At 32.7% G+C, this 72,089-nt stretch overlaps 3 protein-coding genes across 3 annotated transcripts; 2 read left to right on the top strand and 1 right to left on the bottom strand.

Moving 5' to 3' along the window:
* Window positions 1–12,021: 12,021 nt before the first annotated feature.
* On the top strand, window positions 12,022–46,836 carry LOC148199529 (receptor-like protein EIX2). The gene is made up of 5 exons (XM_088112691.1): window positions 12,022–12,730; window positions 12,803–13,644; window positions 13,708–13,837; window positions 14,057–15,248; window positions 46,632–46,836. The coding sequence occupies exons 1-5, from the start codon at window positions 12,022–12,024 to the stop codon at window positions 46,834–46,836; spliced, it is 3,078 nt and encodes a 1,025-aa protein (XP_087968817.1).
* Window positions 46,837–61,368: 14,532 nt separating this feature from the next.
* LOC148199528 (uncharacterized) lies at window positions 61,369–64,883 on the bottom strand. The gene is made up of 8 exons (XM_088113758.1): window positions 64,419–64,883; window positions 64,269–64,341; window positions 63,999–64,136; window positions 63,190–63,755; window positions 62,659–62,794; window positions 62,517–62,585; window positions 62,297–62,422; window positions 61,369–61,978 (listed from the first exon to the last, which is right to left on the bottom strand). Exons 1-8 carry the CDS (start codon window positions 64,775–64,777, stop codon window positions 61,865–61,867), a joined length of 1,581 nt encoding a protein of 526 aa, XP_087969884.1. The 5' UTR covers window positions 64,778–64,883; the 3' UTR covers window positions 61,369–61,864.
* Window positions 64,884–68,456: 3,573 nt separating this feature from the next.
* On the top strand, window positions 68,457–70,136 carry LOC148199527 (receptor-like protein EIX2). The gene is made up of 3 exons (XM_088112688.1): window positions 68,457–68,742; window positions 68,845–69,231; window positions 69,289–70,136. The coding sequence occupies exons 1-3, from the start codon at window positions 68,457–68,459 to the stop codon at window positions 70,134–70,136; spliced, it is 1,521 nt and encodes a 506-aa protein (XP_087968814.1).
* Window positions 70,137–72,089: the final 1,953 nt, after the last annotated feature.

The raw sequence follows: 72,089 nt of genomic DNA, 5'->3' as shown, positions 1-72,089 counted from the left end.
TGGCAGAGGAAATATGGATTATAGGTGTGAAACAGTATACGTGCAAAAATGGAATTGTGTGGGTACCATGCTCAAAGGACGTGAAAAAAAAAACAGAGGAAAGAGGTATTCTGAGATGAAAAGCCAGTTGGATATGAAGATAGAAAGGTTTCTACACATTTATTTTCTGGGACTTTCTTCGTGTACTTCGAAGTTTTTTTTCATATACTTTCAAACTTTTTTAAATATTTAAACTGTCCTTTTTTACAGAGGCAATTTATTTTTCTCTTCTATATTTACCTTCACCCATTCACTTTTATTTACTCATCTTTTCTCCTAAATTCTAGTGTCGCATCACCTACTTCCTTTTCCTCTTCATCACTTCTTTCACTTACATCACTGCATAGCACATCTTCATACACTCCCACAATCAACCTTCAAGCATTTCGTGCCACCAAACTATATAAGGTACCTTCATTTCCTAAAGGTTTAATTGCTTGCATTGTCCCTAGTTTGGCTGCAACGTGTCAAAGTAGTCCATTCTTTTAAAAAAATTTCAATTACGTACAAACTTGGTTTAAAAGTGTCAATTTCGTCCAAACGTATGTAAAATTTGCTTCAATCAAGTCCCTTCCGTTAAATTCACCAAAACGGACGTTAATTTTTTAGTTCTCTCTCCTCTGCTCCTATGCTTCTCTGCTCTGCTCCTCTGGACATTATAAAATAATATAATGATAATATAAAATATAAAATAATACATTAAGCAATTATTAGAAAATTTGAAGATGAATATTATTTTGTTGAAGATGTACTGACACGTTGGTTTATAGAAAATATGTGTGATTGAAAGTAGTATTTTATACTGTTTGAATAAAGATATATAAGTAAAATTATTAAGTGTATAAATTAATTTTAACGATATTTGAAAAAAATGCATTTAATTAAAAATATTTTATTTACTATTTAAACACATGATTACATATAAAATTATTAAAGTGAATAACTTTATATTAATTGAAATAAATTTAATAAGTATATGAATAATTTTTTAATATTCAAAATAGGAAAAGTAGAATGATTTTATTCATCTGATTGTATGATTAGAGGAAGTCAAGATGAATTATATGGATAGTTTTTTAGATTTTTAAAATACAAACTTCTAATTATGTTAAATTTATTAAATCATATATGCATTAGAGTATGTTTAGTTTTAGAGTTTTTAAATGTTTTGGTTGGAGAGTAATTATTATTTTTGTATCTTGTGTGATTTTTTCATAAATGAGAAAGATGATATCAATACCTATGTTTTTGTAAATATGTACAATTTAAAGTTTTTATATTTTGCGTGAAAGATATAACTGTAGCCATGAGTTAACTAATTTAGTTTTTTATTCATAGATAATAATATAAGTGGCAATATTTTACTGTCATGTATTTATTTTTTTTTTATGATAAATATAGTTTGTAAATATTGTGCGAAATATAATTTTTATCACGAATTTAATATTTTATTTTAAAATAAAAGTAATATTCATTTTAAATTGAATTGTATTTGATGAAGTTTAAAAAAATATTAAAGTAATTATGTATAAAGAATCAAAACAATTTAATCAAATCTATTTTACTGCCGCAATTTGTTAACAAAATAACATATCAACGTGTCAGTACATCTTCAACAAAATAATATTCATCTTCAAATTTTCTAATAATTGCTTAATGTATTATTTTATATTTTATATTATCATTATATTATTTTATAATGTCCAAAGGAGCAGAGCAGAGAAGCAGAGGAGCAGAGCAGAGAAGCAGAGGAGCAGAGGAGAGAGAACTAAAAAATTAACGTCCGTTTTGGTGAATTTAACGGAAGGGACTTGATTGAAGCAAATTTTACATACGTTTGGACGAAATTGACACTTTTAAACCAAGTTTGTACGTAATTGAAATTTTTTTAAAAGAATGGACTACTTTGACACGTTGCAGCCAAACTAGGGACAATGCAAGCAATTAAACCTTTCCTAAACTATTAAAATATATATCGTTGCTTTCTAGAAATCATTCATATATATCTAGAAAATGTGAATGGAAGTGGATTTAGATATCTATAATCATGTTTACAGGGTAATCAAGGAAAGCAATACGCACAGAAGAATCCAATCACTAAACATTAAAGAATTTTAATTAGCCACAATTTTCAAATTAAAAGGAAAAGAATAACATCTAGGCAGTAGATGCAATAAACATATTTTCTCAGGAAAAAGTATAATTAATCAACCATATCATTAAAGCAGCAATAACATAAAAAATACCTCTTTGAGTTGTAAGAGTTGTTCCCTGGCAGCACACGCTCACGACCACCTTCTAACCGTAAATTGAAGCTGCAAAAAGAAACTAAAATACAAAATGTTTGCCTCAGACCCTCAGGAGAACTTGTTTAATCGATGCAAAACCGTGAAGGAACCAAGGAACCCTAGAATTGACCGATTGATCGATGGAAAAGGGGTTTTAAACGGTGGAAAGGGATTATAATTGGTAGAATGAGATTATAATCGGTGGAAGATGAGGAAGTGCGGGAGAAAACCCTAACTTGAAAGTGAGGAAGATGCTCTGTGATGGTGAAGGATGAGCTCTCGAGCCACTGAAAGTGAGGAAGACGACGCTGAGAAATGCTCTCTGATGTGCGAAAGAGAAAAAGACGACGCTGAGAAATGTTGCTTTACCCAAACGTGAACAACTTTAAACGCGAAAAAGAAGACGAGAAACGCACAGTGAATGAGAGACACGAGCAACTTCAAATGGGAACAAGAGCTTTACCCAACCACCTCAACACGACTGAACAGACAACAATGGTAATCGAAATGAAGTTTTGCACAGAAAAGAAAGTATTGCGGGAAAAACAAACTGAAAATGTAAAATAATCTATACCTGATATAATATTTAACTGGTGTAAATCAATAATTTATACCTCTTCTAAAATTAACGACTATAAAGAATTTTTATATTTACAAAATTGCCATTATACCACTTTCTCTAGTGGCTGAATTTTGATAAGTATAAAAGATAGTTATAAAATGTATATTTTCAACTAGTATGTTGTTTTAGTTTGCAGATAGATTGAATGTTGCGAACAATGGCTTCATTCAAGGCCTTATAGAGTGTGTTTCTGCTTGCCTTGTCTTTCAATGCTTTGCTACTAGAAGACATACAAACCTGAGAACAACTCTGGTAATAGATGCTTCCTATGCAAATTGGAAGGCCAATTGGGCATATTCTTCGAGGTCAGTAAAACTAGTATTTAGCCGTTGTTATGAGTGTGTTCTTTTTAAATGAACTAGGTAAAACATGTGCTATTCATAAACTGTAAGAGATACACATGAAGGTAAATTATTTAATATCACAAAAACTATATATAACATTAATCTTTTTTGGATTGAATATATATATGTTTCGGTAGATATTTTTGGGACCGAGAGACTAACCTGCTGACGTGTCTGGGCCGCTCACTCGCTTCCAAACTCCTGCTATTGGCTTATCAGTGTTGGCAAAAACCGATCGGTCTCCTTCTTGACGAGGGAGGATGTACCTGCAAAAGATACTCCAACGGTCAAGTTAGGCGTGTGATTTGAAGAGCCTCGGCTCTTAGTTGAATATTTAGTGAATGATTATCACTATTGAGTATTTGAAAGTAGCGTAGAGTGAATAATGATAAGTGGAACCTACCTGACTTTCGGCCCTGACTTTGTATTTATAATTTACGTCATGGATCCTAAGCTGATATAAGCCCAATAATATATAAATAGAATAAGATATAAACAGATTACCTGAAAATTCGGTTGGTTGTTTATAACCTGCTTTATCAATATCTTTAATTAGATATTCTTTGATTATTTTATTATCTGCTGGACTGTTGACCCAACAATAGCTTAAGTGCTAACCCAATTGCGGCCCAATCTTTGACCTGAGTGGATGGACCGACCGGTCTTAGTCACCAATCGCTCGATTAATATTTTATACGATACAATATATATATATATAGATATTTTATTTGTAATAAAAAAAATATAAGTTAAACTAAAATTACAAATAAAAAATAATAACAAATTAATTTAAAATTAAATATTTATATAAAATATCTAATAATCTAATAAATATAATATATATATATATATATATATATATATATATATATATATATATATATATATATATACATACCACGAATCTCTTTAAAGTTAGTAATTATTTGTATTTAATTTATAATATGAATGTCAATTGAAAAACTATAAACGAGAGGGATTTACCGCTCGACCTTCGACATTAACCGAGAGGGATTTACCGCTCGTCCTTCAACATGAACCGAGAGGGATTTACCACTCGGCCTTCAATATGAACCGAGAGGGATATACCTCTCGTCCTTCAACATGAACCGAGAGGGATTTACCTCTCGTCCTTCAACATGATCCGAGAGGGATTTACCTCTCGGCCTTCAACATTAACCGAGATCGTTTTACCGCTCGACCTTCGACATTAACTGAGAGAGATTTACCGCTCGTCCTTCAACATGAACCGAGAGGGATTTCCCGCTCGGCCTTCAACATGAACCGAGAGGGATTTACCTCTCGGTCTTTGATTTTGACCTAGAAGTTCTTCCTAGGGAAGAAGCTTTATCGTTCGGCTTTGAGAGGGCTTTACCTCTCTGCTTTGAGCTAGGAGTGCTTCCTAGTGTGCGGGCTTTACCGTTCGGCTTTGAGAGGGCTTTATCTCTCTCCCGAGAGGGATTTACCGCTCTGACTTTGACTTAGAAGTGTTTCATAGGGAACAGGCTTTACCATTCAGCTTTGAGAGGGCTTTACCTCTCTACTTTGAGCTAGGAGTGCTTCCTAGTGAACGGGCTTTACCGTTCGACTTTGAGAGGGCTTTACCTCTCTCCCGAGAGGGATTTACCGCTCGGTATTTGACCTAGGAATGCTTCCTAGGGAACGGGCTTTATCGTTCAGCTTTGAGAGGGCTTTACCTCTCTGCTTTGAGCTAGGAGTGCTTCCTAGTGAACGGGATTTACCGTTCGGCTTTTAGAGGGCTTTAACTCTCTCCCGAGAGGGATTTACCGCTCGATCTTTGACCTAGGAGTGCTTCTTAGGGAACGGACTTTACCGTTCGGCTTGGAGAGGGTTTTACCTCTCTCCCGAAAGGGATTTACCGCTCGGTCTTGGACTTGATCGTTAATTATGAACTTTGCTGACGAAATTGGCAATCAGTGTTTGCAATAGGAGACTTTCCCTTTGTTAATTGAATTCCATGATACTTTAAGCATGAAGTCTGTTTATGACAAGATCTTAGTCTGCACTTGCATAGTTGATGGCATGGATTTTTATATATATTTCTTCAAGATGTTGTCTTGTTGAAATTCTCATGATGATATATATTATGGTATATAACCGTATAATAAATGATTCGGTTACCAGATATTATGAATTGCACCGAATAAATAACATATATAATAAACAAGGTATCAAAATCGTCTTGAGATTTTATAATATTGTTGTTGATAGTTATCTCTAACACAACAATTTCTTTGACTATTTTAATCATGCCAAAAAATGTTTCGGTTATAATAATTAGATAACTATATTTATAGTTATATACTATATTATATATAATATATCATATATCATATAATATATTATGGATTATACTATATATATTTAAAATATCTATATAAAATAGTTGTTATAATATCTATTATTAATTAGATATTTTATGAAATATTAATATTTCAAAACATACTTATCTTGTTGATGACGTCTCACGTAGATAGGGATGGCAACGGGTCAGGTCGGGCACAGCTAGTGCCTACCCGCAATCCGACCCGACAAAAAAAAATCCACCCACTACCCGACCCGCTACCCACACGGATATCCGCTTAAAAAATATCCGCAGATATTTTAAAACCCGCGGATATCCGTGGATACCGGCGAATACCCCACAAATATTTAAAAAAATATATTTTTATAAAATATTATAATAAAATTAAAATAAAATGACAAAAAATATATAAAATATAATATATATATATTAAATTATAATGAAAGATGAAGGAATATGATGTAGAAGAAATGAGTATGGTTATGAACGAGTATTCTAGGGAGGAATATCTCATGAATGTATATTGGAATTGGTAAAGTATGAATGTGGGCATGCTAAGCTGGCGGTTCATCCTGATATTCCGTGATTACTCGTTCTCACGTAAAGAAGGGTAAGTCATGTGTGGGAATGGCAGGAGGTCCTAGTCCTTATGGTTAATTTGGACAAATAGGACTAACCTCGGGTGGCAGCTGTTGAGGGTTCCCAGTTACTACATCACCCGGGTGCACGAACATCGTAGCTACACAGAGTTCATACAGTCCGGACAGTAAGAGTCTAGTATTAGGCTTTACATGTATAAGTGAATGAACTAGCTCATTTAATTAAATTGTGTGAAATCTATGTTAATACTTGAATTTAATTACATAAGCTTACCCTATTTTCCTTTCTTGTCCGTTTTGTATGTTCTGTCGTTTGTCCTGTTGCAATGATCATCCGTGTGGATGTGAGCAGAAGGAGATGAGTTGCTGGAAGAAGCGCTAGCAGAAGAAAATCTGGTCGAGGTGGAAGTTATGACCGAACAGTAGAAGTGTTCGGTCAACTGTTGGTTTTCTTTGTATTACCATTTGTACCTCTCTTGGCTACTTCTTTTGTAGAACTGTTCGGTTATTAGTTAGTTTAATTGTACGATGACCGTTCGATCATTTTTTACCCCTTTTTCTTTTGTAAACCGTTCGGCCTAGTTGTAGCTAGTGTGCAGTTTTAACTTCCCGTTATATTGTAAGGCCGTTCGGCCATATCTCTATTGAATCTCTTTTGAAAGACTGAGTTGTAATATTATTATATGTGATTATTCTATTGTATCGTTTTATACTGTATTTTGGGATGTTACAAATTCTATTACCTTTAAAAACTTTTTTTCATAATAACACAACGATAATAATATAATAGTTTCTATTGAAATTATTATGAAAAAAATAATAATTTAATTTCACATATAATTATATTATTTTAAGAAAACAATTATAAACTCAGATTAAAATATTAAAAAATTAAAATGAAGTAAATTAAATTTAGATTTATTAAACACGGATATATGCACTAGTATTTCAACAAATCAAGGAATTGAAGGATAAAACAAAATACTAGGGATATCGAGTCCTAAATTAAGGAAATTAAATGTATATATGTACTTGATTACGGGGTTAATTAAGTAGAGAATGATTATAAATACATGGAATAAAAACATATAAAGCGAAATACTTCTTACAGTTAAGGTCTCTTAAAAGATAAAATACTTACATTTGTAAAATTTTGTATCACTAAAAAATTAGTCATTAGGTATAATAGTTCTTAGTCCGATTGTTAGTTTATATTAAAAAATAATCATTTCAAAAATGTTTTAAGGAAGGAAAAGATTTTTCCGAAAAGGTAATTATTTTCCAAATTTGGGTAAGTTTATTTTCAAAATTGAGGTTTTTATTTTTTATTTTTTTATCTAAGTTAATTTATCTTATTATATATTATTATTATCATACTTTATATTTTTTTAAATTAGTAAATGATAGAAAAAATACAATAATTGATCAGACATTATAATTTTTTTTTCTAACTGGTTTTAACGTTTTAGAAAATTGAGTCATCAATCACATCAAATGGAAACTAAAAGAATTGCACGAAATTGTTAGTCTTTCATAGACTTCTTTGTATAAAAGCAAATTAAGCAACGTTTCTCATGCTTTGGCAGTGTAGACTTTCTCAATCCTCTTTTTCCCACCTGTGCTCTCACCTTCAAGCCTTTTCACATGTGAATAACATGAGACATTGAATTAAATAATGAAACTGCTCATGTATTCATGATTCATCTTCTTGGTCAAAATACACTATTTCAATCCAAATATTCAACATTCCAACCATTATGATCATAAGTCTCTTCTTCATCTTCTGCTTTCATATATGCCAACACTTATCATGTGTTGTATGTTCAGCTTCAACTTTATTTAGAATTTTCCTGTATGTTTCGAAATTAGACGTCAAGTCAAGTAAATTATTTAAATTAAGTATAAATTAAGTATAAATTAGTATAAATGAAAAATTGATCCAATTTATAATCAATATAAAGAATTTAAATTCAGTATATAAATTAAACAACAAATCTAGTTTATGATGTAAATTATTTTAATTGACTATAAAGAAAACAATTGATTCAATTTGTGATGAATATTGTTAGCTATATTATTTTTATCTTATACACTAGTGCAGCGAGGGGCTTTTACCGCGGTTATTTTTCACTATACGTCGCGGTTTACGAACCGCGGCATATTCAGCCGCGGTAGTAAGTCAGAGACTTTAGGCCGCGGTTATGACCGCGGTATATAGGTTGCGGAATATGCCGCGGTTGTCCAAAGAACCGCTGCCTAAATCCTTTTTTTAAAAAAAAAAATTTTGTCCACTATATGCCGCGGTTGGGGTTACAACCGCGGCATATTCCCCTGCAGTTTTTTAAAATTGCAGGTCTGTTTTTGTGATATCCACTACCACAAAAACAGACCTGCATATAGTAGTGTCTTGAATCTCTGCAAAAGACAATTCATATTAATTAGTGTATATGAATTCAACATTTAGGAAAAAATCAAAATTTGTTAAAGTTATCAAAATTTGTTAAAGTTACCACTAATGAGGAAATCATGTTAAGAATGCAAAAGGGCATAAATACCTGGAACAGGGGCGACGAAAAAGCTTGGTGCAACAAACGGGAATGGCAGCGGAGAGGAATGACAGGCGTTTCAAACGATTTTGATCGGCTAAAACTATTTTTTATCGTCAAAAATGGGAAATGACCGAACAATTTTGAGTTTAAACGGTGAAGAAACGAGGGAACTGAGATGGGTGGTCGGCGGGAGAAGAAAACTCGAAGTTGTTGAGCGTCTGCGCGAACAAGACGATACTGTTCCAAAGTTTTATTTTTTAACTCTGACTGGGGAATCTACCGCGGTTCACTACTTAACCGCGGTATAAGATGGCATTTTTGAAACTATTTTTAAACTATATGCCGCGGTTCGGCGGCAACTGCGGTATAAGATGGCATTTTTGAAATTATTTTTAAACTATATGCCGCGGTTCGGCGGCAACCGTGGTATAAGATGACATTTTTGAAATTATTTTTAAACTATATGCCGCGGTTCGGAGGGCAACCGCGGTATATTCCTCTAAATATTTCAAATTCATTTTAAATTTATTTCAGGTAGGAGAATAGGTTGCGGTTACTCTCAGAACCGCGGCATATACCCCTGTAACTTCTGAAATTCTCTGACTCAGTCAGCCCCTGCAATAAATTGGCAGGGGTATATGCCGCGGTTTTCCAGAGAACCGCGGCATATAGGCTGTTATTTAATTTTTTTTTCAGACGTGGCGTCAAAGGGGATGGTTGACTGGCGTATATGCCGCGGTTCCCCTCTGAACCGCGGCATATTCCTTCGATTTATTTACAAAACTGCCACCGCGCACCATTATGCTGCGGTTTCTAGTGAACCGTGGCATAATGTGCGCTGTAAAAACCCAATTTTTTACTAGTGATATTTATCTTTTATCTTTAGTTTGTTTGTTATTATTTTTTATTTATATTTTGAGTTTAGCCCATATTTTTTCTATTATAAACAGAGAGCTCTATGTGTATATTGAACACAAGGGAGATTAATCCTATATATAATTTTTCACTATATTGAACATGGTATCTAAAGCCTAAGGTTCTTTTGAGTAAAAAAAAATTCTAGTTGCCTCTGTCGCTACACCCATCGCCGACAACGACGACGCCATTTACCGTTGTCGGTGCCATCGTCTACCGTTGTCACTACCAAAGTTCTAGTTTCGACCGACGATCACATGGTTTTGACCATCTCGACCAAGCGACCACCATGTCATTAACGACGCCTTTATCCAAGCTCTTACGCGCTCTCAGCGCCTTTTGAAGTTATGGATTTGCTCCCTTTTTTCCATCGCTCATGGTGGCATGTCTAGTAGTAACAAAACCGTTCTGATATCATTAATGTAACATCCCAATAATACAGTATAAAACTATATAATAGAATAATCACATGTTAATAATACTACAAATCAGTTTTACAAAGATAGGTCGTTGGGATGTTACAAAAAAAATGAAAAAAAATAATATAAAAAATAATACTTTAAATATAAGTCAATCTTTAACATAATAAAATGTGAAATTACTTTCATTTCTACTTTTATTTCTATGCACTTTTTCTTTTTATTCTTCTTTATAAATGTAATTTGGAAATTACTTTGCACCATATATATATTTTTAATGTAATTGTTAACTTTTTTTCAACCGAGGTAAAAGTTGTGACATAAACTGTTTGTATTACAATAACGAGTATTTTATCCGGCTTGTTATTGTTTTTTTTTTCTTTTAATTTGAAGAAACAATTGTTTGAAAACGAATTAGCAAAACCTTTCTTCTCATTACTCTCTTGATCATTCCTTCACTTCCACTGCTCCTTTTGTCGGCCCCAGATGCTGCTGCCAACGTTGATTCCATATGAATTAACTTATGACCTATCTGGATTTTTATTATTTAAATCATTTTTTTCGTAGAACTTAAAAAATTTATAAAAAAAAATTAAAAATAATTTCACAAATTTTAATAAAAATCACACAAAATATAAATTTCCTAATGGTATTTATTTTAGATAACGTTTTATTTCTACATGGAAATAAATAACGTTATTTTTTTAGTCATTTGTAAACTGTTGGACTGTTTATTTGAACTCTTTCTATGTCAAATTAACCATCTTGCTATTCATAAAAGAAGCTATTGCAAATATTAGAAGTTGTTAAAAGTTAAAAGACGATTACCTAAGGAAACATTTGATCGATTATTTTTCACATAAAATTGTCGTTTAATTTAAAAATTTTCAGTTCATGTTAGTTACCTTTCTTTTTCACAAGTCTTCGGATAAGTCAATCGATTGGAATAGAATTATTGTTCCAAAAAATTTCCCACCATTGATAATGAGAAAAGTGACAAGGGTGGAAAAGTGGAGGCGTTTCCATGCATGTCATTTTATTTGAATAAAAACCAATGTCTAATTTTCCAATAATCACAAGATGTATTGAAGTTTCCTTTTTAATTTGGCAATATTTTTTACATTTTGTCCCAATACCCCAAATTAAAAAGAATAAGATTAGGAATAAAAGCCGAACTAGCAAGAATTTTTAAAAAAAATAAAAATTAATCCAAAATATTTTTAGAAAAAGAAAAAAAAATTAATATTTTAAAAATGAAAGACTTTATTTATAGAGTTAGGAGTGAGTCAATTTGCCCACTAAACCAGGAAAATACGTCGTGGTTTAAGGAAGTGTTCAACAACTCAATCACAAACCTTGCGGGAACAGAAAAATAAAAAATACAATCCTTGCGAAAGAAACGGAATGAAAATATTGCCGAACAACATCATCGTCCTCTGTACAAGATATTCTGTAATACTATATTCAAATTTTATAACAATGGTGACATGAGCTTTCACTATTAAAATATTTTCTAAGTATTTGGTGGAACTTACAATTTTTTTAATTTTGAGAGCACTTTCTTAATTTTGTTTTCAAATATTAACTTCCAATTCATTAATTATTTGTAAGGAGGAGTTTGATGTTTTGATTTTCATATAATATTGTCGTTTAAAATGAAAATACACAAGCCTTCTTCGTAGTCAATTGATATTGAAATCTTGCATGCATTAAATGCATAATAAAATTATTAATGGACCACAAAAATTAGTTGATATGATGAACAAAAAAATGGAAAACAGGCAAACACGACGATGACTTAGAACAGCAGTATAGGTAATGAAGGAGTTGGTGTGAGTATAAATGTGGGTATTGGGAGTGATAAATTCAGAACACATATCAATCTAATTCTATACTATTCACCCTCTCTATTTCATCATCATGAATAATCTGAAAGTGATGATGTTTATGTTTGTGGTGAGTGTGGTGTTGCAGGTTGCTTTTGGACAACACCATATCAGATGCCTTCCAAAGGAGAGGGAAGCACTCCTTCAATTCAAGGCTGCCATTGTTCATGATTACGGCATGCTCTCGTCTTGGACCATTCCCGACTGTTGCCAATGGAAGGGGATTCGCTGCACCAACCTCACCGCTCATATTATAAGCCTGGACCTTCACGGAGAAATTTATTATAAATATTTTAATCTTGGCCAATATTATGCAGTCTCTGGGCGTTACATCAGCGGAGAGATCCACAAGTCGTTAATGGAGTTGCGCCAGTTACAGTATTTGAACCTCAGTTTCAATGATTTTGGAGACACTAATATTCCAGAGTTTCTTGGCTCTCTTACCAACTTGAGATATCTTGATCTCTCTTCATGTCATTTTAGCGGACAAATTCCAACTCAGATAAGTTCTCTTTCTCATTTGAAATATTTGAATCTTGCTCATAATAATTATCTGAATGGTTCAATACCTCGTGAACTTGGAAATCTCTCTCGGTTGGAGTATCTTGATCTCAGCTACAATTCTTTTGAGGGAAGTGTACCATCTCAGATCGGAAATCTCTCTCGGCTGCGGTATCTTGATCTCAGCTACAATTCTTTTGAGGGAAGTGTGCCATCTCAGATCGGAAATCTCTCTCGGCTGCGGTATCTTGATCTCAGCTACAATTCTTTTGAAGGATACATTCCTTTCCAACTAGGAAACCTTTCAAATTTGAATAAACTCTATCTTGGAGGATATGATAGTGCTCTAAAAATTGTCAATAGTGATCAATGGTTATCTAATCTTAATTCTTTAACCCATCTTTCCTTCATTTCCATATCTAATTTTAACAGTTCTCCTAGCTGCCTTCGAATCATTGCCAAGCTACCAAAACTAAGAGAACTCAGTTTAATTCATTGTGGCCTTTCCGATCATTTCCTCCTTTCATTCAACCCTTCCAACTTCAATTTTTCTACTTCTCTATCTGTCCTTGATCTTTCTAGTAACTCCTTCACACAACCGATGATATTCCCGTGGCTGTCAAACACCACTTCCAACCTTGTTGACCTTGACCTTAGTTGGAACCTCTTGAAGGGTGAGGATTTGAAATCATTAATGAATATATGCACCCTACGTTCATTATACATATCTGAAAACAATATGATCGAAAACCTTTCGTCAATTCTTCATAATTTCTCCAGTGGTTGTGTTAGATACTCACTACAAGAGTTGAGTTTGAAATCGAATCAAATCAGAGGCTCCGTACCTGACTTTTCAGCATTTTCAAATTTAAAAAAGTTGGATCTTTCTGACAATCAATTGAGTGGGAAGATACCTGAAGGCACTGGATTGCCATCTCATTTGGAGCAGTTGTCAATTGGATATAACTCTTTAGAAGGTGGTGTTCCAAAATCATTTGGGAGCACATGTACTTTGGAGTTATTGGATTTGTCTCATAATAAGTTGAGTGAAGATCTCACAGTGATATTTAATCATTTGTCTGGATGTTCTAGATACTCATTGCCAGAACTAAATCTCGGTCAAAATAAAATCAATGGCACATTACCTGATTTCTCAATATTTGCAAAGTTGGAAACGTTGGATCTCAGTATCAATCAAATTAGCGGTACTTTGCCTAACACCCTCAAATTGTTCCCATCATTAAAAAAATTGTACCTTGATAATAACAAGCTAAATGGGACAATTTCTGAAGATCTTCGATTTCCAACACAACTTGAGGAATTATCCTTGAAGTCAAACTCTTTGAAAGGTGTGTTAACTGACTCTCATTTTTTTAATATGACAAAGTTAAGGATATTGATGTTGTCAGATAACTTACTTACTTTAGAAGTTACTCAAAATTGGGCTTCAACTTTTCAATTGGTTACTATTGAATTGAGGTCTTGCAAGCTTGGTTCATTATTTCCCAAATGGCTCGAGACACAAAATGTATTTGACTCCCTTGACATTTCAAATAGTGGAATATCAGGTACGGTTCCAGAATGGTTTTGGACCAAATTTGGATTGTCAAATTGGATAAGTATTGATATTTCATCTAATAATTTACAAGGTACGATTCCAAATTTGCCAATAGAGAATCATTATTATTCTCTTAGTCTTGCATCAAATCAATTTGAAGGTCATGTTCCGCCATTTTTACGAGGCTCAATATCTCTTGATCTATCAAACAATAAATTCACAAATTCTTTTTCACTTTTATGTTCTAATGGTGTAGCTGAATCTTTACACCAATTAGACCTTTCAAATAATAAGTTTTCTGGAAAAATTCCGAACTGTTGGACCCATTTGAAGTCATTGGCTTACTTAAATATGAGTCAAAACAAGTTTTCAGGAGAGATTCCTTCTTCAATGGGATCACTCCTTGAACTTCAAGTTTTGTTATTGAGAAGCAATAACTTAATAGGTGAAATCCCTTCCTCCCTAAGGAACTGCACAAAGTTAGTGATGGTAGATATATCAGAAAATAGATTATCAGGATATATCCCAAATTGGATTGGGAAGGAATTATCAAAGTTGCAATTTTTAAGCTTAAGAAGAAATTATTTGAATGGAAGTTTACCATTGGAAATTTGTTATCTAAAAAGCATTCAACTCTTAGATCTCTCGCTAAACAACCTATCTGGACAAATTCCTAAATGCATAAAAAACTTCTCAGTGGCTCAAATGACTTCTTTGAGAGATTATTATCGAGGTCATCAATATTTGGTCAACATGGTCAACACTAGTGGTATCAAAGTTTACTTTTCATACAATTTGAATACATTATTAATGTGGAAAGGTTCAGAACAAATGTTCACAGACATGGGATTATCACTTTTAAATAGCATTGATCTCTCTAGCAATCAATTATCAGGAGAAATTCCAAAAGAAATTGAGGGTTTATTTGGATTGGTGTCATTGAATCTATCAAGAAACCAATTGACAGGGAATATTCCTTCAAATGTTGGAGAGTTAACATCACTTGAATTTCTTGATTTGTCACGAAACCAACTTGTTGGTTCTATTCCTTCCAGTCTTGCTCAAATTGACCGACTCACTGGGTTAGATTTGTCACATAATAATTTATCTGGAAAAATTCCTACTGGCACACAATTACAGAGTTTCGATGCATCCAAATATGAAGATAATGTTGATCTCTGTGGACCACCATTAAAGGAATTGTGCATTGATGTAGTGGCAAGACAAGGACCAATTATTAAATTTCAAGAGGATGACAATTTGATTTTCAATCGTGAATATTATATAAGTATGACAATTGGATTTGCTATAAGTTTTTGGGGAGTGTTTGGCTCAATCTTAATAGTACAGTCTTGGCGTCATCCATATTTCAAGTTCTTAAATAAGTTATGTCATGACAACAGTGAAAGTTTTCAAAATCTGCTACAAAACATAGCTACAGGTAACATTATTTTAACCTTGTGTTAAAATTTTGATTTTTTTTGTTTTATTATTATTATAATTATTAAGTTTTTTTTTCATTAAATTATTTTTTAATTTAAAATTAGAGACTAATTTAAAATTAATAATATTAAATATGTAAAACTTTGATAGCTAATGACAATGATCAATTTAAAGTCTAATTAACAAATTAATTATAATTTTTTATTTATAAAAAAGACTATTTTACATACTTATAATTTCTAATTGATATCCACATAATTAATTATTTTGACTTCTAAATTTGATTAATGAGTTTCTTGTCATAAATGATTCACATTTCCAAATAATAATAATTACAAAAATATTATGGTTAAATCGATTTTTTATTAGATAAAAAGAAATTTAATGAAATATTAACAATGTAATTGAAAATAAGAATATTACTTAAAGATAATAACTAATGTCTATGGATAGAATAAAATAATAAAAAATCGTTAGCATAAGACATATTTTCAGTCTCTTTATTTTTATCTCTTTCAATTTTGTCTCAAAATTGTTGACATTCTCATAATAAGTTGGTTTTTCTTTTGTATGTTTAAACATTGCAATATTAGTTTCATGGATAATAGATATAATTATTTCTATAAATACATTATTTATAATAAATGGTAAGTTGTAATTAGTAGTAACTTAAATTATTGGAGTTTTCTATTCCTTTGCCTTTTAATATAAGTTTGTTTTGAATTTGTTTTTTTACGTTATCTTTTTATTGTTTCTATTTGAGGCGAAATTAATATAATTTGCTTAATTTTTGCCAGAGAAAATGGAATTTGAAGATTAGAATGATTGTGAGGGTACCATGCTCAAAGGACAAAAAAAAAGAGAGGAAAGAGGTACTCTGGATATCGATAACTGAGGAAGATTTCTAAACATTTATTTTCTTTAAATGTTTCTTTCTTCTCCATTTTTATTTTGTAATGGTTGTTCAGGAAGCCTATTATGATTGTGAAGTTGTTAGTCATACAATAATTTGATGAATCTTCAAAACGTTGGAAATGACATAATTATTGATTTTTGAGTCATGTTCTGTACTAATACATTATGTGTTTTTTTCCTTTCTACTACCTTCCTCTCTTGCATGTGATTAATGAATCTTCTCCAAAAGCTTATATTATATTAATGACATAATATAAGTTTTTGGGGAGTGTTTGGCTCAATCTTAATAAGACATTCTTGGCGTGATGCATATTTCAACTTCTTAAATAATTTTGGAGACGCTCTTTATGACATGACAATAGTGAAAGTTTTCAAGATCCGGTACAAACTAAAGCAGGTAACATTATTTTAAACTTGTGTTTAAATTTTGATTTTTTTTTCTTATTATTATTATGATTATTATTATTATTTTAAATAAATAATTTTCATATTCCTTATAATAGGAATTACTTTCCTGTTATATTAAGATCAATATTGACCATTCTTATGGTAAATTTCAATATTCGTATACTTTTTTCAATATTGAAATAATTCTTGTAAATGGAATCTCAAAAAAAAAAAAGTAACTAAAGATTTTAGATTAAAATATGTTTTTTCTCTCCAGTGTATTCATCCATATTCTTTTTCCTTATCCTTTATTTTTCTTATTATTCTGTATTTCGTGATGGCTTAGTGATTTTTCTAATTCAGCATATCACCATTTAATAGAAAATATATGACATAGAAAACAAAATTTTAGGAGCGTAAAGAACAAAATTTAAATACTATTTTATAAATAATAATTAATTTAAGAAATGAATAATAATTAGTCATTATATTAGCTAATTTAAATACTATTTTATAAACTAAAAAAATTATTATTATTCATAATAATTAGAGTGTAAATTGGTTTTTAATATTATTACATTTTTTGTCACTAAATTAGTTTTTAATTTAAAATTTGAGACTAATTTAAAATCAATAATATTAAATATCTAAAACTTTTAAAACTAATGACAATAACCAATTTAAAGTCTAATTAACTAACTAATTATAATTTTTTTATTTATAAAAAAGACTATTTTACACACCAAAATATTTTAATTAATATTTACATAATTAATATAGTGACTAATTATTTGGATTTCTAAATTTGATTTAATAATTTTCTTGTCATAAATGGTTCACATATCCATATAATAACAATTAGAAAAATATCATGGTTAAATCGATTTTTTATTGGACAAAAAGAAACTTATTGAAAGATTATCAATGTAATTATAAATAAGAATATTTAAACATAATAACTAGTGTCTATGGATACAATAATATAATAAAAAATCGTTAGTATACGATATATTTTTAGTCTCTTTACTTTACTTTTGTAAGAACCTAGAAAATAGAGTATTAGAATTTATAGGTATCTTAAAATAATGAGACCGAACATTTTAATGTTAAAATAATTCAATAATATAAATAAGATTTCATAAACGCGTCTCATTATGTGAAATACTTGTTGTCTCTCTAACTCATTCTTTGAATTTATTTTTCCTTCTCTATAAGCTTTCTGAGACATTTATTTGATGATCATAAAGTGTCTAGGAGATCACAACAGTGAGTTCTCTATTATCTACTAATCAGTTTTTCCTATTGAGTAAGTTAGTTTCTACTCCTTTTTTCTTTAATTTTTATGTTTAACGCACATCAAATAGTTTGAACACTTGTGTCATCTTATCTCTATTTCTAGCTCCTTATCGATCAAACGTCCTAAGGACTTGCTCTAATCATGATTATATGGTTTGTAGGTGTTTTTAGAGTTTCTTGAGCTAAGGTAAGGGTAGTACGTTGTATAGAGCTGTGACAGTTTTCCCAATCAGGTGAGGGAAGCTAGTGATTTTTATAAATTTAATTTACAGGTATGAGTGGTGGTTGATACGATGTTATGTTAATTTGGTTTTAATTGCAATGATTGTTTTAGTGTCATTGGTTCTTTAATGATAGTACTTGGTTATTTGATGTATGATGCCATGGATGATGTTGATTTGTACTTGATTAATCTTGTACGTCTATCGGTTTTGAAGAGCAATGTTAAAAATTTGATGTTGTATTGAGAAGTAAAGAGTAGGCTAAATTGTAGGTTGATTTTGAACCTTAAGAGGAGGTTTTCATAGGTGAGATTTTGAAGTAAGGGTCGAATGGGAAGAATTGAGTTTTTGGGTTTGTTCTAGGGTCATTTAAAGCTTGTTCTAGCTTTAAATTAGTAGAAATCTGATGTCGAATTGGTTGGTGGTTAATAGGGTGTGATTTTGTATGGTTTTTGGCTCATTTTAGGGGTTTTGACTAGTGAGATTTTAAAGTACAGGGTTTGTGATGAAAGTGAGGGTTTAGGATCTGGTTTTGGGTCAATTGTGACTTTTCTAGAGTATGAACTAACAAATTATGATGATAGATGAGTGGGATTGATTTATGGACTATAGAGTGGTGTTTTAGTTGGAGTGAGTTTGAAAATTCATGGTAAAATGAGTTTAATAAGGTTTAAGTTGGATAATTCACATTTGGATAGGTCAATTGAGGTTTAAAAAATCATATGGAAGTTGTAGATGTTTGTAGAAGTGTATTAGTTAGGATATGTGAGGTTTAAGGAGTGCAGTTTAAGGAGTGCAGGTTATGCATAATTCTGCAAACTCGCTAAGCGAGTCTAGGCTCGCTGAGCGAGCAACTCTCTCTATTTTTGCATTCATAGAGCGAGCCATATGATTGGGCGAGTTGGTTTGGGTGAAAAATACGAGTATAGTAGTGGTTGAGTGAGAGTTCTCATTGAGCAACGAGAACCCTCTGTTTTGCTATTCGTAGAGCGAGTGATGGCTCGTTGAGCAAGGGGGAATTGGTCTTAATGCGTGATGCATACAATGAGCAACTTGTTTAGAAGTGGATTGGAAGTTTTATTTCTTTTAATTTCTTGTAATTATGAACTATAGTATGGACTTAAGTTTGTTTAAAAGTAATTATGGAATTGTATGATGTTTTATACTTGATGTTGAGTATGCAATTGAGGAGTGATTGGACAAGAATTGTAGGGTGAAATGGTTGGTAGTGGTTTCAAGTAAAGTGATGTATTGATGTAGGGACTCAGTTTTGGAATTTATCCTAACACTCTAATATTAATCGCTCCATCTTAGATAGAGAAGGGGATTATGTGATGAGGAGTAGCAGAAGGTCCTAGTTTATGGTCTGGTATTCTTTGTCCATAGGTGGTAAACACATTAGCCTTGTGTGGTAGCTTGGGGGAGGGGGCAGTTGTTCCACTACTACAAGTGCAAAAACTTATCATAGTTTAACATCAATACATATATCCGGATGGTTGAGTTTAGGTTCATGGTATGTTTAGGATATTTGTTTAACTATTGTATGAAATGTGATGTGTGATAAATCCTGTATGTTTGTGTTTTTTTTTCTATAAATACATTTTTATAGTAAATGGTAAGTTGTAATTCAAATAAAGATCTCCTATATGAATTGGATGATTTCTAGTCTTAAAACAGAGGAAAGAGGTATTCTGAGATGAAAAGCCAGTTGGATATGAAGATAGAAAGGTTTCTACACATTTATTTTCTGGGACTTTCTTCGTGTACTTCGAAGTTTTTTTTCATATACTTTCAAACTTTTTTAAATATTTAAACTGTCCTTTTTTACAAAGGCAATTTATTTTTCTCTTCTATATTTACCTTCACCCATTCACTTTTATTTACTCATCTTTTCTCCTAAATTCTAGTGTCGCATCACCTACTTCCTTTTCCTCTTCATCACTTCTTTCACTTACATCACTGCATAGCACATCTTCATACACTCCCACAATCAACCTTCAAGCATTTCGTGCCACCAAACTATATAAGGTACCTTCATTTCCTAAACTATTATCTAAATTTGTAAATGTTTCATTGAGAACCAATGAACTCCTTAACCAAGTTTTAAAATCTCATATTATCTCTAAATTCGATAATAATTAGACTAAATTTCAAAGTTTATATATATAATTTTTATTTTAATATTTTTTTTTAAATTTTGTTTTAATTTATTTTTAATGGCTTATGGTTTTATTAATTTATTTTAATTTTATGGATTTTGTCATTTCTTTGTTAGAGTTTATACTTTAGGGTTTAGGGTTTGTTTATTTGTTATGGTTTTAGGATTTATATGGGTTGTTGTTTTTTTAATTTATTCTCTTTAAATTTAGTTATTTGTTATGTGTATTGGTTTTAATTTTTTTTCTTAATTTGTTTGTTATCAAAATGGCAATAACTCGAGGTGTCTCTACATACTCTGGTAAGAGTTCTATACAAGGTGAAAACAAAAGGAGATCTACATCATTTGCTCGTCAAAGGGGTATTCTTGGAGAAGCGACGCCATTTCTCATTCTTATCTTGATAAGCAGTAAGAGGATGTTAATGAAGATCAGTATAATGTTGTTGAGTAACACATATATATTGTTTAAGAAGAACATGAAGTAGGTAGATTTCTTGGAGGTCCACATGATACATCATTGTTGACAAGTTATGTTGTTTATGTTGCATTTTCGGTTTGTGGTAGGGTCAAGTTAATAAAGTAGTTGAATTTTTTTCCTTTTGATGATTGTTTAGTTATTTCAATTTTATATGCAATTGTTTTATTTATGACCGAGGAGAGATAAAAGTTGGTCTTCCACGGAAAAAAAAGTAAATAAATATGAAGCATGTCATTTGGCTGTTCAAATTTTTGTCATGATTTTTAGTTTGATGCCTCTATGCAATATTTATTATGATTATACCAATAAGAGGTTGAGATTGGAGTTCATTGAGAGATGGAATAGAGAGACAAACATTTTTCATGTCCTTGTTAGTGAGATGACTATCACATTAGATGACATGTCCACATTGCTACATTTGTCTATAGTAAGACCATTTTGTCTGAATGAAGTCTTAGACTTTGAAGTGGCTTTGGAAACTCTCATGGACCTATTGGGCATGGACTACACAAGGGATACATATGAGTTGAGGTAATATCATGGTCCCCAAGTAAGACTAGGCTGATTGAGAGACCTATATAAGGACTATTATGACAACTAACAATGGCAATGTGATGCATTGGCCTGCTTGTTTCATCTTGTGGATGCACTATTTTTATATTGTCTGAATGAAGTCTTAGACTTTGAAGTGGCTTTGGAAACTCTCATGGACCTATTGGGCATGGACTACACAAGGGATACATATGAGTTGAGGTAATATCATGGTCCCCAAGTAAGACTAGGCTGATTGAGAGACCTATATAAGGACTATTATGACAACTAACAATGGCAATGTGATGCATTGGCCTGCTTGTTTCATCTTGTGGATGCACTATTTTTATAGATAAGAACTCCACTTTCATCCGTATATCATACTTGATGTTCTTCAAAGACCTACTATCATGTGGTAGATATGTCTAGGGAGTTGCTAAATTGGCTCATTTGTACTATACAAGCAGTTTGGTGCCAAATTTGTAGAGACAAAGCATTTTAGAGGTGTGTGTGTTTATATATATATATATATATATATATATATGTATGTATATATATATACATACATATATATATATATATATATATATATATATATATATATATATTAATCTTTGATTCCTTTATTGTTTCATTATTGAAAAACATTTTTACTTTTTTTTTAGTTAGATATATGAGCACTTTCCTACGACGGGAAGAAGCATATGTTGCCTAGTTATGATGAAGATACACCTTAGGCCGCACGTTAGGTGATGAGGAGGAATATTTTCAGTCTACGTGACGCCATGGCACAATCGGATGCCTTGATATATGATGGGATGATCTAGGCCTCATATGAAGCACATCAAATTAATCATTTACATCTGTCAATCAGCATGTTCTCTAGTTGGATCAGAGTGGATCTGATTATACACTAACATCTGCCTGAACACATATTAAGGCAATTTGGATATGAGCAATTGAACTCATGGTTACTAAACATTATTCTAGAGGCTGACATAGGAACTCTTATAATCGTTGGTTGCACTTTCTCAAGCACGTGTTGATGAATGTCATAGTGGTGTCCTCTCTATCTTCATGCATTGAGGGATAACTCAAGTGGTTAAGAAGGATATCAAATCCTTATGTTATTCATGTTGTCGAGTCTCATACCTCGAATTTGTTGACATCTCCAAAATGACATTCTAGTTATAAGAGATTGAAGTCATAATCTAGTTTTTGGTATGTAACCATACAATGTTATGTCTTTATGCTATCAAAGAATTTTAATTAATTTGTTCTTACCGTCATTGCAAGGCTCTATAAAATAATGTTATAAACGATGATTGATTGTCGCAATATCAATAAAGGCACTGTAGATTGGGACTTGACCGATGAGGCATTACAAATAGATCCAATGTCTAAAGAACATGCACCCAACAATAGAGGAGGTCACAATGTATTTGGTTTTTTTGAACTTGGAAGTGATATTTGTAATTAAACAACTTCATTTTTATATAATTAAACAACTTTGTATTTTCATTTGTATAATTTATTTACATGACACAAATATCAGTCCTGATGCAAGTCTACATAACTACTATTAACGTTCATCAACTCTATAAATATTTGCATCCTACTGACATAAAAAGATGATCAAGCATTGTAGGTGAACCTATAAAGATAAAACTAGTAGATTTAACTTATTTTATAATGGTAGAAAATAATAATCACTTTATCTACTCAAAATGGGATTCATGAACTTATGTAATATACATATTAGTCGATGTTGTCTTACATCAGAAGGTGGTGTAGTACATAATAGGAAGATTATAATATTTTGACGATTATATCGATTAGTAACCACATAGCCAATGTCTACTACAGTCATTCACTTGTCCATATTAACTTGTAATTAATGAAAAAAGTTATTATGAAAGAAAAAGGTAAGACATGGTAAGTAAAGTGTAAAGTATGGCAACACATACCCCTGATTATGATTCAACTAGAAAAGACTTCCTTAGTTGTTCTAGTCGATCATAGCTTCCAACTAATCTTGTGTATTCATCGTGTCACTAACTAAGTTTTTAAACAAATCATATTGAATAAGGGACCATGACTTCTCACTTATCCCTAACAAAGGAAAGATGCATATATACCCACAATGACCATCAACAACGACATCAACAACAACGACAATCTACGAGTGACAAATCAGATATAACTGATCTAACATGGGTATTCTCCTTTGTTGTAAATGATTTAGCCTTAGATTACATTTCTTTTTTTGGTGAAGAACTCTCATGAGTGCAAGGCGTCTACATGCTCAAAATATAAGAGTTTACAATTTCTAAACCTTTGAGATCGATGAACTTTTGTCTTTTGTTCAACCTTCAATTTAAATGTATGCTTTGAAAGTACCATTGATTCATAGCAGGACAAACAATTTCAAGTAACTTCTATTTGTTGTCATTTTTCCTTTAATGTCAACTTCTATTTGTTGTCATTTTTCCTTTAATGTCAACTTCTTTGAAACAATTGAGCACCAAATCATATTCCTTTTGAATGCATGTGATTCATTTGATGAAATATTTGAAAAGTTCAATCTAGTCCACATGATATGAATTGTAGATAGAGGAATCACCCCAAGGTCATATCATGTTAATTCACAAGAACTTGGTAGACCATATGTTTGTCTCAAAATGCAACCATAACTTTCACTATCAAATCCTATATGCTAAACTCAATCGAACTCTTAGTAATGAGTCTCAAAGCATATTTTGATACACATCCAATTAATCTTTTACGTATGATTGGTTTAAAAGCATCACTTATAAGAATTAGACTTTTATCAAAGGATGTCTTTATTTCATTATGTTGCAGAATCATGACGTCATGAATTGTATCCCAACACAAACAAAGATCTCCCATATTGCTTTCCAATACCTTTTTTAGGCTCTAGTGAACAAACTCAACCCTAACATAAATCCCACAAACAAAATAATAAAATATCTAATGAAAACAACTAAATAAAATAAGATTAAAGCATACTTGTTTGATGTTGAATTTCCTAAATGCAGTACTCGACTTGTCCACTTTACAAAATATTTCTTATACAAAATTATCCAAGAGTCAATGAAATATTTAATGAATAAAGGCCATGAAATACAAGCATGATAAAGGCGATCAATACAATCAATCAACATTGACTCATGTTCACAATCCATGACATTTTCTCATGCTTCCATGACCACATTTTATGTCTCAACAGAATTGACTAACATTTTGCACTTGGCTTGTACATTTTTCTGAATGTAGAAATGACATAGGAGATGATAAAATTCAAGGAATACACTATTAATGGCATTCATCAAAGTTAGATCTCTATCGCTAATGATAACATGTGGATTGTCCTAAAAAATAAAACATAATTGTTTTAGCCTTTTTGGAGCTCAAGTGAAATTATTTTTCGGTTTACTTAATAAGAATATCAATCTTGTTGATATGACCCAAACTATCTCAAGCAATGGCAACCAATATTTTTGTTGATTTTGTATCTATAATTGATAAGTTTGATATTTACCTTATATTCACACTTAATTTAATCTCTTTTTCATGTGTTTGTGTAATTTGTCTCACGAAAAGATGTAAAAATTGTGTTTTATTGTTCATAGATTAGTTTAATTGTTTTTGTGTGTTTATTTTGCAGATGAATAAAGATTGGAGAAGATAAAAAAAACTCCATAAAAATTTCACTGTGCATTATTCATCCGTTGACCGGAACTATTCATATGTTAACCAGGTACTGTTCACACCTTGACTTTACTGTTCACGTATTGACTTTTTCGCTTGAGCGAGAACTCGCTCCAACGAGTCCCAAAAGTCGCTCGAGCGAGTTGACTCATTGCAGAGCTCATTTAATAGCTCTCAAACGCAAACAAAAGGTAGTTTTGGAAGGGGAAACGCTCCCAAAACTCAAGGACGAAGGTGTGGAGGCACGATTTCAATACAGGAGCTCATGGAGGCCACTTGAAGCTTGTGGGAACATCTCTTTTCTCCTCCTTGGGTATCCTTCTTCTTTCATCCACCATGTTTGTAAGCTTAACGTTCTCCATGAAAGTGGAGAACTGGATTCATATTGTTAGGGATTGTTGTAGCCTATGAATTCTTGTGTAATGGATGATTGATTTGAATATATATATATATATATATATATATATATATATATCTATGTGTGTGTGTGTGTGTGTATGTGTGTGTGTCTTTGCTATCAATTGCTAGTATTCTTGTTTCCAATCTTAAAGCTTGCATGTAATAGAAATATTTTATGGCTTGATCTGTTATTCATGGGTATGGAAACATACTTTGCATGATCTAGAACTAAAGCAGGAGTCCTTGTTAGATTGTCCAAGAAATTAGGGTTTAATAGGAAAAAGCTCTTTTACCTAAGAAATTGGGGATTGAGTAAATTTGTGGGTTGACTTTAGATAATTGATGGAAAGGAGATGAAATTGTGTAAGCACAAGAGTGAAATAGGTGAAAAATAACCTTAACAATGTCATTTCATATAAATTCTAGTCTATGTCATATCTATATGCCTTAAATACCAAAGTTCAACCATGTAATTATGTGTAATTTTATCTTTCTACACTTGTTTGTAAATTGATGTTATGTTCTTGAGTCTAGATGATTTGTTAATCGCACAATTCTTTAGTATTACGAGTCTCTTGGGAAAACGATACTTGGTCTTACCATTTTATATTACTTGAAATGATTCGGTACACTTGCCGATTGTATTGTATCATCCCAACAGTAATCCATGAGGAAAATAATATTACATGCATTCAACAATTTTATTGCATTAAGATGTCATTAAAAGAGGTCACTACCACCTCAAACTCATCAAAAGATATACTCTAATAGATGTATTTATCACGTTCTAACATCACTATTTGTCACTGTAATTCAGTTCCTGAACCTCTTAATGATCATCTGTAATGTATCTTACACTATATACTTGCTTGAATGTTGTCACATTACACTCATTATTTTCTTTAAGGGTATGAAAATTGGATTACGGATCCGAGAGCCAGTTACGCTTAGGGAAGGTATTAACACCCTACAATGTCTGTCAAATGGCAGTACCTTTAATCAAATGCGCAAAGTTGATGTGGTTTTCAAAATGATTATTTTTCCGGAAAAAAAATACAATATAATTGAGATTTTATGATTTTTTTAGTATTTTTGAATTACGTAAAAAAAAGTGTCATGACATAAACAATAAGCTAGATACGAAACAAGTGAAAGATAAAATTATTTTTGTGATTTTTGAAGAGTTTTGTATTTTTTATGATCTTTGACTTGATTATGAAAATTTAAGATGACAAAAGACAATCACACAAATATTTTACACTTATTTGCAAGATAATTATATTTTCATTTTTTATTTAATTATCAAGTAAATCCGAGACTTGACATGATAATCAACATTTTTAATTATTATAAAAAAAATTCAATTATCAAGCAAATCCGAGACTTTACATGACACTCAAAATAATTATAAATTATGTAATTATCAAGCAAGTCCGAGATTTGACATGATAATCAAAATTATTATTATGAAACAAATTCAATTATCAAGCAAATCCAATATTTGATATGACAATCGAAATTATTGTGATTTTTTATTAAAAAGAATAAAATGGGCTATAAGTGAAAATGTAGAATAAAATACAGTAAAACAATTAAGATAATTCAATATTAAGAAAAATAAAGGTGGGGGAATAAAAACCTGGATGGAGAAAACAAAAATAGTCCAAGTGAGATGTAGGTGAAAAATATAAGCTTTAATATATGAAGATGGTGATATGGAGGGGAAGAGATGTGTTGAAGTGTTTGATGATTGTGGAGTATGAAGAAGGAAAATAGGAATGAGGATAATATGGTAAGAGTGATGAAAGTAAGGTGAGAATAGAAGATAATAATGGTGTGAAGGAAAATGGATATGTTGTTAAAGAATGATGGAGTGGGAGAAAAACTATGTATGTGAAGATATGATGTGTGTAAAAATGGAGTGAAGAGTATAATTTTATTTATATAGTTATGGATAGAGAAAGTAGATGAATAAAAATAATATAATAAGTGGGTGGAAAAATTAGATGAAATAAAATATAATAAAAAAAAGTAAATAGTAAAGGTTAGTGTGGAAAATAAGTGAAAGAAATAATATAAAAAAGTGAATGGAGAAATTAGGTGAAATAAAATATAATAAAAGAAGTGAATAGAAAAAGTTAGTGTGAAAAATAAGTGAAAGAATTAATATAAAAACTGAGTAAAGAAATTAGATGAAGAAAGTGGATGAAGGAAATAATAAAAAATGTTAATGGAGAAATTAGGTGGAGAAAGTTGGTGAAGAAAAATAATATAAAATGTGAGTGAAAATAGTAGAGTAAGAACATAGATGAGGGAAAAAATAAAAAAAATGTTGGTGGAGAAGATGGTGGATAAAATATGATTTAGAAAAGTGAATGAAATAAAAAAAGTTAGTATGAGAAATTAATATAAAAGTGGGATGAAAAAGTAGATGAAAAAAGTAGATGAAGGAAATAATAAAAAAGATTGGTGGAGAATGTGATGGATAAAATATAATTTAAAAAGTTAAATGGAATAAATAAAAGTTAGTAAGAAAAATTAATATAAAATTGGAGTAAAAAGAGTAGATGGCATGGAAGGTGATATGGAAAATGAGGTGTGAGAAGAAAAATAGGATGGCGAGAAAGTAAAAAACTTTTAGATTATTTTGGATCATTGGATTAAAGGTTAGAAATGGAATTTGGTGATACAAACAGTAAAATAAATAGTATTTTTATTTTTACTTTTATTTTTATCTATTTATTTTTGTGATGTATTTTATTTATCCATACAAAATTGGATCTTGACAAAGTTCGAAGAAATTATTTAAACAAAACTAGTAAGACAATTTAAAAAAAAAAATAAAAGTAAAAATAAAAATTAAAAATTAAAAATATAAGAAAGAAAAAAAAATCAATACTGGGCTTCGAAATCCAGAAGAAATAAACATTAAATTTTGAAATAAAAAGAATCTTCACTGAATTTTAAAATTCAGTAAGTTTTCAAAATAGATTTCGATATCCGATGAATTTCCTAAATCAAACTTCAAAATCTAATTAATATAAAATATAATAAAAATAAATATAAACTTTTTAAATGAAATAAATATAAAATTTCAAACCAAACTAAAAAAACGCAGATAAAATAAAAGCAAAATGAAGTAAGACTCTTAAACGAAGAAAAAAACCGAAAAAGACGATAGACAAGAAAAAATGCGTTCAAAAATGACTTGGGGATGAATGGTGGTTTAGTAAACATAGACACCACAATAAATATATTTGATATGAAATAATTACTATTTATCTAATTTATTTTTTATTTTATATATGTATATTTACAGAAGTTAAATTTATCTTCACGGTAAAACTTGAAGGTAAAAGAAAGTCCTTATTTTTTCTTAAATTGATAAGCAATAAAAGTCCATTTTTATTTTGTAATGGTTGTTGAACTCCTTTGAGCTTTGTGATTGTGATGTTCATGTTTTTGTCTAAATACTTTGTGGGTGTTGCTTCCTCCACCACCACACCTCTCTTCCTCCACCTCCCCAATTTTCTTTAATTCCAATTATATTCTCAGGTTAAAATTTTTTACTTTTATTTACTTTTACTATTTTAATATTTTAATTTATTTAAAACCTCTGATTTACTCCTGCACCTCTTCCATTTCCGTTTACCAATCTCTCTTCCATCAAACCTCTTCTCCTTCCATTTCCGTTTACCATTCTCTCTTCCGTCAAGCTTTCACTTCTCCTCCTCCCTTTCTTTCTTCTTCATTTTCAGGAGGCCCTTTCTTTCTTTTTCACTTTCCGGAGGACCGTTTGTGGAGTAGCCGTTGGGCGGAGGAGGCCGTTCATCTGGGTGGACGAGCGGATCTGCGGCGTCCAGGTTTGTTTTCCGTTAACGTTGGTGCTTTCTGCTTTGTCGCGCTGAACAGTGTCCACGAAAGGCCAAAACAGATGTGGGACATCCGTTTGCCTTCGACGGATGTCCGACTTCTGTCGACTCCCTCTCTTCCCACATCCTTTTTGAGATCTGTTTGGTGCCGTCGGAGAGCCGTTGGTAGTGCGTTGGTGTGGGTGTTCCTGTTGCGGTGGTGTGGAGGTGGTGGTAGGCGGTGGTTCGTGAGCGGTGCATTAGTGGGTGGAGAAAGCTGCTGGAGGTTAGTTTTCTTATTCTGGTATTTTGCTGTTCCGTTTCTGTGGAGGGGATGACCGGAGCGCCAGAACGGATGTCGCACATCCGTTTGGCACTGAAACAGATGTCGACGGATCATCACCTCCGTTGAAGGATTGACATCCGCACCTGAGACGAAGCTCCTCCTGCTGCTCCGATAACCACCACCACCTTAAACGTTCCAGCACAACCCACCACCGCGGTTCCTTGCCAGCCAACATTCTAGCACAGCCCACCACCACACCGACTCACACCACGCACACTTACCCCACCACCACAATCTAGCTCGGAAGGAGAAGAAGAAAAGCATGAATGATTTCTGTGTGCACAGTTTACTGGTCTGTGGGGGTGCATTTGTTATAAAGGAGAGAAGAATACTAATTAATGAAAGTAGATTAATGTTGTTGGTAAAAATTTACTGCGGGGCAATTTGGTCATGGGGAGGTGCAGGGAGTATTGAGTGGAGGTGGAGGGAGCATCTCTCATACTTTGTTCATAGCTTAAGCCTTTCATATGTGAAATTGGGGTGTTGCTCTTTCCACCACCCCAAGTGTTCCTGCACCTTCTCATTAATTTCTTTTATTCCAAAAATACTCGACATCTCCCCACTATTTTATTTTATTCCAAAATTACCCTACATCTCCCCACTATATTCAATAACCTTTTTCTTTCTCTCTCCACATTAATGGAGCATTCACATGGTTCAGATTTGTTCAGATTTAAACTTGTGATATATTGCAAAATTTTATTTACACTTTCCCTTAAATAAGCTTGATTCAATCTTATTTTCACTGTTCAATATATATTTTTTTTCTTCAAATCACTTAATAAATGGTAAAATTTTGTTCTAAATTTCTAGAAATATGTTTATATATATGTATATTTTTTTACATTTAATATCTATAATTTTTAACATTATATTATATTTTAACTTACCGACATGTTTGACTCAAATAACTTGAATAAAGTATTTAATTTATTAGATAAATAATATAAAAATATTATTAAATACTTAAAATATAAAAGAAAAATTATTTGTTAAAGATTTGGTATTTATTTAGTTCTTTCGTCATTATAAAGTTAGTATATAATAATAATAATATATTATTTACTATTAATATTATTATGTTTATTATTTTGTATTTGCATCTAACCTTTAAGTTTATAAAATGGAAGTGGTAGAAGCACTAATATTGAAGTTTTCTCTCAATTTTATATTTTGCAATATATGACAAGTTTAAATCTAAGTTATATGAATGTTCCATTAATGTAGAGAGAGAAAGAGAAAGATAATGCTCCATTGCAGAGAAAGAAAGAAAAATATTGTTGAGGATAGTGGGGAGGTGTAGGGTATTTTTGAAATAAAAGAAAATAGTGGGAATGTGTAGAGTATTTTTGGAATAAAAGAAAATAATGGGGAGGTGCAGAAGTACTTGGGATGATGGAGGGAGCAACACCCGTGAAATTGTTAGTCATAAAATAATTTGATGAATCTTTAAAACGTTGGAATGACATGTTTGGTAGTTACTTATTGATTTTTTAGTCATGTTCTTTGATTATGTAAAACTAATAAATTATGTGTTTTTCTTCCCTTCTACCTTCATTTCTTTCATGTGATTAAGAGAGTTCATGTGTTAATTAATTTTACGTTAATTACTTTAGTAAAATTTTACCCTAAACTTAAGCAGCGTAAGATGGTATGAATTACATGAAATTGAAATTTGATTTTAAGTTGAAGAATTTATAGAAGCACTCATGAATTTCTTTTGTCATTTGCCAAATAATCTATTAATTATTAATTTTCTTGATAATTCATTTTAATATTAGAAAGTTAAATACAATTTTTAATTTCATAAAGTCATTTTACAATTTAAGTAGCATTTGATTTAGGTGTCAAATTTACTCTTTTTAAATAATATTTTATACATTATTTATCTATTTCGTTCCAACTTGTCTCAATTGATTCTACATAGCCGTGGCAGACTGAAAGTCCTAATTTATCTTACCAGATAACAGGTTGGTGGAATAGCATTTCAGATTTTGTCTCACAATACGATCCTATTACAAAAATAAATATATGTCTAAATTGAAAAATATAAAACAGAAAACATCACACATATATAAAGGAATATTCGAAAAAAATTATGTAAATGATAATGTTTAACTTCTATATTTATCCTCATTGAAAAATATAACTTCTAAATTTATATTATTAAGGGATAAACTAATAATTTTAAAAATTTCAATGTAATATAATGAAAAATCATTTTCTATATTATCTCACAATTCATTAAAAGAATCTAAGAAAAAAAGATTGACTGCATGTTGAAAAGGTATAATATGAATTATACAAAAAGTAAATTAATTTAGTCACATTATATGAGCCACATACCACGGAATCAATAAGAATACATTTATCGTTCTTCAATCCACATTTTCAAAACGGACGGACCAGTCCGATCTACTGTCATTCCTGTTTCTCAGATGGTCTTATTAAACAAATATAATTATTATTTATCCATATATATCTTTTCCCAAATCCTATCATAACTTTAGAATGATAGTGAGGTTATTATAATCTAAAAAATACAAATTGTGCAAAAAAAAAACTTAATTGTTAGATTTAACCAAGGTACAACTACACTTTACACTCATCTAGATTTAATCAAGCTACTAAAACTTTTTTTAAAAAACACTTAAGAACTAATGACTATATCATTCCATATATTTCTTTAAAAAAAGAGTTTCAAAGATGACCTTTAACCAAATGGCAAGTCAAATCATCACCTTTAATCCCATTTGTTCACGCTATAGAAGCAATTATAGCAAAAGAGACATGACAATTAACACACGGGTAAGTAAAAGAAAATTTTGAGAAATTATAAAATTAAATGAGTTCAATCATAATATAATCAAGCACATATTTTGTAGTTTGAGTCACATTCATACATAAATAACTTTAGACTCAATTTGTTTGGATCTATGCATTGACTTAGACAAAAAAGCCTTGTTATAAGTGGATTGACACAAAGGCCCTCGCTCTACTTGGCCTAACCAATCATAAATCAATTTCCTTTGGACATGGTAAGTTACTTATGGCATTTCAAGATTAGTGGTCTCACCCCTAATCTTGCCATAAGAACCTTCTTTAACTCTCACCAACACTTATCTCTAGTTAATGCATAACACTACACTATAAATGTTTGTACCTCTTCCTTAGAACCACATCCCTCAAACAAACATACAATTCCATTAACTTTCATTTCTCCAAAACATTGAATCCCTTTGATACTCTTAAACATGTCACATTTCTATAAATCACATTTCTCATCATCAAACATTTCAATTCCATTCAAAGATTTCAAAAACCAAAAATTGCTCAGCTTATACTACCTAAAGCCAAGCAACACCGCGCAACGAAATCATGGCAAAAGACCCTTAGGAGAAAGTTCAAACTTGTGACTAGCGGTTTGAAGCTTCTGCCCAGCGGTGAGCTTTTCTGCTTAGCTTCCCAAGCCCTAGAGCTCTATAAAATTTAAATTCTAGAATAACGGCCAACAGTGCCTAGTGACACCCAACGCACTGGTCATTGGAGCTCTCTAACTTGACTCTATTAAAGGTGGCACCCAAGGGTATCTTCTTGACGCTTAGTGTTATACTAGTTCAAAAAAAATGTGATGATTGGTTTGCGCTATGACTCAATTTTTTTTGTTGTAATTTATTCTAATTAAATTTAACCACTTCAAGACTTGATTATGAACCAATTACTTAACCCAATTACCAAATTCTCAACAATCCACAAATAAATATCAACTCAAATTAATCATCATGTTTATACACAATTTACGACAACCCTCAATTTCAAACAATTGAATTCACCAGTTCCAATCATCTCAATCCACAATCACAAATTATACAATAGAGAATTTTCAAATTCTCAGATAAGTTTGCATTCTAAAATCAATCAACACTTAGGAAATAGAATTATAGAAATTATAAGATAGTTAAATCAGCTTCCCTCACCTCAAAATGAGACCTTAAATTCTTCCACACTTTTCGACAACTTCCACTCATAAGAAAACCTAACTACAGCCACAAAAGATCAAATTAATGATCTGAGGACTACACTGAAATGATCTACATGCAAGAACTGAATTGGGATGGAGTTGGACTACATGCAACTCAAAACACCCAAGGAAAAAAAATTACAATTTGACTCTAGAAGAAGAGGTAGAAGAGAAACTTACTTTGTTTTAAGTTTCGATTGGTGGGTTTCGTAGAATTCTTCGCAATGATTTCATTAACAGCCCTTGCAAATTACTGAAGAAATTTATCTTATTGATCTAAAGGAGTGCAAAAATCATTTGCATAGGCGTATTTTCCTAACAAAAATAAATAAATCTCTAATGCATTTACATCTTTGTAAGAATCTTGTCGTTGCTTGGAAACATTTGGATAAATGCAAAACAATTCCTCTTAACAAAATATTTTATGAATTTGTTTTCTCTTTCTTTGAAGATATAGAATGGTTTTAGTAGTTGAAGTTTGAAATTTGTTTCTAAGAATCCTTATGATGGAAACTACTCCCAGCTGGACTCACGCAAGCAAAAGCTCCAAACGAGAGTAGTTCAACAATGAAGGTAGGTGCAGTGGAATAATGAAGATAATGAGGTGTTTGAAGTGTTTAAGGTGAAGAAAAGTGTGTGGGTGAGGCCTCATAGCTCATAGGGCCTTCCTACGGAGGAAGGAAGCTAGAGGAAGGGTGAAGAAGTCGAAAATCAAGAGTGACTTAAGAGCAATAGGGCTGGAAAACAATTCCAACAGCATATCACTAAGCTCAAAAGTGAAGTGTTAAATAGGCATGGCTCTCTTATTTATAGGTGAAGATGAGCCATGTTTATGACCCAAATTCCCTCCTAAATTCAAATTATTTCATGTAGAAGGCGTTCTCTATTCGAACAAGCAAGATCCATGATGCATTCCAAGTCAGCCAAGTCACATGGAAGAAACCCACTCGCAGACGATGGGCCACACAGGGTTTGGGTTGGGCGCGAGCTTCAATCCGAAAGCCAAAAAGCTTTGTGTTTCCATTTTGGAAGCTAAACTATCCAATCCGTAAGCAACTTCATTTTCTCCCTTTTTTAGCTCTTTTACTTTCCTTGGCTTATTTAGCTTCTTGGATGGCTCAACCAGGGTCTCCAAGCTTTATTTAGACCATACAAAACAACATATGAACATATTAAAAGATAATCCTTCTAAGACTTATAGAAAGAAAATCAAGAAAGCCTTTAAAAGTCCTTTTTCAACTTTCCTTTCTTGGCCTTAGCTTGAGTTGTTACTTCTTTGAATGGCTTCCCTAGTTAGGTTTCCATCATACCCTCCCTCTTGAAAAATGATTTGTCCTCAAATCGGAAGGTATAAAGAAGCACAACTTAGGAGCTATTTCTTCCCTCATGGATCAAAAGTATATCTACAACAAACAAAGATGAATATTATTAAAAGGATGTATGCAAGCAAAATAATACAGAATGAAGGCCTTTCATCTTTGAAAAAGATTTTCTTATAAGCATTTTTGGCCTTTATTTTTTTTTCACTTTGTTTTGAGCATTCCCCTTCATTATATGATGAAACAAAGTGATTTATTTGAGAAGAAGATTCAAGGTATTTACCTTTGTTGGAAGAATTTAAAAGCATGCATACCTTCTTCTCCTTTCTCTTTTCTCCTTTATAAGGTTGCTTATACAACCTTTCTTCTTCTTTTCTTTATTTTTCAATTTTCATTTTTATTTTTATTTCATCCTCTTTCACTTGTTGAGGTGTAAGAGGAATCAAAGTTATTTTATTTCCTTTGTGGAGAAAAGTTATCTTATTGGTGTAGCCATCATGAGTGGAGTTATGATCATATTGTCATGGCCTACCTAGTAGAACATGCCCAACATCCATTGGCACAACATCACATAAAATTGTTTCTTCATAGTTTCCAATGGAGATAGGTATGTTTACTTGTGTTTTGACTATTATTTCTTCATCCTCTTTTATCCATTGAAGCTTGTAAGGCTTGGGATGAGGAGTAGTAGTTAAGGCCAACTTTTCCACCATTATAGAACTACAACAATTACAAGAGGACCCACTATCCACAATCACTACAAAAAATATTAATATTACCGATGGATTTTTACCGACGAATAACTATCCGTCGATATATTTTAATTTCCAACGGAACTATCGACAGTTTTTTTATCTTTTTTACCGACGGTCAAAAGCCTTCGGTAAGGCCGTCGATAAGTGACATGCACATTACCAATGGATTTACCGAAGGCTTTTGGCCGTCGGTAAGTGACATGCACATTACCAACAAATTTACAGAAGGCTTTTGGTCGTCGGTAAAAAGAGCGGAAATTTTCCTGCCCATTATTTCGCTTGACGACATTACCGACAAATTTACTGAAGGCTTCTGACAGTCGATAAAAAAGCAGAAATTTTCCGGCCCCAGTTTCGCATCTAGTGCCAATATTTGTGGCAAAAACTCATTTCTCCTTCTCATTTCTCTCCATCTTAGTGTAATACTTCTTCCTATCGTTGCTCTCCACCGTCGCTACTCTCCACTACCGCTGCTCTCCACCACCGCTGCTCTCCACCACCGCTGCTCTGTTGCAATCCACCACTGTCCACTTTTCAGCCTTTCCGACAAGCTCAACTTTTCCGGCAAGCTCAACTTTTCCGACGATCCATTGCAAAGTTGATTTTTGCGATTAGAAACATTTCTCTTACAAATATGAGAATTGCAGAGAAACTCTCCATGATTCCCTATGATTTTAACTATTGAAAATAAATTGGTTGTTTGATTCTTTGGAAATTAGTTTGTTACTCGCGTGATGCTTTTTTGGTGGTGGAGTTCATGAAAACGAAAAATAAAAATGACACAGAGGGAGGAAGGAAGAAGAAGAAGATGAACCAGATCGCGGTAATTACCGACGGATTTACCGACGGCTTTACTAAAGGTCAAAAGCCTTCAGTAATTATCGACGACTGAAATATCCGTCGGTAAAGGTTACCGACAACGTTTTTACCGACGGTATTTTGACCATCGGTAAGCCGGCGGTAAACGAAAATTACCGACGGATTTTTACATTACCGATGAATTAGAACCGTCGGTAATATCAATTATTCTTGTAGTGAATCAATGAACAAGTATTTTCAAAAACTTTGCATCTTGTGCGGAATAGATTCTCCCTTTGTGATTGTTCTAGTTCTATATGTTGACTTCCAAGAAGTCTTCTTACCAATAACAACTCTCCTTCACAAGGTAAGGCTTCTTCCTCAGATATGGAAGTGTTTGAATCATTAGAAGAATCTTCATCTTCATTTTGATTTTCAAGGATATAAGTAGACATTAAATTAGGACACTCAGAAGCATAGTTCCCTTTGTAACCACATCTAAAACACTTGGTCTCTTTTACCCTATCATTTTTAGAAGATTCTTTAGAGGGATATTTTTCCTTTTCCTTTTCCCTAGGTCCCTCTTCTTTTGATTTGGAGGGTTCACCCTCCCTCTTGGAATCTTTCCTAGGGTAGGAAGAATCAGAGTAGTCTCTTTTAGAGGAAGTTTTCCTCTTCAATTGTTGCTTTACTCTAACACAAAGTTGGACTAACTCATTGAGATCATTATAAGGTAAAAGTTCTACCTTATCTCTTACGTCATTGTTGAGTTCACTTTGGAACCTAGCAATTGTTATGATTGACTCTTCTCTTATACCAACTCTCAACATGAGTAATTCCATTTTTTGCCCATATTCCTCAACACTCATGTTTTTCTGTTGGAGTTTATGGAGTTTGTCCATTAACTCCCTATCATAATATGCTGGTACATGCCTTCTTCTTAAGGCAGACCTCAACTCATTCCAATACCTAATTGAAGGTAGGTGTCTCAATCTTAGGTCTTTTACCAAGGTAGTCCACCAATATAAGGCATAGCCTTGAAAGCTCAAAGAGGCCATTGTTACTCTCCTCTCATCATATATTTGGTGACACTCAAACAACTTCTCAACTTTCATCTCCCATTCCAAATATTCTTCAATATCATCTTTACCATGGAAGGGAGGAAGATCTATTCTAGTTTTCCTTGGGTAATGTTCTCTCTCTCTATGATTTCTCCTAGGAGGTATTTGATAGTGGTCATCATTGTGATGACTACGATGACTACTATATTGTTCATGCTCACTAGGTGGAGAGGATGTATCTCCATGATATTCTATTCTTCTATGTGAAGTCCCTTCTTTCTTTTTACCTTTGTTTTGATTGACCAAAAGTTGACCAATCATTTCTTTGAGCTCATTAATCTCTCCATCCCTTTGTTGAAACTTTTGCTCAAATTCCTCTCTTAGTTGTGAGCTCTCATTGTTGGGTTTCATACTCCCTTGGATACTAGATTGACTCATCCTTATCAAGTATGGAGAAAAGGTTTTCACAAGGTTTTCAAAAATTTGACAAGTAATTAGTGAAAAGATTTTCACAAACTTTCTTTATTTTGGTGAAAGATTTCTAAAGAGATTCTAGAGGCAAAAAATGTTTCCAAGTAGCTCCCAAGAAGAAGAGGTGAGTCACAATTAGACAAGCTTAAAAACGAAGTTCTTCCTAGCCAGAGTTTCCTTAGATTTATCTTTTACCTTAGTTTCTAGGTAGAAATCTTTCAAAATATTTTCAAATGTTAATGAAATGCTCCTAAAAACCAAAAGAAGGTTTAGCTAGATGCTATGTTATCATATATACCACGAGACTTAAAACAAAAAGATCAAACAAGTAATTTAAAGAAAGCAATAAAGATGCAAAATGTAAATGCTAGACGGTCCTAAGTGAAAGTGCAAGTGACACTTGGAGCCCCTTGACACACTTTCACACAAAAGAAACAAAATTACACTATTACAAGGTTCAAATGTGATCTTGGAATTGCTTCAAGAGCATTTTCCCAAGTCACTTAACCAAAAACCAAAAATCAACTTTAAACAGCAAAGATTTCGTGATGTGACTTAAATAAGCTTAAAATAATGTCTAAAACTAATGAAACTTCAATCTTTGGCTGTTGTTGTTTGCCACTCCAAATCAGGTTGCAAAGTAAGCTTTTCTGGTGTATTTTAGCTGCTGGAACAGCATGATTGCAGCTGCTCAAAAGCAACCTTTCTGTTTCCACTTCAGCCCCCTTTCCACTTCCTAAGATGCTACCTGAGTAGGTGAAGGTTTCTGCTTTTGGATGCCTCACAATAGCTAACACAGCACTTCAAGATTCAACTCAAAACACACCAAACAGAATTAGAAAACTGCACCAGAATTTCAAACTAGTTTTCTGAATTTTTTTGACAACTTGGAAGCTAAGAATGAGGAAATCAAATGGAAACAAGGATGGAATAACAACAAGCACTCAAAAGGAACCTAATAATGGAACTAGAACAGATTAAGAAAGCAATAAAAAACGAAATCGCAGATCACAAACTCATTCAGACCAAATTGTTTGATATTTTACCAAAGTGTTTGATTAAATGCGCCAACGAATTTTAGATTTTGAGATTTTGAGTTTTTGAGTTTTTGGGCTTCTAATCTGGATTGCAAGGTTCTATATGCTTTTTATCACTAGATTTTACTTTTTTTGATCATTTAATATCATTTTTAAACATTGAACCAGCTTTGTCCACAATCCAGAAATGAATTTGAACAAAAAAATACCAAAACAGTGGTTGGAAAATGTTTTCTGCACCAAAAAAAGTGGACTGAAATGGTGGTTTTAAACCCAAAAATGAGTGGAAGTGATTCAACAGCTCATGTGAATGACCAAACAACTTTCCTTGATGATTTTAAGCATGTTCAAACTCTTAAACAACTCAGAAACTGTTTACAACTCAAAATCACTGGTTCACTTCCCTTTTAACACAAAAAGTGATGGTTTAAAGACCAAATATGCATATAGGCTAATATTTGACCAAATGAACAGTGCTAGCAACTTTCAAACATCAATTTAAACTTGTTCAAGCTTTCCAAAAGCACAGAAAAAACAAGATTTGAAAATCACCCTTGCTATAGCCAATTTATGCAGGAAAATACACCAATATACCACTAAAAATTAGTTTTCAAAGAATCAAAAGGCTGGACAACAATTAAAATGACTCAAGAAGATGTAACTCTACTGAACTAAGCTAGAATTGAGATGCTTAGCATGACCAAACTCAGATTACACAATTCAAATAAATTGAGCACGGTGAAAAGCCAGAATTCAAATCTGAAACAATGAATTGCTAAGGATTTTGAGCAACCAAGGTATGCATATTGCATTTCATTGCTTATTGTGGTTTGCCACACCTTAAGACACATCAACAACACTAAAAAATGTTGTACCAAGCTTCAGAGTCAAAGGAAAACCAACTGAAACAGATTTAAGGATTTAAACCAGAATTGAATTCCTTGAGCAAATTTGAAACCAGAATCAGTTTCTAGTGCTTTTGCTTATATCACCAAGGCTAGAACATGTTCTCATTTCCTTATTTGGTTGATTTAAACCTTTTCCAACTCTCTAAACTCAAGCAAACCGAAAAACACAGCAGAACAGATTAATATTGGAATAAAAAGAATTAAAACTGCATCAGAATGTGCACATGACCTATGACAAACTTGAAATTGAAAAATAAGGTTGAAAATGAATCAAGCAAAGAAGATTCACCATTTAAAATGAAAGATAAACATGATTACACAATGGAAACACAACAATAGTGATTGGAAATAGAAAAACAGAATGAAAAGAGATTCAAAACAGAAGCTGGAAATACGAAACAGAAAGCATAATAGAATGCAGAAATGAAATAGAAAATGGAGGAAATAGATTAGCTCCTTGTGCGTGGACGACCTAAGCTCTGATACCACTTGATGGAAACTACTCCCAGCTGGATTCACACAAGCAGAAGCTCCAAACCATAGTAGTACAACAATGGAGGTAGGTGCATCGGAATAGTGAAGATAATGAGGTGTTTGAAGTGTTTAAGGTGAAGATAAGTTGTGTAGGTGAGGCCTCACAGCTGAGAGGGCCTCCCTGCGAAGGAAGGAAGCTAGAGGAAGGGTGAAGAAGTCAAAAATCAAGAGTGAATTAAGAGCAATAGGGCTGGAAAACAATTTCAGCAACATATCACTAAGCTCAAAAGTGAAGTTTTACATAGGCATGACTCTCTTATTTATAGGTGAAGATGAGTCATGTTTTTGACCCAAATTCTCTCCTAAATTCAAATTATTTAGTGTAGAAGGCGCTCTCTATTCGAACAAGCAAGATCCATGCTTCATTCCAAGTCAGCCAAGTCACATGGAAGAAACCCACTCGCAGACGCTGGGCCACGTAGGGTTTGGGTTCGGCGCGAGCTTCAATCCAGAAGCCAAAAAAAGCTTTGTGTTTCCATTCCGGAAGCTAAACTGTCCAATCCGTAAGCAACTTCATTTTCTCCCTTTTTTCAGCTCCTTTGCTTCACTTGACTTGTTTAGCTTCTTGGATGGCTCAACCATGGTCTCCAAGCTTTATTTAGACCCTACAAAACAACATATGAACATATTAAAAGATAATCTCTCTAAGACTTATAGAAAGAAAATCAAGAAAGCCTTTAAAAGTCCTTTTTCAACTTCCCTTTCTTGGCCGTAGCTTGAGTTGCTACTTCTTTGAATGGCTTCCCTAGTTAGGTTTCCATCACTTTAGTGTTTTTATTTTAAAATTCTTTTAACGTAAACAAATTTATCAATCAAATTAAAATTGTAAAAAAAAATACAAAAACACAAGGAATAATTCAAAGATTTTAGATTTAAATTTGTTTATGTCTCAAAGTATATTCAAAGTTTTCTTTTAATCCTTATTTTATATTTCTAATTTTTATTTTCAGTTCATCTTGCTTGTTAGATTAACTTTGTTGACTTGAAATATTCATATAAGAGCAAACATGTTTTATGTGATAAAGAATTTCATGAACAAAAATAAAGTTTTTAAATATTTTAATCAAAAATCCATAAATATTTTAGAAATAACTTAGCAAAAAAACCTATAAAAAATAATTTAAATAAAATTTGAGAAAATAAAAGTGATTTTTTTAGTAGAGACCAAGTGAAAATCATAACGTATTGAAGATGAAAAAAAAAACATCTAAAGCCAAAATTCGTATAGACGTATTAATATATTATAACGATCGTTGTTGATTTTCAAGATATTATTTAGCTAAAATAAATAAATGAATAAAAAATATCGAATTTTAACATGGCATTCACTGTTTATTATCATATTTCTTAAGAGAATAACAATTATACCTAGATTCATTGTTTTAATAGATAAAAAAAAATCCTATTAAAAGAGTAAGGATATAATTGTAAATTACAACATTTTGAATTGAGATGCTAATAAATAAGAATATTACTAAGATAATAATTAATGTCTAAGAATAGTAAAACAATTAAAAATCTTTAGTATATTTTTTTTTCAGTCTCTTCTTGTTTTTGTTCATCGCCTCCCATTTTGGCTCATCTCTAAAAATCTGGATTATGATTGTGAAGTAGCATGTGGAAAAATAGAAATGTGGTTGAAAGGGTAGCAATGTAGAAAGGAAATCAAAGAACAGAGCAGACAGAACTTAGGAAGGTTTTTCTACACATTTATTTTCTTTTAAAACAAATTATTTTTTGTGCATTTTTATTTTGTAATGGGTTCTTATTGATGATATGGATTTGTTCCTTTCTGTCTTGATCTCTTCTATGTAATTAAAAGGGTTCATATGTTAATTAATTTAATGTGAATTATTTTAGTAAAACTTTACCTCAAATAGAGTAAATTGGTTTCAATTACATGAAAGTGAAAGTTAGATTATGTAAGACTCATGAAAAATAATTATCTTAATAGTAACAATTTTATTACTAGTAGTAATAAATTTCTTTGTGAATGGAAAATATAATAAGTTTATAAAATGTGGAAAGTTAAATAAGAAATTTTGGTAGCTTAATTGGTAGAAAATTTTGGTGATGGGTTCAAACTCTTTTCTACCTTTTTCTTAAAAAAAACGAAAAAGTTAAATAAAATTTAAAATATTGATAATGGAAAAAGCATTCAGATTTGAAATCAATATTGGGGAATCCATTATGAATCCATTATGTAAATGGTGATTAAGAAATTAATATAATAAAAATAAATAAATAATATTAAAAAATTTGATGAATAGTAAAATTTTTGGACTATAAATAGCCATGAGGGGGAGGCTATTTTGCACAAAGAGAGGAAGAATCAAGTGAGAAACCTTGAGAAATTGAGAAGAAAGAGTTGGGAAGAAATTTTTAGTTGCAAGAAGAGTAGAGGCTCTGAAGGGTTTTCAGGAAAAACGAATTCGGAGCAAGAGGAGTCTGGAATAGAGGTAGGGGAGCTAACCTTCTATGCTTTTATATTATGATTTAGTATTGTTTATTAGTATGCATGTCTTGAAATTATGTGTGAATACTGTTAATGCTTACTGTATGCCTATCTATATTGAATTTTGATGTTAGTATTATATGCTATTTTTTTGAATCTGTAAATAAGAAATTTGTTAAAAACTAGTTGAGGAACACTTTGGCTAAGGAAAGACTTGGTACTTAAGTTGTCAATTGTGACGCACCTCTCTTTCCTGGAAGTCTACTCGACAGGCTTTTAACTTAAATCTTGTTGTACAGATTAAGTATTGTTAAACTATTGTGCAATATGTCTCGTTGGAATGAATTCATGTTATTGTGGTAGATACGAAATATGAATTATAATTGTGATGGTAGGATAGAGGAATCTTAAAAACCGGAGTTGGTACATCCCTGATCATAGAGCAGCCCTAGTCCAATCCAGTAAGTTGTGACTAGTCATATGTACTAGCGTTTATGGTGAGTTTGATTCGTCAAACATTTGATTCTTCTCTGGTGACCATTTATGGTAATATTTTACTATTGTTAATTTGTTGTGATATATTCATTTTGTATGATTTATGCGATGGTTGGATTTTCTCTTATTGGATTTGAATTTATGCATCTGAACATGTATAAGTATTACGGGGAGATTTCGTAAGGGTATAATATGATTCGAGGATTGTGAGCATGGTATGAGTCTCGCAGAGAGATTCTGTAATGTCATGGTATGTGTATGAGAATTATGGGGAGATTTCGTAATAGTAAAATATGAGTTGAGGAATGTGAGCATGGTATGAGTTTCGAGGAGAGATTCCGTAATGACATGGTATGTGCGTATATGTTGATGTTGAGGGTCATGAAGTTGGAGGTTATCCTTATACTCTATAATAATCATCCAGTCTCAAGTAGAGAAGGATGAATTATATGGTGAGAGGGACAGGAGGTCCTGGTCTATGTGCCGGTTTAGGACATAGCGAGGGGACTAACCTTGTGAATGGTATGGAGGGCAGGATGTCCTAGTCTATGTGTCGGTTTTGGACATAGTGAGGGGACTAAGAATGACATCACAAGTGCAAAACCTCCTGTTATATCGCTCATCAACATATCGTTGGGATAAGTGTCTATTGAGTATTGTGAAAGGAATTACTATTGGGTATTGTAGAAGGAGTGTCTGTCAAGTGTATCAAAGTAATGGATGAGTATCTAGAATGCGATTGTTGTATGAGGGTATGAGTGTGTCCGACATAATTATTATATGAGGTGTGTTGAGTGCATCAAAGTAAATATGCATGTTTCATAAATGATTGGTTGCATGTTAGCTCACCCTACTTGTTTGTGTTTGTGTTTAGGTATGTGCGATGATCGTATAATTCGTTATACGGGAGCAGATGAAGGAATATCGTCTAACTCAGTGCCAAGGAAGGGAGAGATAGAAGAACTTAAGTTATGATTAAGGATTTTTCAAATAGGAGCGTAAAACATGTGTAGACATATATCAGCTATGAATTTTTAAGTGTGAGATTACAGGATGTTACCGTAAATGTAATGTTACAATATATAAAATATGAATTATTCAGTGTGAGATTCCGATTACAGATTATAAGTGAAAAATTTATAAAAAACACCCCTTGAATTTATTTTATCATTTGTTAAATAATTAATATCAACTATTAGATTTCTTAATTCATTTTAGTGTTCAAGTTATATTCAAATTTTAATTTCATAAATTCATCTGCAATTTTAAATATCATTCCACTGAGGTGCCAAATTTTCTCCTCAATAGATAATATTTTATTGTCATCGCAATTTATTCGTCATACTCACAATGAATCGAAATTTATCCAATAAAAGAATGACTTAATGGACTATTATTTTGGCTTCTTTTTATGTTTAAATATATATATATATATATATATATATATATATATATATATATATATATATATATATATATATATATATATATATATATATATATATAATACAAGCAAACTTAACCATATAAACATCTTTTAAGTTTTTAACAAGTGAACTAAAGTTTCTAATTTGATAAACTGAGAAAATTACTAATTTTACAACTAATTTTACATGTTAAATTGTTTAATTAAAACTTAATATCGATGTATTTTTAATCTAAATTATATTTTTATTATATATTGATATCTTTCAAATAATTCAATATAAAATTTCAACTTCTAAATTAATTTTCATTTTAATTTAATTATAAAAATGTTATAACAAACCAAAAATAAACTAAATATTAATTCCAAACTAATTCATTTTAACATTTTTTTTCATGGTGGTACGTCAAATATTTGGAGAAGATTTTTAGTCAAATGTTTGAACCCCATCAAGTGCACGTGGCGATCACTCCCTGCCCTCGTTAGTGCCCGAGTGTCTTATGCCTACCAGCCCCCGACAACTTACAGGAAATATTGACTGCCCCCAATGTGCTTTGTCCTCACTCACACACTTTCCGAGAAAACTTCCCAAAAGGTCACCCATCCCTAAATTACTGTAAGCTAAGCACGCTTAACCATCGAGTTCTAATGGATTAGGCTACCGAAAAGTAAATGCATTTTGTTGATATGGGTAGCCAAATCAATCCCTTTAAGTTATCCTTCAACTGTATAGTCCCATACCTATACAGTCTCTGGATCCCTCTCATTCCGGTGTATGTTCGATTCATCCATGTGTCCCTTCCACTGGAAGTCTGCCAGGAGCTACTCCTAGTTATAACCTTTCGTGACCGCTCATCAACGTATCATCCGAATGAGTGTGTATTGGGTATTGTGGAATGAGTGTCTATTGAGTATTGTGGGATGAGTGTCTATTGGGTATTGTGGGATGAGTGTCTATTAGGGATTGTGGTATGATGGAATGAGTATTTATGATGTGATTGTTGTATGATGGTATGAAGGTGTCTGACATAATTATTATATGAGGTTTGTTGAGTGTATCAAAGTAATTATGTATGTTTTATAAATGATTTGTTGCATGTTAGCTCACCCTACTTGTTTGTGTTTGTGTATGTGCGATGATTGTATAATTCGTTATACGAGAGCAGATGAAGGAGTTTCGTCTGATTCAGTTCCAATGAAGAAAGAGATAGAAGAATAAATTAGAAGAATTCGAGTTATATTTATTAGTTTGTAGTTGAAATCTGAGTTTAAAACATATATATATATATATATATATATATATATATATATATATATATATATATATATATATATATATCAACTATGAATTATCAAGTGTGAGATTATGGGATGTTACCTTAAATGTAATGCTACAATATATCAATTATGAATTATCAAGTGTGAGATTATGGGATGTTACATTAATGGTATCAGAGCGGTTCGTCCTTATGACGACCTAAGAGTTGTGGATTTATCCTACGAACTCATATTATGAATCATAATGACAATAATTCTATGTGTGAACAGAGAAATGACACGCACACAACCCAACTGTGAAACCTCTAATATGCCTAGCTTGGCATGGGTTTTGGAGGATATCGCATCTGCTCTTCAACAACAGGGCGCTGCTTTAGTGCAACAGCACGAAACGGCTCTACAACAATTAGAAGCGGCCAGGCTGAATTCTGAAGCCAGTCAAAGAGAACATGTGGAAGCCTTAAGGCCTATCTGAGAATGACACGTCTATGCAAGCTCAACCTCATAAGATTCAGGAATGGACCTTAGAAAACTTTTTACAACACCGTCCACCTACTTTTAGTGGGAGGACAAGTCCGGACGAGGCTGATCTATGGTTAAGAAATATGGAAAAGATTTTTTATGCGAAAAATTGTTCATCAGAAACTAAGTTGGCATACTCCGAATATCAGCTGTTTGGAGAAGTAGGACACTGGTGGGACAACATAAAGCTAGTATTAAAGGAATGTGGTGAGATTATTACCTGAGAAGTTTTTAAGAATAAGTTTTATGCTGAGTACTTTCCGGACAGTGTAAGATATGCAAAAGAGGTGGAGTTCTTGCAACTCATGCAAGGTAACAAGTCGATAGCTGAGTATGTAGACAAGTTCAAACATTTGGGACGTTTCTACACCCAACCAGCAAATGAAGAATGGAGTTGTAGGAAATTTAAAAATGGATTGATAGCAGACATATATTTAGTCGTGAACCCTTTAGCTATTAAAGAGTTTTATGTTTTAGTGGAACATGCCAAAGTTGCGGAAAGGTTAATGAGTGAGATTGAAGTTCAGCAGAAGTCACAAAGGGTGGGAGGACCATTTGGGTCACGAGTTGGACAGAATGTGTCCTCAATGTCCAATAGTTGTAGAAGGACGTAGGTTCAAATTACATCTTATATCTTTACCTCTACAAGGTTTAGATGTAATCTTAGTAATGGATTGGTTATCTGTCAATCGTATCCTTATAGACTGTAACAAGAAGGAGTTGATTTTCCCTGATCCTGAAGAATCGAAGTTGTTGTCTTTACAACAAGTGTTAAAAGAAGTAAAAGAAGGATCTTCGTGTTTCATTATCTTGACTCATGTGGAAGTTGAGAAAAATGAACAAAATCTTGATATTCCCATAGTTAATGAGTTTAGTTATGTGTTCCCAGAAGAAGTACTAGGATTGTCACCTCAACGAGAAGTATAATTCTCCATCGATTTAATACCTAGAGCTGGACCAGTATCGATAGCTCCATATCGAATGGTCCCAGCAGAGTTGGCAGAGCTAAAGAAGCAAATTGAAGAGCTTCTAGAAAAACAATTCATCCGACCAAGCGTATCACCATGGGGGGCGCCGTTACTTCTGGTGAAGAAGAAAGATGGTAGCTCTAGATTGTGTGTCGACTACAGGCAGTTGAACAAGCTAACCATCAAGAATAAGTACCCTTTGCCTAGGATTGACGATTTGATGGATCAGTTGCATGGAGCTCAAGTATTTTCAAAGATAGATCTAAGGTCTGGATATCATCAAATTTTGGTTAAAGCTGAAGATGTCAAAAGACTGCTTTTACATCGAGATATGGGCATTACGAGTATGTAGTTATGCCGTTCGGGGTAACTAATGCTCCAGTTTTGTTCATGGATTACATGAACAGAACCTTTCGACCCTTCTTAGATAAGTTTGTCGTAGTCTTTATAGATGACATGCTCATTTATTTCAAAATTCGAGAAGAACATGGTGGGCATTTAAGAATTGTTCTTGGGATCTTTAGAGAAAAGAAACAATATGCAAAGTTGTCAAAGTGTGAGTTCTGGATACAAAAGGTGCAATTCTTGGGACATGTTATATCAGCTCAAGGCATAGCGGTGGATCCAACCAAAGTGGAAGCAGTGCTACGGTGTCCAGTTTCAAGTATTCAGCGATCACAAAAGTTTGAAGTACTTATTTAACCAGAAAGAGCTAAATATGAGGCAAAGGCGGTTGATGGAATTTTTAAAGGATTATGACTTTGAATTTTTGTATCATCCGAGAAAGGCGAATGTAGTAGCTGCTGCTTTGAGTAGGATGACGGTACATGTTTCCCATATGATGATCAAAGAATTAGAGTTGGTGGAGAAATTCAGGGATCTGAAGCTATAGATGGAGTATGAAGTAGATTTCATTAGATGTAGTAGTCTGACTATATCTAGTGACTTTCTAAGTTTAATCAAGGAGAAACAATTGGTGGACCCTAACCTGAAAAATATAGCATAATTGATCGAAACAGAACCAACTAAAGAATTTAGGTTAGGACCTGATGGTGTATTAAAATTTAGAAGTAGAGTATGTGTACCAGACAATGCAGAGATAAAAAGATTAATCCTTGAAGAAGGACACAAGAGTCATTTTAGCGTGCATCCCGGCATGACTAAAATGTATCAAGATCTTAAGGAGTCCTTTTGGTGGCCTGGAATGAAGAAGGAAGTAGCGTAGTTTGTAGCGGCTTGTTTGACTTGTCAAAAGGCAAAAGTGGAACACCAAAGGCCTAGAGGAATGTTACAACAATTAGACATACCAGAATGGAAATGGGATAGCATTGCTATGGATTTTGTTACCCATTTACCACGAATAATGAGAGGTAATGATGCCATCTGGGTCATCATTGATCGATTGACAAAAAGTGCTCACTTCTTAGCAAAAAATCTAAGAATGTCAATGACTAAGCTGGCACAATTGTACATAAAAGAAATAGTGAGATTGCACGGTGTACCTTCTAGCATTGTGTCAGATAGAGACCCAAGATTTACTTCTAGATTATGGAAAACCCTACAGGAAGCTATGGGCAGCAAATTACGAATGAGTTCCGCATATCATCTCCAAACTGATGGAAAATCTAAAAGAACTATCCAGTCATTAGAAGACCTATTGAGAACTTGTGTATTAGATCATCTTGGTAGTTGGGATGAAATACTTCCTCTTGTGGAATTTACCTATAACAACAATTTCCAAGCAAGCATAGGTATGGCACCTTATGAGGCTCTGTATGGCAGACGATGTCAAACTCCGTTATGCTGGTATCAGGATGGTGAATCCGTTTTAATAGTACCTGAGCTACTACAACAAACCACCACTAAAGTAAAATTGATACGGGAAAGAATGAAGGCTTCTCAGAGTAGACAAAAATCATATGCAGATCAAAAGGAGGAGACCGTTAGAGTTTGAGGTTGGGCGAGTAACTTCAACCACGGGTGCTGGAAGAGCCCTTCGCTCGAGGAAACTTTCTCCTAAGTTCATTGGTCCATACCAAATTTTGAGACGAATTGGGCCAGTCGCTTACGAGATTGCGTTACCCCCTCAGTTGGCCAATCTCCATTCAGTTTTTCATGTTTCCCAACTAAGAAAGTATGTACCTGATCATTCTCACATTTTAGAAATAGAGGAGATTCAAATCCGAGAGGATCTCTCAGTGGAAGTACAACCTGTTTGTATAAAAGACACTAAAACAAAGGAACTTAGAGGAAAAACTATCAATTTAGTCAAGGTAGTTTGGGATAAGAGAACAGGTGACTCTACATGGGAACTAGAAGAAGAAATGAAGCAATTATACCCTCAACTAGTTTCTTGAAGTATAGAATTTTCGAGGTTGAAAAATTTTTGTTGTTGGGGAGAATGTAAGACCTATGAAAAATATTTACCTTAATAGTAACAATTTTATTATTAGTAGTAAATTTCTTTGTGAATGGAAAATATAATTAATAAGTTTATGAAAAAATAAAATGTGGAAAGCTAAATAAGAAATTTTGGTAGCTTAAATGGTAGAAAATTGTGGTGATTTCAAGAACATGGGTTCAAACTCTTTTGTACCTTTTTGTTTTAAAAAAAAATTAAAATAGTGATGGTGGATAAGCACTCCACGTTTGAAGTCATTATTGAGGGATCAGATATATCAAGTGATGATTAAAATATTAATATAATAAAATAATAAATAATATTAAAAAATTATTAAATATTAAAATTTTTGAATTATAAATAGCCATGAGATTGGAAGTTCACTACAAAAGTAATATATTTTAGGGTGTTACTCCCTCCACCACCACATTTTCTCCCTCCACCTCCCCAATTTTATTACATATTTTTTGAATTACAAAACTAACCTTTTATAATTACAAAAATAACCTTTTTACTTTTTAATCCTAATTATTTACTTTGACCCTAAAATCTATCTTTCTACTCCTTCTCACCCACCTCCGCACCCTCTCAGATTCTCACTTAAACTCCATCACATCCGTTTTTCATCTTCCATTTTCCCTTCATATTCGTTTTCTTCCTCTTTCAGCGGTTCGGCAGTGAGGGCGGTACACGGCGCGACAGTGCGGCAGTGCGGCGGTGAGATGTGGTGGTGCATTCTCCCGATGATATTTCGCTATGTTGTGTGTTCTGTGTGCTCTGCGTTTTTTTTTGCTGTGTGCGTGTGTTGGGAGGAAGGAAAAAAATAATCAGGCAAAAAACGGATGTCGGGTATCCGTTTGGATCTGAAACGGATGTCGATATCCGTCGACGGATGTCGACATCCGTTTCAGATCCAAACGGATACCCGACATCCGTTGGCCTCTAGTTTTTAATCTACTAATTGGAGGATATGACAAATGAAATTCAGGTATCACATCCCTTCTAATAAGCACAATTTACATTGAAACTAATCATACCAGCATTGAAACTAATCATACCAGAATTGTAATGTTTATCATTTACCAGCATTCCCTCGTTTGACAGTCACAGGTCTATCCAAACTAGATGTTTTTACCAATCACGAACCTCAAAGTATTGTTAATCTCAAAATAACCAACATTTGCAAATTCCAAGCATTCTTCTTTTCTCTAACCGGAAGCAAAGATGAATCTCCAGAAAAAATATTTACTTCTAATAATATTCACCCTGGGTAACTCCTATTTCACACAAATATCCCATCTTGTCTTTCATAAGAAAGGAAGTATTCATTTTCATGTGAAAGTTTAATTCCCAATCCTATTGAAGATTTGGGTTGGCAAACCTCCTCCTAAGCTGCAGTGTGGACCTTTTTCCTGTCCTTAGTAACACTTTCTATCAAGGTCACATAAAGATCCATCCATGTGGATTGCTTGATACATTTAGCAACATTCTTCTAAAAATAACCCTAAAATTTTAATAAGGGTAAAATAGAAATAAAAAAATAAATAAAAGGGTAAAAGAGGAATGTGGGGGTGGAGGAAGCAAGTTGTGGTGGTGGAGGGAGTAACACCCTATATTTTAATAGGAGTTATTTTTCGGTGGTTTTGAAACCCTAAATAATTCCTGCGGTTTATAAGCTAAACCGCCCCTAACATCTATTTATTTATTTTTAAATAATTTTTCAGGGTAATCACTAGATATTTTCTATTAACCCTAGTTTTCTTCCCGCACGCCTTCCTTCTCGCTTCTCGTCTTTATGGTCTCATTTTCTTTCAATCGTATCCCTTTCCTGCGCCGTTTGTTCATCTTCAAGGTATGAAGTTCTTGGGGACTTGATCTCACTCTAGCAATCAAGCAAGTAATCTTGGAAACAAATCTGTCACTTTCTTCTCACTTTGTCTCACTTTCTCACCGATTAAATTTGCTCAAATCCACCTCAGTTCAATAGGTAGGGTTTTCTACCATTTGCTACCGATTCGTCTTTGTTCCTTTTCGTCTAGAGGTTTGTATCGTTTAAAATCCTTCGTAACTTTAATTTCTTCATTTCCATTGACTAATTCATCTTTTCCACCGTTTAAATTGTTCTCTTCCACGAATCCTTCGAACCTAGGGTTCGTAGTTCGTTTCCCCTTCTTCCGCGGCTTCCACTCGATTTTCACCAGATTCATGGTTTCTCACCAATCCGCCATGACCAGGGGTCATCATGTGGTATCAGAGTCTAGGTTAGGCGCGTCCGCTTGAGCCAAGTGTTTTTCTTCACTTTTCTGTTGTGAATTTGACTTTTAGAATTTTTTTCAACTTGAATTGATTTTGCAACTTAGCAAGGATTGGCTTGTAATTGTTTTGTATAATGGATACTATTTTTATTCATCAAAACTTTTCTGATTTACTTTGGTTACAAATGAACAGAGTCACATTGATAGAAATGCTGATATCACTGTTTCATGTGTTGTTGTGGGTAACAGGTGTGTTCATGCATATATGTTTCTTTTCTATTGCTTGATAGTACCCTCTTTTATATAAAGAAGAAATTATAGTTTTTCTTATAAAAAGGATCGAAGCAAGTATTATAGTTGTTTTTCCAGGGTGAGTAAATAGAAACGACTAATTTCCTTGTCACAAAATTTACATATTTATTTATCTGCTTTACAGCCCTGCTTCAGATTATGGATTGGTTAAAGTAGATGATAGAGGCCGCATCATTCAATTAAGACAACAATGGTAATCCACAATCTAACCTAACTTTTTGTCTTCATGCTATCTAGTAATTTTGTTGTGGTTTCTCACTGCTAGAAAGAAAAAGAAAATTACCATCTTCAATTTCAAGAGTTTTTCGTCCTTGTAGGAGTGAAAAATCTTTGCATTATAGCCTTTTCCCTGAACTTGCTGGATCAAAATAAGCCTTCATTCCTGATGTTTCGTCCTTTTCTTTTTCTTGACATAGTTATTTAATTGTTGTACAATACTTGTTGCCACCATAGTAATATGTTCTTAATATATATTTATCTGATATGTATTCATATTCCTGTGGTATTCTCGCAGCAAGCAGACACCTCTCTCTTTGGGTTCTGTTCATGGATTTTATATTTGCATACTCTGTATTGGGATTTAAATTATTGTTATTGTTTGGTTAAATTTTTTATGAGCTCCACTAAATCATCATTTGGGTTCACTTTTTATCAGTGAGAATACTAAAAAAATTTACCCAACAAGAAGAAATGTGTTCAAAAGATAATCTAGCAATAGTTAATGCTTCCTTACGTAATTTAATGTATGCTTCCTTTGTCAAACATGGGTTTGGTTCCACCAGGTTTCAGGTTTCTCAATGTTTCAAAATGGATCATTATGTGAATATAGAGTTGTCAGATTTTTTAATGGATGATTTTGTAGGAGCAGTATCAGTATGATTACTTGATGTTTTATTCTTTCAATGTGCATTTTTTATCCTTAAAGAGGGAAAAAAATCAGAGTACTAATCAGAGTACTAGGTTGCAATTGAAAGAAAGAATGCATGCAGCATCTCAAACTTTCATCTTAAATCTCACTCCACAGGTTAATCTGATTCTTTTGGTTTTTTCCCTTTGTCTTGATTTTTCTATTTTGAAAGAATGCATGCAGCATCTCAAATTTTTTCTTTACACTTTTAAAAATAAACGTACAATAAGTTTAATATATCAAACCTCACAAGAATATAAATTCCTTTAAATTAATAACTGCAATAGAAAAAAAAAGAAAAAATAATCATAATAGAAAATTAATCACTTATACTCTAATAAAAATATTGATCACTTAGTATTCTTCACCTTGTACCTTTTCAAATTATATTATTCTATCATTACAATAGTACCCTGATTATAGTTTAATTTTAAAAGAAATTTAAAAAGAAAATCTAATTTGAAAGAGATAATATTTTTACTAAAATATAAATAGTTCTTTATAGTTTAAATTTTCTATTATTTATCTGTTTAAATACATTTTTTAACTAAGATTTGAATTTTTGGTGTAAAATTGATATTCATCATAGATCACATTCTCTTATTTTTCATATCCATATTGAATGTTGGGGTTATGACTTTTTGAAAACAAAGAAATTTCATGTAGTTACTGTCAGCAGAATAGATGGTGAAAGTAGCAGTAAATGATGTCTGTAAAGGGTATATATTATTGAATAACTATATTACTTTAAATTGTTTTATTTTACATATTATGAATATCTACTGTGTTAGCTAAATTTGATTTGAGTTCATTTTAATCTATTGATTTCTGTTTAACTTTGTTTTGGATTTTATTAATGTTCTGTAAGGTTAGGCATACCAAATGAGCAATGAAATGACTTGGCATAGCTAGGTTACAAAGTCGAAGGACCCCAAATTTGATTACATTGACATTAACGAGAAACATAAGGTAATGACTTCTCAAACTTTCTTTCTCTCGCTTCTTTGAATGTTTGTGAATAAATTTGAAATTGATTTCTTTTTAATGTTGTGTAGGTCGTAAATGAATGTTATAACATATAACAAAGTATGTTTTTATTAAATATATTACTGACTAACTATTATGTTATATTGTAGGTATTTCACCAAGCGAACATGTCAAACAATAAAAGTAACGAAGAAGAACAAAATTCGACATTGTTTCTTTTTTAGTAATGTAATGAACATCTTAGTCATATTTTTAGTATGTTAATTTAGTATTGAATATCTTTTTAATATATGAACAATTAGTTGTATGAACATATTAATATGTTGAACAATGTAATTTATTTTATATATAATATTCAGTTTTAGTTCATATTATTCCTGTTTGGTTAATAAAAATAATTTTATTATAATCTCATTTTACAATAAAAAAACTAAAAAGAAAAGTGTACACATTTCTGGCGGTTCCAGCAAAAACCCCGCTAATTCCGGTGGTTTCAGCAAAACCCCGATAATTCTGGCGGTTCCAGTAAAACCTCCACTAATTCCAGTGGTTTTTCTAGAACCCCCGCTAATTCCGGCGGTTTTCAAAACCGCCGGTAATTACTTAGCGATGCAGCTTTTCCCAGCGATTTTCTTAACCGCGGGTAACGTATTTTTCGGGGGTTAAAACCGCCGGAAATGAAAAAATAGCCTCCGGTAAAAATCTAAATTTTTGTAGTGGTTATTTTGCACAAAGAGAGGAAGAATCAAATGAGAAATCTTGAGAAATAGAGAAGAAAGAGTTAGGAAGAAATTTTTAATTGCAAGAAGAGTAGAGGTTCTGGAGGGTTTTTGGAGAAACAAATTATGAGCAAGAGATTAAGTCTGGAATAGAGGTAGGGGAGCTAACCTTTCTAAGCTTTTATATTATGATTTAGTATTGTTTTATTACTACTTATGTCTTGAAATTTTGTGTGAATACTCTTAATGAAAAACATATGTGCTTACTGTATATCTATCTATATTGAATTTCTGTGTTAATATTATATGCTGTTGTTTTGAATCTGTAAATAAGAAATTTGTTAAAAACTAGTTCAGGAACACTTTGGCTAAGGAAAGACTTGGTACTTAAGTTGTCCATTGTGACACACCTCTCTTTTCTAGAAGTTTACTTGATAGGTTTTTAACTTAAATCTTATTGAACAAATTAAGTATTGTTAAACTATTAGGCAATATACTCAATTGATATAAAATATGTGATGGATTCATCTTTCTGGAAGTATAAGAAGATGTATAACCGGCTATGCTAAATTCAACTTCTTACTTCCCCAGAACATTTATATTAAGGTTATAATTGTGATGGTAAGATAGAGGAATCTTAAAAACCGGAGTTCGTACATCCTGATCATAGAGCAACCCTGGTCAAATCCAGTAAGTTGTGATATTTTAGTATTGTTAATTTATTTTGTGATATATTCATTTTGTATGATTTCTGTGATGATTGTATTTTATTATATTGGATTTGAATATATGCATCTGAACATGATATGAGTATTATGGAGAGATTTCGTAATGGTATAATATGAGTTGAGGAATATGAGCATGGTATGAGTCTCGTGGAGAGATTCTGTAATGATATGGTATTTGTGTATATGTTGATGTTGAGGGTCTTGTTGTTGGAGGTTATCCTGATACTCTAATAATCATCCAGTCTCAAGTAGAGAATGATGAATTATGTGGTGAGAGCGGTAGGAGGTCCTGGTCTATGTGCCAGTTTTGGACATAGTGTTGAGGACTAACCTTGTGGATGGTATGGAGTATTTTGCAAGTGTATTTGTAAGAAGAAGTAGAAGTCATCACAAGTGCATAACCTCTCGTGACCGCTCATCAACGTATCATCCGAATGAGTGTCTATTGGGTATTGTGGAATGAGTGTCTATTGAGTATTGTGGGATGAGTGTTTATAGGGTATTGTGGGATGAGTGTCTATTAGGGATTGCGGTATGATAGGATGAGTATCTATGGTGCAATTGTTGTATAATGGTATGAGGGTGTCTAACATAATTATTATATGAGGTTTGTTGAGTGTATCAAAGTAATTATGTATGTTTTATAAATGATTTGTTTCATGTTAGCTCACCCTACTTGTTTATGTTTGTGTATGTGCGATGATCGTATAATTCGTTATACGGGAGTAGATAAAGGAATGTTATCTGATTCAGTGCCAATGAAGAAAGAGATAGAAGAATAAATTAGAAGAATTCGAGTTATATTTATGAGTTTGTAGTTGAAATTTGAGTTTGAAACATATATATATATATATATATATATATATATATATATATCAACTATGAATTATCAAGTGTGAGATTATATGGGATGTTACCTTAACTGTAATGCTACAATATATCAATTATGAATTATCAAGTGTGAGATTATGGGATGTTATATGACCCTCTTCTAAGAGGCTTTGAAACTAAAATTGATTTATTTAATAAGTCGTGTTTTGTAGGACTCGGAGACGCGTTATTAACAGATCGAGAAGGTAGCCTTGGTGTTGCTCACGGTCGCCCGTTGACTAAAGACATACTTCCAAAATCATTAGGTGGTCGTCTGAACTGACCATCCGGTCGCCAAGATTTTGAAGAAACCTGATCTAACAGGAAGGATAGTTAGTTGGTCAGTGGAGTTGTCAGAGTTCGGTCTTCAGTACGAGACACGTGGTTCGGTGAATGGGCAACATCTTGTGAACTTCGTTGTAGAGGTACTCCAGGTCCATTCATGGAAGCTTTTTGTAGATGGGTCTTCGGATAAAAGAGGTGGAGGAGCTAGAATCGTATTGGAAGGACTGATCAAACACTCTCTGGTGTTCAAATTCAAAATGTCCAATAATCAGGCTGAGTATGAGGCCACGTGGCAAGAATATCCCTTGCAAAGGATTTAGGTGATCGATGGGTAGAATGTCAAACAGGTTGACAGCTCGTGGTTGGGCAGATGAGTAAGGAATTCTAAATTAAAAACGATCATCTTCTCCAGTATTTTCATAAAGCGACAACGCTGATAGATGCCTTTGAGAAGGTAGACATCAAGCATATCCCGCACGAGGAGAACACTCGGGTGGACATACTATCTAAGCTAGCAAGTGGAAGGGAGAAGGGCTCTATGTCTACCATAATTAGAAAAGTGCTTGTCAAACCCTTTGTGGAGTGTCTATGCACCTCATCAACCAGAAGCACAGACCAGAGGGAGGAGATCAAGCTACTTATGAAGAAGCAAGATAGTGGGAAATGGTTTGGTTTTACTGAAAGCAAGAAGACCGTTTGATATGTTTTTGTAGGAGATGACCTTTACAAGAGGGGCTTCTCCACCCCTCTTTTGAAGTGTGTATCTTTCAAAGAAGTTGAGTACGTGCTGAATGAACTCCACAACGGTGTATGCGATTTACATACTAGGCGACAAACGCTAAAGTCCTGAGCCCTACGAGTTAGGTATTACTAGCCAACAATGGATGAAGATTGCAAGACCTTTGTCCAAAGGTGAAAGAGTTTCCAAGTGCACAGAAACAACATCAAGGTGCTCTCATCTGAGCTTCATAACATCATCTCGTTGTGGTTGTTTTCTTAGTGGCGAATGGACATCGTGGGTCCCTTTCCGATTGGTTGGGCGTAAACGAAGTTTTTCCTTGTGGCCATAGACTATTTCATCAAATGGGTGGAGGCGAAACCTTTAGCAACAATAACGGTGTAACAAGTGCAAAAGTTCATGTGGAAACTTATATGTTCTTTCGATCTCCTTGCATGATTATTACTGATAATGGCCAACAAATCATCGACAATAAGTTAGTCAAGTTTTACAAAAACTTAGGCATCAAACATGTGACAAGTTTGATGGAGCACCCCTAAACAAACGATCAAGTTGAAGTTGTCAACAAAACCATCGTGGTCAAGCTCAAATGTAGTTTGAGGGATGCTAAGGGAGCTTGGGTAGATGAACTCCCAAAGGACATGTATGGATACCACTAGTCACTGAACGGTACTACGAGCAAAACACCCTTCAACCTCACATATGGTACTGATGTCATGCTCCTGGTTGAACTGAGAGAGACTTTTCTTAAGCGTTGATTAAAAGACATGGATGTCAACGAAGTTGAATTGAGAGCAGAGTTAGACACCATACACGAAAGAGATAGGTAGTAGTCGTGTGGGCAGAGGCGTATAGACAAGTAATCGCAAGAAGGTACAACACTAAAGTAAAGTCGAGGAACTTTCATGAAAGGGACTTGGATGGAGAAAGACATGTAAAGCTCATAAGAAACTCGCCTATGGAAAGCTAGAAAAAAATTGGGAGGAATAATTTAGAGTTGTTGAAGATCTTAAGAATGGAGTTTACTGATTGACATATCTGGATGACACAATAATCCCTAACATGTGGAACGCTTCCACATCAAATTTTATTTTAGTTGAAATCCTACATGTAATCTCTTTTATGCTAATCAATAAAATCAGGATTTCCAACTATTCTTTCATGTCTAAATGATCGAGTCAAGCCCATCCGACAAAGGTTGCTTGGGAAACATTCTCAATGAATTCCCAACAACCTCTAAATCAATCGGCAAGGAACGTTCTTAGTGAACTCTTATTGCATCGCAAAGGCGAGTTTGGAAAACGTTCTTAGTGAACTCCTAATACTCAATCAATCGAAAAGGAACGTTCTTAGTAAACTTTTTGTTGCATTTCAAAACCAAATTTAGGGAACGTTCCTGGTGAATGCCAACCTCTAAACCGATCGACAAGAAACGCTCTTTGTGAACTCTTGTTATATCGCAAAATCGAGTTTGGGAAACTTTCTTAGTATACTCTCAATACTCAACTGATTGGTAAGGAGTGTTCTTAGTGAACTCTTGTCGCATCGTAAAAACGAGTTTGGGAAACGTTGTTAGTGAACTCCCATCACTCGATCGATCGGCAAGGAACATTCTTAGTGACTTTGGGGAACATTTTTGGTGAACTCCCGACACTCGACCGACTGACAAGAAACTTTCTAAGTGAACTCTATTATAGAGCGCGTCAGAGTCAATGAGACAAATGAGACTTCGGGAGGAGAGGCGACAGGGTAAATGGTCGATCAGGCTGACTGCCTCTGACTCTTCGGGCGTCATCATGGACTTCACCCATAAAATCAACCTCCTTGGGTTCTCGATCCAATAGAATGTAATTTTTTGTCGGCCATTATCCATGTAATACTTTGATCGACCAACTTCCTTTATTACTATCTTTAAGTAATTAGTTTTAAATCCTTTAAAGAAAGCATGGAAAAATGTGAGCAACCACTTCCCTTTTTAAGATACGAGGGATACCCAAGCCCTATTAGCACGTGGTCGAGTCCAGAAGAGGAAGAGAAAGCAAGGGGGTGAAAGTAATGTCCAAGGCTTTGCATATCATTTCGAATACCTGCATGAAGGCTCACCTGTTCGAGTGCAGTTGGGTGGGAGCCATGTTTAACTCCCTCAGGTTGCCCATCTAAAATTCGCTAAAGGGCAACTGGACGAGCCGATCCTTAAATATATGTCTAAAAGAAATCCTGCACAGCACCCTCCTCTTTATGGAAGACCTGCACATTCCTTTTGCACACGACAAGCTTGAAATGTTCAGCGTCTAATGTTGCCCTAATTAAGTCCACCATACGAGCGAATTCCTCCAAGGAACGTCCCGTGATGAAGTAGGACACTACTCCCCAACCTTATGAGGAGCCCAGTCCATTCCAACTCAGGTGGATAGGAAGAGCACTTATGGTTACTTGTTTAAGTGTATGGGGGCATTGATTTCTTGGTGCTCAAAGAAGCAGAATGTTTTTGCACTCTCATCCTGTGAAGCAGAATACATAGCCTCTACAAAGACTGCCTGCCAATGCGCATGGCTTGAAGTGATTCTAGATTGATTGAAAATCGAATACAGTAAGTCAATACGGTTATTGGTGGACAACAGATTAGCAATCAACTTATCAAAAAACCCTGTCTCTCACGGTAGAAGCAAGCATATAGAGACCAAGTTTCACTATCTAAGAGATCAAGTTAGCAAAAGGAAGATGGAATTGGTGCATTGTCCACAGACATTTTTACCAAGGCTTTAAGGCAAAACAGGTTTGAGAAGTTCAGAGATTCTCTTGGAATTAAATCTTTAGAGAGTTTAGTTTTAGAGAGGTGTGTTGTAGATAAAAGCAAAACTCTCTAAAACGGTATTAACCGTTTTGTAACTGTGTTTCTGTTGTGCATATATACTTTGTTTGTTAATGAGAAAAGAATGTTAGTTTTCTCTCCTTCTCATGTCACATATACTTTACTACATTTCTCTGCTGCATTCCTTCAAAAACACTAAAAAGTGTTAACAGTAACATCCCAGTACAATCAATCAGAGTGAAGGACGAATGGTATCAAGACAAATAGTTAGACAAAGAGAACTTAGAAGATTTATAACCTCAATTCCATAAACTGAAACATCTTTATATATTTAAATCTTTAAGGAGAAAGTTACAACAAATAACTTTAATGAATTTTATCTTTATACATTCAAATCTTTAGGAAGAAAGGACAATCATTTCTAATGTAGTATACTAAGAGTATAGTAATAGTTTCTATCATTTTTGTGACTTCATCCCAGAATTCCCATAGACAATTCACGTAAATATGAAACATTCACTGAGACACAATTCACATAAATAATTGAACCAAACTGTATGAGCAATACAGTTTCACAACCAATTTACAAAATTCTAATGTCTTAAAATTCTGATCATATATGATACAGCATACCTAAAAGGTTTGGTGTAAAATATTCCTATTCCTACAAAGCCATTGCATCTTCCAAAACCGTGCATGACAAAACATATATTCCCTAAAACAGCTCTTCATTTGTTTATAGAAAAACCCAAACGAAACTTGAGAACCCTCTCATCAACACAATACATGATGATCAACACATTCTTTAGAGAATACACGTGTGCAAGGACTTGTGCTTTTCTGGGAATCATAAGAAGTGTGACATTTGGGGTATAGTGAGAAATATGACCATGCTTCATTTTGATTTCAACATCTCTTTTGAAGTCTGCTTCCTTTGTTGAAATGTATGATTGAGGATGAATGGTGACAAATTCGAAATATAAGTAGCATTCTCCAATCTAAAGGAAGTAAGTGAGTTGTTGCTTCTTCCTTGAACCTCCTTCTCCATATAAATCATTCCACTGCTTCAACTCATTCATTACGGATCCTTCTGATGCAAAACTTGCAGCCACCTGTGTTTACTCAAATATTTGTAAGCTCATGTACATAGAAAAAACTATTATACATCATTTAACACAGTTTTCTTCTTCCACTTCTGTGACATTGTAAGTATTCTATCCTTAGTTAGATGTACAAGTTACGATTTTAAGTCTTAAAAATGGATTAATGACTATGTAGTGGTAGATATCTATAATCACATCAATTGAACTACTGTTTTTAATTCCTAGATTTTAAGAAATCCAATTTTAAATACTTCATGTAGCATTGTATAGATTCCCAAATCTAGTACTCTCAAGCCATTTGAGTGAAAAAAATTGAGTTCACCCTACCTGACTCTTGGCCTGCTTCATGTCTTCCATATTTAAAGGCCTGAGGGTAATTTCTTGGTCTTCGTTATCTTTATTGTTTGAAACATCCTCAGAGTTTTGGCCTTCAGCCTCTCTTTTCTTCTTTTCCTAAAATATGATGCAGTTGATATTTAGTTAAATCTTCGTCTTGAATTGGATAGAGACGTTAATCTTAGAATAGTGAAAGTTGTTTAATAACTACCATTTCTTTTACTCTCTCCCGCTGTATTAGCTCTCTAACAGGTCGATAAGCCGCAGTGATGCACAAGTTCTGTTCATAGACATTAACATCAATAGATTGTAACCAGAAAAAAATCAAACCAGTAATCACTACCAAGACTCACCTTAAGATCATTTCCAGTATATCCTTCTGTCATGGTTGCCAGCTCTTTGAAGTCTAAGTTTTCATGTTTTTCTTTGGCCAGAAGAGTCTTCAAGATCTTCTCCCTGTTCTCAGCAGATGGAAGACCAACCAGGACCCTGCTCAATGACAGAAAGGTATATAGATATTGCATTCAAAAATTGCCAACACTAATTGAACTGAAAAGCAAAGAATATTGATATTATACAGTCAAAAACAAACATTGGATTTTACAGTGTCCTTAAAAGAAATGTGACAAGATCAATTTGGTGAACAATTTAAATGCCAAAGAGGAAGAAAGTGCAGCTAAAAGCTACAGAAAGATCTGCCTTCTAAGGTAGCCATAAGGTAGTCTCAGAAGGAAATAGATGAATAACCACATGTTACCAATTTTCTTTTCTTAAGATCACACATTTGTTCATCATAGTAACAAAGCAAATGCACTCATTGTCCGAATGGAAGCAAAACAAAAACAGATGATCATGCAAACAATTAGGCAAAAGGGGTGTCCTACCTGCGCTCAAACCGTCTTATGATAGCTTCATCAAGGTCAAATGGTCTGTTGGTTGCAGCAAGAACCAAAATTTGCTCATTAGGTCCTGTTAATAGCCCATCCCAGTGTGTCATGAACTCATTTTTTATCTTCCTCATGGCCTCATGCTCTCCTACTCTAGTCCTCTGTCCAAGCATGCTGTCGACCTCATCAACAAAGATGATTGTTGGGGCAACCTTAGCTGCCAGTGTGAATAGAGCTCGGACATTCTTTTCATCTTCTCCAAACCATTTTGATGTAATAGTGGACATTGAGACATTAATGAAACTTGCACCAGCTTCATTTGCAATGGCTTTTGCTAGCATTGTTTTCCCAGTACCAGGAGGCCCAAAAAGCAATATACCTCTACACGGCTTTAGAAGCCCGCCTTTGAAGAGGTCAGGCCTTCTAAGGGGAAGCATTACCAGCTCTTGAAGTGATTCTTTGATCTCATCCAATGCACCAATATCTGCAAATGTAACCCCTATTTCATTTGCTGGGATAACCTCAGGTCTTATGCGCTTCTCAAACTCGTTGTCAGGAACTTCCTGCAAACAAACAATTAGTATATAAGAACACAAAATCGGATAGGGAATAAAAGAAAATAGACTTGAAGAAGAAACTATTTTTAGAAGTTAGATAACCAGCCTCCATCTACATGACTAGTAAATTGTTGATTATAGTGTATCAATTGTCCATGTTGAAACCATCAATTGTCCATGTTAAATGTGTAGGATTTGATAAGGTGAGAAGTTTTTTTCAGCTTAAGGTGCTCAGAAAATTGATCTTACCGCCTTTGAAGGTGTAGGATTTTCACCTTCTTTCTTTGTTACCGGGATGGATTTCTCTGTCTCATTCTTGTTTTCAGGTGCTTGATTGTCACTCTTAACTTCATTCTTTGCACCAGCAACATCTTCTCCAGCATTTTCCTAATGTTACAGAGAAATACGACAATTAAAAAAAAAACTGAATATATACAATGGTACTCACTATCTATCATTATTTTTTCCTTAGATTTTCTTGCTATTCCTGCTGCTATAAATAACTGTAAACAAGCATACCTTGTTAGATTCATTAGTCTTCAGATTCCCACTACTCTTGCCTTCCTGGAACAGACTCAATCCATGGGACAAACTGCCACATCCAAGATCAGTTACTGCAAAACAATTTCATGTATTCAAGTGCTTACAGTCATTTGACAAGATATTTACCTATTGGCTGATATAACTAGCTTTCCATTTCGGTAATCTGGATCCTTGGTATGCATCAAATGGTAAGATATTGCAGATACTACAATTTCTTCAATATAATTGCTGAGTACGATAGTATCTGAATGGCAGATTGCGTTCAAGTCATCACATTCAATGTCATTTGCTGCTAGTACTTCAGCAATGTGGTTTCTGTTATCTTGGAACTGAATAGCTTTCATATCCTCTTCCAGTGATCCTTTCCAATTGCCAGAATGAGTTTCATCTTCAGGAGCTTTGATTTCAATGTTGTAGGAGAATAGCGCAGTGAGCCTTTCATCAACTTCTTTGCAATGTTGCTGTTGTAAAGACTGTATGAGCATCTAGGTATCAGAAATTTTCGAAGACTATAAAGTTACATAGCACCTTTTTTTTTTCATTTTTAGTACATCAAGGTATTGTCAGATTGTGTCTTTGCATCATGGAGGTCATAATTTGTAGTTGTAGATGCAGAAAAACCACAACTTTTTAGGTTATATGTAATATTTAAAATAGCAGTCATCTTGCTTCCTTCTATTCTATGAATCACATCTACTCAATATGGAATTAGGACGGTACACGGACACAACAATGATTTTCAAATTTAGGATACATTAGCAAAAAGTTGTTAAATAATTTATATAAATGTAGAATATTGATAAATAAAGAGACATTGATCATTTATCATTAATTGAAAACTATGATGACAATTTTGCAAAAAGACATGTGATTATAACAATAAAATATAATTTTTTTTAATTACTTAATTATGATTGGGAATCTAGTAGACTATCAAGTATCAGTATAATTAAAGGATAGAGCATTGTATTTTCAAAGCATTATTACACAACATATGTTAATATGACATTCTATTATTCAACCATAGATTAATGCACTATTCTTTTATTAAGATTTTATCCATACGTTTCCGATCTTTAACTAGATGTATGTAGTTTCGACTTTGATAATCCTTTTTTTTATTTTATTACAATGATTGGCTGAATGACAGTTTGTTGTTAGTGATTCTGGCCTAGGTGCACCTATAGGATTTGGTGGTTCTGTACAGCATTCTTCGTCAGTTTTGAGTTCAGAATTTTATTTCATGTGTGAAAATGTTATGCTGCATTAGTTGATGAATATGGGATTATTGAGGGTCTAGTTTATGTTGTGTATGTTGTTATGAAGTGATAAAACCATGATGTTTACTAGGCATATGACTGAATAGAAATGTTAGAAAGATTTAAACAAGGTTAACTGCACTGGATGATTAAATTTGTATGACTGGGTTTTGTGATATGTTCTGTCCCATTCTGATTTGAACTTAAAGATTTTAGCGGATTAACAAAATTATGGTTGATTGGAACATATGTAAGTAGAAGTTAAACTTTTTCTGTGGTATAAAATGAGATATTGTCTTTTATGATCGTGAATTCCAATTAGTGTGATGCAACTAATAACGTTTGCTGTGGAAATTGTTTTGGAAATCTGAGTTACTGAAATAAACTGTTTTGAAGTGTCACAATGCATGCTCATAAACTTAATTAGAATACATTTAGCCTGTGTGTATTCGTTGGATGAAATACTTGTGATCCTATATAACCTGTCTCTGGCTTTCTGGTGAATATTATTGAATATGCAGTATGATGTAAATTCTAATTGAATTTATTGTGTTAGTTAAATAACATACATGAAAAGTTAGCTGTTATAGATCAAGACTAATCTGCCATGCTTGAATAATACCACTTAGTGTAGTATTTTTTTAACCGAATGGTGTATGATACTAATTTATTTTGGTCACACCTTCTACCTTAAGTCCAATTAAAAATATGGTTTTCTTTATCCCATTATCCATACTTTAGATACTTGTTACGTGACAGACTACAAATTTTGCCAATTTCAGTTATTACAATTTTTTAACTAGTTTGATTTTTTTTCACAATAATTAGATAAAAAAATCTGGATTAATGTTAGTAACGTTTTCGTCAAGTGTGGAAGCATGCTTATGTGAACAAAAGCGAAATAATTGAAAAAGAAAAAGTTTAACAAGTTTAGGACAAATGTGTAAGTAAAATATATTTATATATTATATATTTGTGTGCCTGAAATGAGAATAAATGTGATATGTTTGATTGTTGTTTAGATGATATTGTCACAAACTAATTTAGAAGAGATGAGTAATGATTACTCTGACATTTTGAGTTAAACTTTATGTCTCCAAAAATATTCACGTCATGTTAGGGGATGAGATTTGGAGTCGGTTACAAAGATTATTTTCTGTCCAAAAAGTGTCATGCACGTCATAAGCGTGATACATTGACTACTCAAATAAAAGACGTGACTGAAAAGAATAATATGGATGAAAAACGAGATTATTTCACTTCAAAAATTGGTACACCAAATACTATTGAAGAAGCTCGCTCATTTTGGTCTCAATAGTGGCCAAGAGACATATATATATATATATATATATATATATATATATATATATATATATATATATATATATATATATATATATATATATATATATACATATATATATATATATACATACATACATTATAGATACATATATACATACATATACATACATATATATACATATATATACATACATATATATACATATATATACATACATATATATACATATATATACATACATATATATATACATATATATACATATATACATGTACATATACATATATATACATACATATAGATACATATATATACATATATATATACATATATATATATACATATATACATATATATATACATACATATAGATACATATATACATATACATATATACATATACATATATATATATATATATATATATATACATATATACATACATAGATACATATATATACATATATACATACATAGATACATATATATACATACATATACATATATACTAACATATACTACTTTTTATAGTTAACTTCATCATATTGACACTTTATCATATTATTAATACACTTTTATAGTTTTCTTTTATCACGCAGCTGTATCAAATTTTGTTAAGCCAAATGATTATTTAAGAAAATATTTGATGGATTACTTTTTACAAGGCACCTATTACAAGGCACCTGTAATAATTTTGTAACTATTTTTTAAGAAAATATTTGATGGATTATTTTTTAACATAAAATTATGTTTTAATTTAAAAATTCCAAGTATAAGTTACCTTTCTTTTCAAAAGTCTTTTGATAAGTCCGTTGGAATAGAATTATTGCTCTAAAACTTTTCTGACGATCTAATTTGTGTTCATACCAAAAAACCAATAACATTTCATTTGATAACAAATTCATTGTAGATGCCATATGTTTCGGTAGAGATTTTATAAGACTGAGACACTAACATTTCTAATGCATGAATCACGTGTTCCACCTTCTCTTTCCACCTGGACTATTCGACTTCAAGACTGCTCAGTTGCCTCCTTGACAGAGAGGGGAAGTACCTACAAAACATACTCCGACGCTCAAGTTAGGCGTAGCTTATGCAGCCATAGCTCTCAAGAAAGTGATTTTGTTATCACTGTGGAATATTTTCGAGTGAGTAGAACGTAAGTGAAACGTTCCTGGTTGTTGGCTCTGACTCTGTATTTATAAGTTGTATCATGGACCCTAAAATGACACAGGTCCAATAAAATATAAACAGACTTACCTTAAAATCCGATTGGTTGCTCATAAACCGCCTATCAAGATCTTTAATCAAATATCTTTAATTATTTTATCATTCGCTGGACATCGAGCCCAATAATAATATAAGCACTGGTCGAATTGTGGCCCAACTTTAATAGAACCGTTTGTCCTGGTTGGCCATAGTGGTGACCGAATGGTGCTGACTGTATGATCATTCGATCTCTACTAGCTATAATACATAGCTGACGAGTATCGTCCCGATTTGACCTAGTTGATGAGTGTTGTCGTGGTTTGACCTGGTTGACAAACACTACTATAATAGAATCAAATTAAGGGTACTTTGCCTCGCAACCTCGCAACAATGTTCCCATCATTAAAAGATTTGTACCTTGATAGTAACAAGCTAAATGGGACAATTTCTGAAGATCTTCGATTTCCAACAGAACTTGAGGTATTATCCTTGATGTCAAACTCTTTGAAAGGTGTGTTAACTGACTCTCATTTTTTTAATATGACAAAGTTAAGGGCATTGATGTTGTCAGATAACTTACTTACTTTAGAAGTTACTCAAAATTGGGCTTCAACTTTTCAATTGGATACTATTGAATTGAGGTCTTGTAAGCTTGGTTCATTATTTCCCAAATGGCTCGAGAAACAAAATGTATTTCGATCCCTTGACATTTCAAATAGTGGAATATCAGGTACGGTTCCAGAATGGTTTTGGACCAATTTTGGATTGTCAAATTGGATGAGTATTGATATTTCATCTAATAATTTACAAGGTACGATTCCAAATTTGCCAATAGAGAATCATTATTTATCTCTTAGTCTTGCATCAAATCAATTTGAAGGTCATGTTCCGCCATTTTTCCGAGGCTCAATATCTCTTGATCTATCAAACAATAAATTCACAAATTCTCTTTCATTTTTATGTTCTAATGGTGTAACTAAATCTTTATACCAATTAGACCTTTCAAATAATAAGTTTTCTGGACAAATTCCAGACTGTTGGACCCATTTGAAGTCATTGGCTTACTTAAATATGAGTCACAACAAGTTTTCAGGAGAGATTCCTTTTTCAATGGGATCACTCCTTGAACTCCAAGTTTTGTTATTGAGAAGCAATAACTTAACAGGTATGATCCCTTCTATCTTGAAGAATTGTACAAAGTTAGTGATGGTAGACATAGCAGAAAATAGATTATCAGGATCTATCCCAAATTGGATTGGGAAGGAATTATTAAAGTTGCAATTTTTAAGCTTGAAAAGCAATTATTTCTCTGGAAATTTACCATTGCAAATTTGTTATCTAAAAAATATTCAACTCTTAGATCTCTCGCTAAACAATCTATCTGGACAAATTCCTAAATGCATAAAAAACTTTTTCTCAATGGCTCAAATGACTTCTTTGAGAGGTTATTATCAAGGTCATCAATATTTGGTCAACATTACTAACAGCATAATTAACCAATCTTACAATTTGAATGCAATTTTGATGTGGAAAGGTTCAGAACAAATGTTCACAAATATGGGATTATCACTTTTAAATAGCATTGATCTCTCAAGCAATCAATTATCAGGAGAAATTCCAAAAGAAATTGAGGGTTTATTTGGATTGGTGTCATTGAATCTATCAAGAAACCAATTGACAGGGAATATTCCTTCAAATGTTGGAGAGTTAACATCACTTGAATTTCTTGATTTGTCACGAAACCAACTTGTTGGTTCTATTCCTTCCAGTCTTGCTCAAATTGACCGACTCACTGTGTTAGATTTGTCACATAATAATTTATCTGGAAAAATTCCAACTGGCACACAATTACAGAGTTTCGATGCATCGAAATATGAAGATAATGTTGATCTCTGTGGACCACCATTAAAGGAATTGTGCATTGATGGAGTGGCAAGACAAGGACCAATTATTAAATTTCAAGAGGATGACAATTTGATTTTCAATCGTGAATATTATATAAGTATGACAATTGGATTTGCTATAAGCTTTTGGGGAGTGTTTGGCTCAATCTTAATAGTACATTCTTGACGTCATGCATATTTCAAGTTCTTAAATAATTTAGGAGACACTCTTTATGTCATGACAACAGTGAAAGTTTTCAAAATCTGCTACAAAACATAGCTACAGGTAACATTATTTTAACCTTGTGTTAAAATTTTGATTTTTTTTTATTATTATAATTATTAAGTTTTTTTCCATTAAATTAGTTTTTAACTTAAAATTAGAGACTAATTTAAAATTAATAATATTAAATATGTAAAACTTTGATAGCTAATGACAATGATCAATTTAAAGTCTAATTAACAAATTAATTATAATTTTTTATTTATAAAAAAGACTATTTTACATACTAATAATTTCTAATTGATATCCACATAATTAATTATTTTGATTTCTAAATTTGATTAATGAGTATAAAATAAATTGAAAGAATTTAATTAGTAGTAACTTAAATCATTGGAGTTTTTTTATTTCTTTGCCTTTTAATATAAGTTTGCTTTGAATTTGTTTTTTTACGTTATCTTTTTATTGTTTCTATTTCTGGCAAAATTAATATAATTTGCTTAATTTTTGGCAGAGGAAATGGAATTTGAAGATTAGAACGATTGTGAGGGTATCATGCTCAAAGGACAAAAAAAAGAGAGGAAAGAGGTACTCTGGATATCGATAACTGAGGAAGATTTCTAAACATTTATTTTCTTTAAATGTTTATTTCTTCTCCATTTTTATTTTGTAATGGTTGTTGAGGAAGCCTATTGTGATTGTGAAGTTGTTAGTCATACAATAATTTGATGAATCTTCAAAACGTTGGAAATGACATAATTATTGATTTTTGAGTCATCCTCTGTACTAATACCTTATGTGTTTTTTTCCTTTCTACTACCTTCCTCTCTTGCATGTGATTAAGAGGGTTTATGTTTCAATTAATTTTAAGTTAATTACTTTAGTAAATTTTACCTTAAACTTAATCTGAGTAAGATGGTATGAATTACATGAAATTGAAATTAGATTGTATGTTGAAGGATTTATAGAAGCACGACATGCATTTCTTTTGTCATTTGTCAAATAATATATTAATTATTAAATTTCTTGATAATTCATTTTAGAATGCAGGAAATACTCTCTTTATAAAACATAAACTTGGTAAAAAAATCGTTACTACATTAATGAATAATAAACTCTGACGGTTAACATTTAGCCTCCAGCTGAGTAGGAAATCGAATATCTTTGGGAATCTTACCATTTAGCCTGTTTTCATCAAGAGATAAAGTTTTTAAAGACGAGAATACTGAGAAATCAGGAAGTCAAATTAAACATGCTTTCACACATGTTAGTTAAGTAGTTTAAGGCATGAAGTTGAGTTAGAGATGCTCAAGGCTTCAACTCAAGCCAAAGATGTTCAAGATATGAGTTAAGCTAAAGGTGCTTAAGAACCTATAATTAGATCGTCTTTGATATGCGTCAGTTCGGAATCGACTTATTAAACATTTTCTTATGTCAGTTTCATAAGACCTACGTAAAAAACGCTATAAAAATCCCAATTTCCACTTTCATTTCTACTTTTATTTCTATGCACTTCTTTTTATTTTTCTTTATAAATGTTACTTTGTGAATTACTTCGCACCACATATATTTTTTAAGTAATTGTTATTTTTTTCTCAAACGAATGTAAAAGTTGTACCATTTTGATTAATAATTTTGAAATAGCTAAAATATACTTAAATTAATGAAAATAGATTTGAAAAGACTTTACGACACATTGAAGGATATTATTAGATAGATTTCTTGACTCTTTGTATATGAAAATAAATATAAGAAAAAGTAATTACGATTATGTTTGATAATATATTGAATTGGTATGTAAGTGATTAAAAGCGAATCAATTAAGTTTAGTTGTTATAAGAAATATGTTGAAAGAGGTAGGTAGAAATTCATTATATGCCCACAAGGGCCATATGTGTTTGTATTTATGTTCCTGGT

Source organism: Vigna umbellata, chromosome 4 (genome assembly GCF_029865625.1).
Source record: "Vigna umbellata cultivar VRB3 chromosome 4, Vumbellata_1.0, whole genome shotgun sequence".
NCBI lineage: Eukaryota > Viridiplantae > Streptophyta > Magnoliopsida > Fabales > Fabaceae > Vigna > Vigna umbellata.
Note: the sequence above shows the minus strand (reverse complement) of the source record. Positions and strands in the feature narration are given on the sequence as shown.

Excerpts from the sequence above, each read along its gene's own strand:
- LOC148199527 (XM_088112688.1), top strand. The coding sequence starts at position 68,457 with ATGTTCCCATCATTAAAAGATTTGTACCTTGATAGTAACAAGCTAAAT. Across the intron at positions 68,743-68,844 it reads TTCATTATTTCCCAAATGGC|TGAGTATTGATATTTCATCT; the intron begins TCGAGAAACAAA and ends TGTCAAATTGGA. Across the intron at positions 69,232-69,288 it reads GAGAAGCAATAACTTAACAG|AAAATAGATTATCAGGATCT; the intron begins GTATGATCCCTT and ends TAGACATAGCAG.
- LOC148199528 (XM_088113758.1), bottom strand. The coding sequence starts at position 64,777 with ATGCTCATACAGTCTTTACAACAGCAACATTGCAAAGAAGTTGATGAA. Across the intron at positions 62,423-62,516 it reads GGGAGAGAGTAAAAGAAATG|GAAAAGAAGAAAAGAGAGGC; the intron begins GTAGTTATTAAA and ends ATCATATTTTAG. Across the intron at positions 61,979-62,296 it reads TGAAGCAGGCCAAGAGTCAG|GTGGCTGCAAGTTTTGCATC; the intron begins GTAGGGTGAACT and ends GAGTAAACACAG.
- LOC148199529 (XM_088112691.1), top strand. The coding sequence starts at position 12,022 with ATGAATAATCTGAAAGTGATGATGTTTATGTTTGTGGTGAGTGTGGTG. Across the intron at positions 13,645-13,707 it reads GCACATTACCTGATTTCTCA|ACCCTCAAATTGTTCCCATC; the intron begins ATATTTGCAAAG and ends ACTTTGCCTAAC. Across the intron at positions 15,249-46,631 it reads GGACCACCATTAAAGGAATT|AGAAATGACACGCACACAAC; the intron begins GTGCATTGATGT and ends ATGTGTGAACAG.